At 46.3% G+C, this 71,870-nt stretch overlaps 3 protein-coding genes across 6 annotated transcripts; 1 reads left to right on the forward strand and 2 right to left on the reverse strand.

Annotated features, from left to right (window-relative positions):
- The first annotated feature begins 17,834 nt into the window (after positions 1-17,834).
- Positions 17,835-22,126, forward strand: LOC123087023 (CSC1-like protein RXW8). The gene is made up of 11 exons (XM_044508921.1): positions 17,835-18,062; positions 18,392-18,732; positions 18,851-18,997; positions 19,084-19,147; positions 19,255-19,464; positions 19,777-19,968; positions 20,117-20,415; positions 20,547-20,823; positions 20,955-21,230; positions 21,315-21,548; positions 21,662-22,126. Exons 2-11 carry the CDS (start codon positions 18,449-18,451, stop codon positions 21,914-21,916), a joined length of 2,238 nt encoding a protein of 745 aa, XP_044364856.1. The 5' UTR covers positions 17,835-18,062; positions 18,392-18,448; the 3' UTR covers positions 21,917-22,126.
- A 991-nt stretch (positions 22,127-23,117) lies between these two features.
- Positions 23,118-29,078, reverse strand: LOC123087024 (inositol-tetrakisphosphate 1-kinase 3). 4 transcript variants are annotated; one of them, XR_006441201.1, is made up of 11 exons: positions 28,719-29,078; positions 26,965-27,046; positions 26,777-26,809; positions 26,492-26,612; positions 25,888-25,980; positions 24,481-24,588; positions 24,217-24,393; positions 24,047-24,102; positions 23,882-23,966; positions 23,601-23,691; positions 23,118-23,518 (listed from the first exon to the last, which is right to left on the reverse strand). XR_006441201.1 is itself a non-coding variant. In XM_044508923.1 (10 exons), the coding sequence occupies exons 1-10, from the start codon at positions 28,904-28,906 to the stop codon at positions 23,409-23,411; spliced, it is 999 nt and encodes a 332-aa protein (XP_044364858.1). In that variant the 5' UTR covers positions 28,907-29,078; the 3' UTR covers positions 23,118-23,408. The 4 variants fall into 4 exon arrangements, 3 of the variants coding, with proteins under 3 accessions (XP_044364858.1, XP_044364857.1, XP_044364859.1); XM_044508923.1 differs by lacking the exon at positions 23,601-23,691 and having other exon boundaries at positions 24,481-24,534; XM_044508922.1 differs by lacking the exon at positions 23,601-23,691 and having other exon boundaries at positions 28,719-29,077.
- A 5,766-nt stretch (positions 29,079-34,844) lies between these two features.
- Positions 34,845-37,735, reverse strand: LOC100049035 (tubulin alpha-3 chain). Its single transcript, XM_044508925.1, has 4 exons — positions 37,450-37,735; positions 36,298-36,532; positions 35,827-36,197; positions 34,845-35,709 (listed from the first exon to the last, which is right to left on the reverse strand). The coding sequence occupies exons 1-4, from the start codon at positions 37,540-37,542 to the stop codon at positions 35,053-35,055; spliced, it is 1,356 nt and encodes a 451-aa protein (XP_044364860.1). The 5' UTR covers positions 37,543-37,735; the 3' UTR covers positions 34,845-35,052.
- Between the last annotated feature and the right edge of the window lie 34,135 nt (positions 37,736-71,870).

Genomic DNA, 71,870 nt, shown 5'->3' on the forward strand with positions numbered 1-71,870 from the left:
TTGACGAAACACCACAACAATTTATTTAGTTCGATCTCGTTTATGTACCCAACAATATTAAATGTTGTTAAACATGGCAAGAGGGTGAAGCAAAGTAAAACTACCTATCTAGTCAAGTTTAAATGAGGCCGAAAACAACGACCAACACTTCCGAAAAATCCTCATATGCATTTATTAGGTTTGGTACTGTTCTGCCCTAAACACAATTTTATAGTTGTTAAACATGCAAAGTGATGCCACCATGTTAAACTAGGCATTTTTCTACCCCATTTGCATATAAAGTTTATTAAATTTGGAGCTACGGTTATTTAGTTATGCAAATAAAGCATTTTAGCAAGTTATTTAAGCAAATTTAAACAAACAACATTTTAAACATTTTAAACATAAATGAAGGTGGCAAATTATTAATCTACACAAACTTCTAAGCAAGTTTCATATTTAAAGTTTTTACATATGATGCACCGTTTGTGAGTAATGAAATGCATGAAGTTTAGGGGCTGATCTGCAAAAGTGCAATGCCCTAGAAATTGATAAAATCGCAACTAAGGAAAAAAACCTAACGGGCTGAAACTAAGCAGAGGCCAAACAGGGAATAAAGAAAGAGAAAGAAAAGAAAAAAACACAGGAGGTGATGGGACTCACCATGGGCTTCGGCCCAGATCTGGAGAGGTAGCAGCAGGCCAGTGGGGCTGGATCTGGCGAAGGGAAGGCGCGGTCAACGCAGCGCTGCTGGAGCTGGGCTTCGCACGAGGCAGAGGAGGGGGTCAACACAGACGGACGAGGGGACTTGTCGTTGTTCGTCGTTGTTTCCATACGCAGAAGCAGAGGCCGGTGACGAGGACTTGCAGCGGCGTCTGGGCGGGTCTTGGTGCCCGGAGGAGGTCCGGCCGGTCTTGGAGGAGATCGAGGCGCGTACGGCAGCTCAAAGCAAAGGGCAACGATGGAGGAGGAGGTCGGGACGACACGGAAGGCACAGGCGCTCGCGACGACTGGGTCGAGCTGGAGGAGCTCGGGCCTCAGGTGCGGGAGCAGAGGGGACCGAGGCGCCATGGTAGGGGAACGGCAGCAGCGGCGGGGAAAAACTTGGCGGCATCCATGGCCGGCGGCGCGGTACGATTCTTGCAGAGACACGGTAGAGAGAGGGAGCACGCGGTGAGAGAGAGAGGAGAGAAGGACGAGGAAAGGAGAGGCAGGGGCGCAGGGAGCAGTTGGACCGGCGACTGGACTCCGGCGAGTCGCCCCTGGATCAGGACAAGGAGGTTGCGGCGCGGGACTGGTCCTGCGGGTGGTGCTCGCTAGCTGGTGGATCGAGGGGATCTGCAGGAGAGCACTGATTGGGGGGATTGGATGGATCAGATCTGGGGAAATCCTGAGAGAGTGGCGGCGGCGCTAGGTAGGATCCCTAGAAATTAGGGATTTGGTCACGGTTTTAGACTAGTATATATAGCAGGTAGGTTAGTCTAGGGGCTATTTCGTCCCTCCGATCGTAATCGGGCGGACGGAAAAAAATATGTTAGTAAGTCCAATTAACAAAACAGAGACGTTTTGTAGATGTTTGGGGTTGATCCGGATTCAACGGTGACGACTGTCTGGGTCGGGTCCGGGACAACTTTCGGACGCGCGCGAGGAGGGCCGCGGGCTGACGAGAGATGTTAGGTTGGGCCTGGCGGTAGGTAGTGGACTATGCAGAAGGCCTCAGGCTGAGAAAAGAGAAAAGAGAGAGACCCAGTGACTGTTTCCGGAGACCGAAAACGTCTGACGCGTGTCCGGCTATAATGCCGCTATAGTTTAACGGTTGGGCTATCAAACGAACTCCGAATGTGATGAAACTTGACAGGCGGTCTATCTACACTATAATAAGACCACCCGCCAACTTTCAACCCAATCCGAGAAAATTTTCCGGCCACTTATAAAATAATATTTCGAACGTGCCGCGGGCGCGTGCAAATGTGGTCGGGCTCAGAACGGACAACGGAAAGAACGAGGAGACCGGGACGGATGCAAGTTTTGAAAACGTGATGATGCAATGCACATGATGACATGACAAAATGCAACACGCAAGTGAATGACAAGACAACAACAGCGAATAACTGGAAGACACCTGGCGCATCGGTCTCGGGGCGTTACAACACTCCACCACTACGAGAGGATCTCGTCCCGAGATCTAGAATGGCACCAGAGGGAAAATGGAAGAGAAAAAAGAAGAGGTAAAACTAAGTTGCTTCTTTGACAAACGAGTGAAACCAAAGAACCTTGTGAGGTTGAACGAAAAGAAAGGAGGAATGCCACGAAGATGAAAAAAGTTGAAAACACTCCGTTGGAAAAGAGGAACAAGGAACATTACGGAAACCTTGAGATTGCAAAGCTAAGAATGACGAGCGCAAAGGAAAAGAAGGAACTGAAACCACTCTGGTTGAAATGAGATAAACAAAGATCAAAGAAGAATAATCTCGGGCAAAACTCCTGTTGAAAAGTGATATGATGCTTGATAAGATGAAAAGAACTTGAGCAGAGGGCACAACACTCCGGTTAAATGGATAAGCACGAAAAGAACATGATCTTCACAATACGATATGATGAGTGAAGAGAGCATCATCACAATGCCTCCGGAACAAAAGAATAGAAGTTGGATCGTTGGAAAGGAAAGAGTTGAGAAGAAAATGACATCTTCTACCACAATAGAATTTGAGAAGCATCCTTAGAAAGAAGTATGGAACAGAGTTGTTGGAAAATCAACAACGAAACAAAAAGCTGCTTGTGGGCTGATGAAAACATCTCAAAACTTAAGGTAAAATTCTGCCACTAACGAAAACCAGATTGGATTGATAAGAACAAGGAGACGAGAAACTTATTTCACCGGGAGGATAAATGAAGAACTTGGATCATTTATAAGCACCATAAATAGCAACAATCCTTAGGGAAGGCTTTAGGTGAAACATGACACAAGATAACTCCAACAAAGAGGTTGATGGATTTAAAATACCTCATTCTTAACAACATGTGAATCATGAAACATGAACTCAAATTATCAAGAATGACATAATACCACCTCTAATGATACGGAAGAAAGAATTGCACTCCGGATTGCAAGATGAAGAATTCTTGAGTTCCTCTGAAAAGAATCTCGATGAACACTTCAAAAAGGAATTAAATCCTTTATGAACCATCATGTAGAACCTTCATGAAGAACTCTGTTAAACAAAAGAATGATCAAACGGAAGGAAAGAGAAGTTGAAAAACACAAGGTGAAGCCTTGTGATGATTTAGAAGGAGCTTCGCGACGAGATAATGGGGAAAGCTTGGAACTCCGGAAAAGAAAGTTGAAACAAATGAAACCGAGAATGTGATATGATGAACCACTCCGGAAATCAGAAATTGAATTTACTCAACAAGAATAAGAATTACATTATGCTTATCCTTCACCAATTTAAATTGATGACAAGCAATGGATTTGGCATACTACTTATTCTCGTTGAAAATAATTACAGAGAGATATAGTGCAAACTTGAGAAGGTCTAGGACGAACCACCGGTAAGATTGGAACAATGAATGAATTGATAGGATCAACATGGAAGCGAATCTTGAGCAAACCACCGTAAGAATTGGAAATGAACGAAGTAAAGATAAAGGAACACCGGGAAGAATTAGAGAACGAAGATGCTTGCTAGGATTTAGATACATGAGATCGAAGAGATCATGAATTGATTAGAGGATATTTGATCGATGCACCGGTAAGATTTCGAGAATGAAAGCTGAAAGCTGAGAATGAATAAACCTGAATTGATGGACTCCGGATAATCAAACTAAGAAGACTCTTGAATTTCTCCAGATAGGTGAAAAGAATTCTCACAATCAAAACAATTATGAGAGGATGGCCTCGAACCAGAACCATGAATCTCTGAGAGAAGATATGGAGGAAAAACTCTTCTTCGGTCTTCAAATGTTGAGAATGATGACGAGAAACACCACCATGAATTATTTAGATACTCCGGGATGATGAATAGAAAGGTTGAGCCAACGGTGAAAAGAATTTGAAAGATCTTGGAGAAATACATATGACTGATGATGAATCATTCTTACGTCAAACTTTGAAAGATTTGAGAATAGCTTCGGTAAAATAAGAAGAGTTAGGTAAGATCCTGGGAAAAGACCTGTGGGTTAGGGCCCACTCAAAAGATACACCGTTGAACAATTTAAAAGAGAGATTGCACCGGTTGAATTAAATGGTTTGAATGAGATAACAACCTCGAAATAGGTTGAACTGATCTTGAATGACAAGACGAGCCTTCTGAGATATCTTCAGCACTCCGGAACAAATGAATAGCGAGAAATGAATGAATATGAGGTGCACCGGCAAGAGAAGGTATTTGAAACGAGGAAAAAGGATATGATCCACAAAGCTTGAATTGGATCCACCGAAGAAGAAAATGAGTGAGGAGTGACGAACTTGAAGCTTCGTTAGAATCTTCATGAGAATCACCGGATAAGAACATTGACGGAAAGGAATGAAGAGGCTTCACATGAATAAAATGGATACTTGATTAAGTAATCTGAGTCCTTGAAGAAATAAGGGTGGGAGGGTGGGTAAAACAAAGGCAACTTGGGGACAGATGAAGCGAACAACTTGGGGAAACCGAGAGGTGATCTTGCGGATGTTGAAATGATCGGATCCACTTGAAGAGAAACACGCCGGTTGAAAAGGATTGACATGACAATCTCGATTATCATGAAGTATTAGTATTCACATAGAAATATGAGGACACCACTTAGGCAAGGTATGGAATCAACATTTGACTTCGAAGCAACTCGAATACCACAACTGAAAACAAAAACAAAGGATTGGCTTGCAGAATAAGCCGGAACAAACATATGATAGAGATTTCGTCCGAAGTTTTCGTGGTGGGGCCTACACGGGCTCGATCGTACAGCACCATCATGTACAAGGCAGTGCACATGACATACGAAGCGTCCCCGAGTCAGCATAGCCAAGGACTCTTTAAGACACAACGAGACCACTGTAAAACCAACCGTGGATAGGCGGACCACTAGACGTCGAACCCCAATTTCATATCATACATCTGTCGGAAAGATATCCTAAGAGCTACTTGAATTCCCACTTATAAACTCCCGAAATTTTCCGGTTATGCAATCAGGTGTTGGGGATACAGGGGAAGCATAATATCTCACCCAAAACTAGCAAATCCTACATCCAGCTGTATCCATCCTTCAACACATAACCAAGAAACCTTCGGAAATCGTTTACCTCAACCTTCGAAAAGCGTCCATTATACGAGTTATGGCAATACTCCTGAACTCCCACCCCAGTACTGGGTGGCGTCGAGGTTATCTCACCAACAACTGCATAAAAGAGATTTTCGATGTCGGCGAACTCAGTATTCCAGAACTGCAATGATAAAATTATGACGACAACACCTCGGAGCTCAACTCCCCGGGACACTGCCACAACCCCTAAATGTCAGGAGGCACCAAGAACAATGTTCTCGTCACAAAACCATCGGAACGATTCCAAGATACCCGCGTGATCCTAAAAAAAATTCTTTAGTGAAATTTGAGATGAGAAGAGTCAAAACTCTATGTCAGGATGCCTCACCAGAGCGACGAAGGGACTGAGGAGTAAAATGAATCCCACTCTCTGATATATATAATCCTAAATGACTCAAAACATTTTTTCTAGACTCAACAATGCCAGCGATTCGATCAAGCAGAGGGCTCCTAAAGTCGGGGAAGGCTCTGATACCAACTTGTCACACCCTCGATGCGGCTATATCTCCCACGTGTCGAAGCACGACTTAGAGGCATAACCGCATTCAAAGCAATGTCGCAAGTGAGGTAATCTTCACACAACCCATGTAATACATAAGGGAAAAAGATACATAGTTGGCTTACAATAGCCACTTCACACAATACATGAATAAAGCATTACATCATCCAGATACAATCAAGGTCCGACTACGGAACCAAAATAAAAGAAGACTACCCCAAATGCTACACAGATCCCCGATCGACCCCAACTGGGCTCCACTACTGATCAACTAGAACAAAACAACGTAATGAACAAGATCTTCATCGAGCTCCTCCTTGAGCTTGGTTGCGTCACCTGCACGGTATCATCGGCACCTGCAAACTGGTTTTGGAAGTATCTGTGAGTCACGGGCACTCAGCAATCTCGCACCCTCGCGATCAAGACTATTTAAGCTTATAGGAAGGGTAAAAGGTATGCGGTGGAGCTGCAGCAAGCGACTAGCATATATGGTGGCTAACGTACGCAAATGAGAGCGAGAAGAGAAGACAAAAGCACGGTCAGACAACTATGATGAAGAAGTGATCCTAGAACAACCTACGTCAAGCATAACTCCAACAACGTGTTCACTTCTCGGACCCCGCTGAGAAGAGACCATCACGGTAACACACGCGGTAGATGTATTTTAATTAAGATGAACTTCAGGTTTTCTACAACCGGACATTAACAAATTCCCATCTGTCCATACCCGCGGGCACGGCTTTCGAAAGTTCAAATCCCTGCAGGGGTGTCCCAACTTAGCCCATCACAAGCTCTCACGGTCAACGAAGGATATTCCTTCTCCCAAGACAATCCGATCAGACTCGGCATCCCGGTTACAAGACATCCTCGACAATGGTAAAACAAGCCCAGCAAGACCGCCCGATGTGCCGACAAATCCCGATAGGAGCTGCACATATCTCGTTCTCAAGGCAACACCGGATGAACACTACATACAACTAAACCCAACCCTCAAGTTTCCCCGAGGTGGCGCTGCAAGTGGCTCTGTTTTGGACCAACACTCAGAGGAGCACTGGCCTGGGGGGGGGGTTAAAATAAAGATGACCCTCAGGAGCGCGACTCCCAAGGGAAAAGTAGGTGGTGGTGAGGCAAATGGTAAAACCAAGGTTGGGCCTTGCTGGAGGAGTTTTATTCAAAGCAAACTGTCAATGGGTTCCCATTATAACCCAACCGTGTAAGGAACGCAAAATCTGGGAACATAACACCGATTTGACGGAAACTAGAGCGGCAAGAGTGGAACAAAACACTAGGCATAAGGCCGAGCCTTCCACCCTTTACCAAGTATATAGATGCATTAATTAAATAAGAGATATTGTGATATCCCAACAAGTCCATGTTCCAACAAGGAACAAACTTCATCTTCACCTACAACTAACAATGCTATAAGAGGGGCTGAGCAAAGCGGTAACATAGCCAAACAACGGTTTGCTAGGACAAGGTGGGTTAGAGGCTTGGCTTAACAATATGGGAGGCATGATAAGCAAGTGGTAGGTATCGCAGCATAGGCATAGCAAAAGAGTGAGCAACTAGCAAGCAAAGATAGAAGTGATTTTGAGGGTATGGTCATCTTGCCTGAAATCCCGCAAGGAAGAAGAACGAGTCCATGAAGAAGACAAACAGACGTAGTCGAACGGATCCTCACAAACACGACGTTATCGGAACCAACCCGAAGAAGCAACACCGAAAGAAGCAAACAATCATGGTAAACAACCATCACATAATCATGGCATGATGCACAAATACGTATGATGCATGTCCGGTTTAAAGAAGCATGGCATGACAAAAGACACAAACAAAAACTACAAATTAAGTGGAGCTCAATATGCAACGAGTTTCATATTGACGAAACACCACAACAATTTATTTAGTTCGATCTCATTTATGTACCCAACAATATTAAATGTTGTTAAACATGGCAAGAGGGTGAAGCAAAGTAAAACTACCTATCTAGTCAAGTTTAAATGAGGCCGGAAACAACGACCAACACTTCTGGAAAATCCTCATATGCATTTATTAGGTTTGGTATTGTTCTGCCCTAAACACAATTTTATAGTTGTTAAACATGCAAAGTGATGCCACCATGTTAAACTAGGCATTTTTCTACCCCATTTGCATATAAAGTTTATTAAATTTGGAGCTACGGTTATTTAGTTATGGAAATAAAGCATTTTAGCAAGTTATTTAAGCAAATTTAAACAAACAACATTTTAAACATTTTAAACATAGATGAAAGTGGCAAATTATTAATCTACACAAACTTCTAAGCAAGTTTCATATTTGAAGTTTTTACATATGATGCACCGTTTGTGAGTAATGAAATGCATGAAGTTTAGGGGCTGGTCTGCAAAAGTGCAATGCCCTGGAAATTGATAAAATCGCAACTAAGGAAAAAAACCTGACGGGCTGAAACTAAGCAGAGGCCCAACAGGGAATAAAGAAAGAGAAAGAAAAGAAAAAAACACAGGAGGCGCAGGGCCTCACCATGGGCTTCGGCCCAGATCTGGAGAGGTAGCAGCAGGCCAGCAGGGCTGGATCTAGTTAAGGGAAGGCGCGGTCAACGCAGCGCTGCTGGAGCTAGGCTTCGCACGAGGCAAAGGAGGGGGTCAACGCAGACGGGCGAGGGGACTTGTCGCTGTTCGTCGTTGTTTCCATACGCAGAAGCAGAGGCCGGCGACGAGGACTTGCAGCGGCGTCTGGGCGGGTCTTGGTCCTCGGAGGAGGTCCGGCCGGTCTTGGAGGAGATCGAGGCGCGCACGGCAGCTCGAAGCAAAGGGCGACAGTGGAGGACGAGGTCGGGACGATGCGGAAGGCACAGGAGCTCGCGACGACTGGGTCGAGCTGGAGGAGCTCGGGCCTCAGGTGCGGGAGCAGAGGGGACCGAGGCGCCATGGCAGGGGAATGGCAGCAGCGGCGGGGAAAAACTTGGCGGCATCCATGGCCGGCGGCGCGGTACGATTCCTGCAGAGACACGGTAGAGAGAGGGAGCACGCGGTGAGAGAGAGAGGAGAGAAGGACGAGTAAAGGAGAGGCAGGGGCGCAGGGAGCTGCTAGACCGGCGACTGGACTTCGGCGAGTCGCCCCTGTATCGGGACGAGGAGGTTGCGGCACGGGACTGGTCCTGCTGGTGGTGCTCGCTGGCTGGTGGATCGAGGGGATCTGCAGGAGAGCACTGATTGGGGGGGGGATTGGATGGATCAGATCTGGGGAAATTCCGAGAGAGTGGCGGCCGCGCTAGGTAGGATCCCTAGAAATTAGGGATTTGGTCACGGTTTTAGACTAGGGGCTATCTCGTCCCTCCGATCATAATCGGGCGGACGGAAAAAATATGTTAGGAAGTCCAATTAACAAAACGAAGACGTGTTGTAGATGTTTGAGGTTGATTCGGATTCAACGGTGACGACTGTCTGGGTCGGGTCCGGGACAACTTTTGGACGCGCGCGAGGAGGGCCGCGGGCTGACGAGAGAGGTTAGGTTGGGTCTGGCGGTAGGTAGTGGACTGGGCAGAAGACCTCAGGCTGAGAAAAGAGAAAAGAGAGAGACCCAGCGACTGTTTCTGGAGACCGGAAACGCCCGACGCGTGTCCGGCTATAATGCCGCTATAGTTTAACGGTTGGGCTATCAAACAAACTCCGAATGCGATGAAATTTGACAGGCGGTCTATCTACACTATAATAAGACCACCCACCAACTTTCAACCCAATCCGAGAACATTTTCCGGCCACTTATAAAGTAATATTTCAGACGTGCCGCGGGCGCGTGCAAATGTGGTCGGGCTCAGAACGGACAACGGAAAGAACGAGGAGACCGGGACGGATGCAAGTTTTGAAAACGTGATGATGCAATGCACATGATGACATGACAAAATGCAACACACAAGTGAATGACAAGACAACAACGGCGAATAACAGGAAGACACCTGTCGCATCGGTCTCGGGGCGTTACAAATACCTAGTTCAATCTCATTATCGGCAAGTCTCTTTACTCGTTCCGTAATGCATCATCCCGCAACTAACTTATTAGTCACATTGCTTGCAAGGCTTATAGTGATGTGCATTACCGAAAGGGCCCAGAGATACCTCCCCGACAATCGGAGTGACAAATCCTAATCTCGATCTATGCCAACTCAACAAACACCATCGAAGACACTTGTAGAGCATCTTTATAATCACTCAATTACGTTGTGACGTTTGATAGCACACTAAGTGTTCCTCCAGTATTCGGGAGTTGCATAATCTCATAGTCATAGGAACATGTATAAGTTATGAAGAAAGCAATAGCAGTAAACTAAACCATCATAGTGCTAAGCTAACGGATAGGTCAAGTCAATCACATCATTCTCTAATGATGTGATCCCGTTTATCAAATAACAACTTTTGTCCATGGCTAGGAAACTTAACCATCTTCGATTAACGAGCTAGTCAAGTATAGGCATAGTAGTGACACTCTGTTTGTCTATGTATTCACACATGTACTAAGTTTCCGGTTAATACAATTCTAGCATGAATAATAAACATTTATCATGATATAAGGAAATACAAATAACAACTTTATTATTGCCTCTAGGGCATATTTCCTTCAGATCTATCCTTGGTGGATTTGCTCAGATCTGGTCGTAGTTCGTCTATGTTTGTGTTTCTTCAAGTTGGATTGTTCCGATCTATGCTACTCTTCATCGGCGGCGGTTGTTGTTCTGCTGCGCTGGTCCTACGGGGCCTTAGCACGACGACTTCCCGACTGTCTACTACAACAAGTTTTGCCCGGCTCCGACAAGGAAGGGGCGATGATGGCGGCGCGCCATTGGCTCGCTTCAGTGCTTGTAGTCGTCGCTAGGTGGTCTACGGACCTAGATGTAATTTTTATTATTTCTGGTGTTCATTGTATTGCCATGATTGAAGATGAATAGATTGGTAGTTTTCTCAAAAAAGAGTGTTTTGCAGGTTCACATCCTCTAACACGCACACTCTTTACGTGCGCAGGCCTCTTGCCCCGCTTGGCCCATGCTCCCTGCGAAACAATAGCAGGCTGACAGAGCAAGCGCATACCAACCCCTCTAAACTCTATGGGCAATATGGACCGTGCGTAAAAAGGCCATACATGAAGGTGATTTTCAGAGCCCCCATGCAACTCATGCTTTTATCAACAGATATATGGCGGAGTTAGAAATTATCAAGGAACAACAACCCTCACCGTAGACTAGGGGCGCAAATCAGCAACCGCCGAGCAGGAGTGTGCGGCCAAAAGCCCCGCCACTAGGATTTGCAAAGATCCATGTGGATGCAGGCACATCTAAAATATCACAAAAGAGGCTCCGCAGTAGCAGCCTATCGGGATGATCATGGCACATATCTTGGCAGTTCTTCCCTGGTCATCTCGGGAGTACATGAGGCATCTATCCTAGAGTCAATTGCCTGCACAGAAGCATATGCGCTGGCGGAAGACCTAGCTCTACAAAATATCATCATCGCTTCTAATGCAAAGCAAGTCGTAGATGACATCAACCGGAACGAAAGGGGCTTCTGTGACATCACCGAGGTTAGGGCCAGGGCTGTGAGTTTCAACAGTAAGATTGTTTTTGAAGGACGTCGTTCGAACAACGACGGTCATAGTCTAGCTAAATTTTCTCTGAATTTACCTCATGGACATCATGTGTAGCTTACTCAACCCCACGACCCTCGTTGTATCCCACAAACTGTGGTATTTGATGAATAAAATTATGGTCATCGCTCAAAAAAAAACTATGACCAAAATCCATCAATCCTAGCCCTAAACTGCGAGAGTCTAAACGAGACGCGAGGGGTACGTGGCCCGGCTCGATCTGTCCCTCCGCACTCGGCCCCCCGTGCCTGTCCGCCTGTCTAGCACTGCGCACTAGTGCAGGTGGTCACTGGTCAGGTCACCTTGGTCGACACTAGTAAGCATGTACGTGCAACGTACGCCTCGACTAATACTATTCGTTTCAAGATTGGTCATAATGAGAATACTTCTTTGAACAATCTGTTTCCAGATTGAAGCCTGAAAGAAACAAAAATAAACCAGATAATTTAATAATATGTTTCCACCTAACCAATTTGAATCATCTCTTTTCTGGAGAAAACAATCTAAATAATCTTTTGTATGGCATGAGCCAAATTTAGACAACATACTTGCTAACATCCCATTTATTTACGAATAAACGAAAGGACATAGCAGTTAATAACCAGTCAATGTGGAGTGCCTATAATATTAGTCTCATGCATTGCGGCTTGCATTGACATGGGCACGGCAAGGACGTCCACACAAGAGATAGCGGCGCCAAGAAGAGCCATCTGTGAAGCTACTCTTCTACTGGAAATCCCACACACTACTCTAAATCTGTGGCATGTGAGCATGATCACCTTCGGTTACAGTGGATACATGATCTGATTGGAACAAAAACTCTCAAGAGCAACCAACATTTAGATGAAGTTCCAAGATAAAGACAAAAAAATTGTAGACCATTCCTCGAAATAGGCTTTGACCCCACTACATTAATATAGTAACCACCCGATACAAGAATGAGTTCCACGCTGGGGCAAACAACACAATCACGCCCAAAAAGGAAAAATAAGAGAAAAACAAGAGAAATAATGCGAGCATCGCCGGATCAACGAAAGCTGCAGTATCTCGCTACCGTTGCGCCCATTCCATCCCTGTAAGACAAATGACAGCCGCCCCCCTCAGAAGCAATTCGTTGAACATTTGCGGGGCATCGAACAGACTAACCCGAACACTTTCAGATCGACGAGGGTGGAACGGAGCCCAAGAACAGGGTGACAATGCCTTTCACACTATCCATGCCCGTCAATTTTTCCAATAGATGGTAGATAATTATGCAAATAAATCAAGATGCAAAACATTGAAATTACGGTAAATAATTGCCTTCCTAAATGAGTATATGACATGAATGGATTGGCAAGTAGACAGAAGACTGACGATAAGGTGTCAAAATACTGGTTGACATTCTTCTTTCTGCGAGCACATTTGCACCAAGCTATTTAAGTTTCTATTTTTGCTTCTGTTAACAACAGTTCATCTACAGAGCTAAGTAAATATTGAGATGAGAAAGATGTTATTTGACAGGACAACAACATACTAAGAAAACAATCATAATCATGCATCAACCTAAGACGCTGGTAGTATTATCGATTTCAAGTTGCAAATTGTACATGTGCCACATGATGTTTTTTAAGGTGCGAACTCCCTGCACTTTGGCAAACTAAATAACACACTGACCCATGATGCTGGTCGAGCCAATTTGGGCAACAGTATCACCTAGTTGAACAAACAGTGACTCTCATGGCATGATATGACATAAACATTACACATGTAAGAGAGCTAGCTTAACAAAACAAAGCCAATTATTTGTCTCTCGTATTCTTCAAGCTAGTCTCACACCTTTTCAGACAATATAGTATGTAACAAACCATGTTGAATTTAAATACAAGTTTGGGACTGGGTCATCATATAAACCATTAGCATAGTACATATATTTCTTCGAAGACAAGATAAAATGATTAACTACTTGGCTACTCTGTCGTGCCCACTTCATAATAAAAAAATAACACCAATAAACTATTTAACTTATGAGAGAAAACAAACAACACATGAAGACAAAAAATGTGTAGCGGATGAGAAAGTCTCCTAAAAATCACAATACGCTTTCAGTTTTTCTGCTCCCTAATGTTATCTTCTTTTCTAAGACGAGCTACAAAATCTGTAGGGATACCGAGTAGCTTCTCCTCTTGTTTCTCTTATGGACTCTCCTACTGCAGAGCAATGCAGGACGCGAACTGATTGGTCATGGCTGAATTGCAGTGGAGAGGGTGCCGAAGGTTATGTGGGAGTCTATTTCTCAAGTCCTATGGGAGAGAGTTTTATAGAAAATACAACAATAAGATTGAACACCCTGGCAGGAAGCACTCAAGGTCACAAAAATTTCTTGCCGTTCTTTCCACTTTTGGTGGCTTCGAAAAGCATAATATGACCATGACTACAAGATCTTTTGGTAGGAAAATGGAGTAGTAATGAACCACACAGAGATATTAAGGAAAGGAACTATGCTAGATGATGATGTACCTAAGAAGACAACATTGCACTGCAATATCTAAATGTTTGGTTGAAATTCAGATACTTGTTTCCTGAATCTACCTCGCCGACTAAATGAACCTGCATTCTGTAACCTTAAAAGAATTTAGAGCAAAGCACAACCACTAATTTAACAGTTGCCCAACAATAATGAGGGGATAACCGAAATAGAGAATTGGGGATCAACCTAACTGGGAGAAGGTAACAAAAGGGATAGGTGGAAGTAGTGGAGACGGTGCTTGTCAATGTTCGATGCATATAATAGAACAAGGTAGAACAACATCTGAATCATGAACGTAATACAAAATTTATGTTTAATAAGGATATGTGCAACTCCTCAATAGTCGGTTAATCATTAAGATAAAAGCGGAATGAACCACATGTACCAGCAAAAAAGGCTTTCATATCAGCATCTTTGCAAAAAACACAACCTAATACTCCATGTATAAGTAATAAAACAATTATCATGCAAAAAGCTAAACAAACCCAACTATGGCGATGGGCGGATGAGGGGTTCCTGATGACACAGGACATCGCCGGTACAGGAACTGAAGGCAGTGCCCGTCAAAACAACATCTGACACTGTCCAAAGCCACCACCAGTTGTACTCCTCCCTGATTCCACCACCACCAAGCTCCTCCCTGATTTTGGTAATGGAACCATGTATGTAAAGGGACAAAATAATTAAAAAAAGACAAACTCGATAATTCAAGGCTAATAAGGGATAGTTTGAAGTCAATAGTTTGTACTTAATTTATAATACCTTCTAAACTACATTAATCTGAATCGAAGCATTAGCCTTTGTTTTGGTATACCACTTCGTGACATCTTTCTTGGACCAGGACCATTTCCAACCAATCAAAACAAAAAAAGACCAGAAACGGATATGTACAATTTTATGAATAAAATGGATAATGATCTGTGTTGCCTTACCAGGTTTGAATTTCATCTCTCACTATCTCAGTACTTCTTCATTCATCTCCATTCTCCAGGGATGACTCATGCATCTTCAATCCTAATACACATACATTTAGGGCCATCAAATCCAAGAAATTACAGAACTAAGAGATGAGCTATTGCAGAAACTAACCAGGCATGTTAGTCATTGCAACAGACTGTGCATCCACTGTGAAGCATGTCAAGGAAATATACAAAGGACCATCTAAAGTCATCAACAGGGAGATCAATTTGAAGTGTGCAGGTTTTGCATCGGTGCAAATTACTCATGAGAATCGAATTCTGGATGTTGAAGCACATATGTTAGCTAGAGCTACTACTACTTTAGTTTTTGGACGACCGGTTTGTCTGTCAGTTAGACCAGATTTTATTGTGATTCCATCGAACATTTTGACTGAATAAAGTGCTTCAGCCCTTAAAAAAAACCTGTCCCTTTAGTCACTGGAAACAGTCTCCTAGAATTCCATGAAGAAATGGACAGAATCAGGAAGAGGCTTTGAGAGATGAGGAGGGGCCGTTATTGCTATTCCTTAAGAAATTGAGAGGCTCATGCAGTTTGTAGTGAATCTTCTACTGGATCTGGTATGGATGAACATTGTGCTTAATTGATGAATATAGATGAAGAGAAAAGAGAGAACAAGATGGCTCACATAGATGGCGTCGGCAGCAGCCAGCAACCCCAGGGAGTAAGGCGTCTGCGCTGGCAGTCCCGGCCGTCGTCGGGGGTGTGCGGGGTCCTGCCGAGCAGAATATCGGCGGGCGGGCGGCCGGCGCAACCCCTGGTCGGCAGGGCTCAGTGGTGGCGGCTTCCTCCGACGGCTACGGCCGCGGCTTCGTCCGACGGCTACGGCCGTCGCAACCCCAGGTAGGCAAGCGCGGGGGCGTGCGGCTTCCGCCGGCTTCGGTGGACTAACCTTATAGGCAGCCGGCGTTGAAGTGGAGGATCGAAGAGTGTCGGCGGAGGCCGAGTTGAGCGTCGGCGGCGGGTGATTGGAGCGACGGCGGCGTGGAGGATCGGAGCGGCGGCAGAGTGGGGGATCGGGGCAGCGACAGAGGAGTAGAGGATTTGAAGTGGAGGTCGTGCGGCGAGCGATTAGAGAAACGTGGAGGAAGAGAGGGCGATTGGAACGACGCACAAGAGAGGAGCGGGCGAAGGTCATGCTGCGCGATGTGCGGGGCAGTTTTTTTTTTTTTTTGACGAAGGGCGGGCAGGATTAGTGGTCAATGGATTGTGGCTTGTTAGCGTTAAACATAGAGGGATTATGGACCATTAGATTGCATGATTAGACGGCTAAGATTGTTTGGATCTGCACATCTCTTTCTTTTATAGTGGTAGTAGATAGATAGTAGATAGTAGATAGATAGATGCATCGGCACCCCACCAGAGACCAACTTCCTCAGCGACATGGTAACACGTACGGCTGTCTTATGCATCACGCGCGGTACTAGCCTTCCATCCACAGGCAAGTCCAGTCCAGTCCTGTGACGCGTTAACTGTAAGTGGCGATTGATTCCAACCAAGGCATGGCCCGGTTGACTTGGGCGCGCGTCAGCCCTCTTGGCTTCACGTCCGTGGCCTTCACGCACCGCCCTGTGCCTGTCGGAGGCCTTTTGAATAACATATAGTAGTATTTACTATCTCCGTCCCAAATTTAAAATTATAATTTGGGACAGAGGAAGTATCCTACTTATCACTGTTGTACGAATACTTCGTTCCCAACACACCGCAACTCCTTTTGCGGAATCAACACAGCGCAAAATTTATTTTATTTCAGATTTTATGTTGGCATGGTGTAAACGTAGGGATTCCGTACAAGTTTTGCGTGACGGAGACGTGGCGGAACATAAATACGTTTTCGGCGGAATACGTGGAGGCGTGTCTCCGATTCGGCCTGCGTACGTTTTTGTGCGAGCATTCTTAAATCGGAGTGTATTGGACACATCGACGTATTTGTGATTTTAGTACAGTGCACATTGACGTATCTGGTGTGGTCAAAGTTTTGCTCTTCCTTGGTTCTCAAAAAAAAAAAGTTTTGCTCTTCCATGGGAATGCGATGGACGGGATAAGATGGACGAACCCAACACACGGTACCGCGTCAATGGATTATCCTGGCTTAGATCGCTCGTGCTGACACGCAGATACGTGAGAGTGACCGTGGAAAATATACTCTATGCCAGCACGGCGGCCGAAAGGGAATATATATGGTAGGATTCTTTTCTCTTTTGCGAATGAAAATGGACATAAAAAGAAAAGGAAGGATTCGAGATAAAGATAAGAAGAAATTATCCCGCAAAAAAAAAGATGAGAAGAACTTGAACTGAGCCCCGGTCAACTCCCAAGCCGCCCTGGAACCGGACGAGACTTGCCTGCTCCCCTGGCGTGTGCCCATCCGTGCTTTCGCGTATGTGGCTTAATTTGATTGGACAAAATAAGGCTCGACCCCACCCTCTTAAAATCAGGGGGAGAAGATGATTAGATTAGACAGAAAAGAGAAAAAAAGACAACCGTAGGATGAAGTGGGAGCACGGATGGGAGCATGAGGAGGAAGCTGGCAAGCCGGATCACCCGAAACTAGAGAGCAGATGTTTTAAAACATGTTTTTCACCCTAAAAAATGTGTTTTTCTTGTCTGTAGTCCAGACTTTTTGAACTCCTCTTGCTTTTGAGCAAAGCACACCTTTTTTTCAGACAAGAGCAAAGCACACCTGTGGACCTTTTTTTGGAGTCAAGCACAGACGATTTTCGGCCCAAGGTAGAAGATGGGCCGGCCCATTAAAATGTGTCTCTGCTGGATCAGACGTGACGGGCCATCGCGGGCCGGCAGGGGAGCCTGCGGTGCGCTATGCGTTATTAGGACGCGAAGAAACCACCATCCCCTCAAAAAAAACTAAAACGACGCCAAGAAACAAACCAAAGACGCCACGCGGCTGCATGCAGCACGACGCGACGCGAACGACGCAGCGCCCCCCACCACAACCGCGAGCGCACGGTTGCCTCCGCCCCGCCCTCCCCTCGCCGACAACCCCGCCAACCACCTCCCGCGCGCTGCCGTCGCCAAGGGGCACCGGCCGGCCGGCGACCCACCGCCGTCGCCGCCTCCTCCTCCGCGCGATCGCTGACGACACCAAGGTGCGCTGCTGGATCCGGCAGAGGCCGGTTGCATGTGACGCGCGATCGATCCGTAAGTCTCCCTCGCGCGTGTCATCTCAATTTCCTCCTCGCTCCGGCCGGCCACCGTCGCCGTGCGCCGTGCTCGCTTGGCTCCGGGCCTCTTGATTAGACGCCGTATCTCTTTGCATTGCATGCAGTTTGGGGAATTATTTATTGCAGTGTGTCATTTCGCATCTCAAAAGATCACATTTGGTACTGATTGATCGCAGATCAAAATGCAATCCGCCAAGTACAGCAGAATTCTTAAGATGCATGCTGTCGATTAATTCATCGAACGTGCAGAATTGATTGATCATCCGGCGGACTGAATCTAAATGAAATGTTTGCGTGCGTGCGCAGTTCTTTCATGGGTAGATGGTCAGGAGATCCAAGAGCACAAGGTAGAGGAGGCAGGGGATGGAATTTTCCGCCCTTCTGACTTCGGCGGGCATAAACATCGCCTTGTGCATTCTCTATCTGTCCCTCTACTCCATCCTCCGCAAGCAGCCGCACAACTTCCGCGTCTACTTCGGCCGGCGGCTCGCCGAGGAGAAGTTCCGGCAGCAGGTGGACTACTTCTCCTTCGAGAGGCTCCTCCCCACCGCCGGCTGGCTCGTCAAGGCGTACTGGTGCACCGAGGACGAGATCCGACGCGTCGCCGGCCTCGACTCCGTCGTCTTCCTACGCCTCTTCATCTTCAGGTCAAATTCCATCTCCCTCTGATTAATTTATGAACCACCATTGTTTGCTTGTTTCTCTGTTTGTTTTACTTACAATTACATGCTGCCTGCTTGCTTTGCTTGTTGCGGACTGATGCAGCATACGCATCTTCTCCATAACTACCCTTATCTGTGTCTTTGGAGTGCTCCCTGTGAATTACAATGGCCAAGAAATGGCCCACACGCGGGTCCCAGCGGAGTCGCTCAACGTATTCACCATTGCAAATCTCAAGGAAGGATCAAGCAAGTAAGCTGCATCTCTATTTGTATATCTCGTTTAATTACTGAATTCAAATAATCTGACTGACACGCGGCCTTTGTTTTTTTGTACAGGCTTTGGGTGCATTGTACTGCTTTATATGTTATAACAATCTCAGCCTGTATTCTTCTTTTCCAAGTAAGACCTGTCCATAATGCTGTTCATGTTTGTTACCAAAAGATTCTTACCCAAAAAAGTTCAGAGCAACCATATGCTGTAGCTGATTATACATCTTCATGTTGCAGGAGTACAGGTATATCTCAAGAAAGAGATTAGCACACATCACTGGATCAACGCCCAATCCGGGTCATTTTGCTGTGCTTGTTCGCTCGATTCCAAAGTCACACAACGAGCTTCTTGATGACACCATCAGGAATTTCTTTCTTAACTATCATGGATCTAGTTACCTGTCACATCAGATGATCTATCGAAAAGGGAAGTTGCAGAATTTTGTGGTAAGAATTCTGCTTTTCAAATATGATTAGTTGGAACTCAAATTATTTACCTATTCTCTATGAAATTTATTCTTGTGAAACTAGTCTACGGTTTTGATGTTCTCTACATTTCAAAATGATCGAATTTCTATGATGCATGTTCGCACTTCTGAGTTAGTTCGATTCAATTTCGCTGCACTGGTAAAATGTGTATGCACTACTTTTACACTTGCCGTTCAAATTCAGCTTGACACAGAAGAGGCCCTATATATACATATATGGATATCTTGTACTGACTACTTAAGATCATTTCCTCAAACTCTGTTTTTGCAGGATAGTGCCGAGAGGGCTTACAGGAAATTTGTAAGAGTAAAACTTTCGGCATTTGACCAGAACATGCGGTCTAGCTTGAACAGATGTGGTCTCTGCGGAGTACAAGCTTCCTCGTTTGAGCTTTACCGCAACAAGTTCGTCGAGGCCAAGAAGTCAGACCTCACTGATCCAGAAGTAGTCGAGGCTCAAAAGGTCATCGTTATCACTTGATCTAGTTAAAACTACTATTACTGCATGTTTAAAGTTTTGACCAGCACATTGCATGATCTCATTCTTTTTTGTCTGAACGATTTCTATGCATCCTCTCCTCATAAATAAATCTAGTCCTGCTGCCCAACAGGACTGCCCAGGTGCTATAGTGTTCTTCAAGACTCGCTACGCGGCAATTGTGGCCTCCCAAGTTCTTCAGTCTTCGAACCCTATGCTATGGGTGACAAATCTGGCGCCGGAGCCGCGCGACGTCTACTGGTCGAACCTCTGGATACCCTACAGGCAGATCTGGCTCCGGAAAATCGCGACGCTCGCGGCTAGTGTCTTCTTCATGTTTGTCTTCATCGTACCCGTCGCGTTTGTTCAAAGCATGATGCAGCTGGAACAGCTCAAGCAAATGTTCCCAAACCTGAGAGGCGCACTCAAGACGTAAGTAGTAGAATCTTAATCAATAATCATAGAGATTTCACTTTGTTAACAGGTTTGCATGCAGCTGACGACTGAGCTTGTCGCATCATGCATGCCCTGAGCCTGAAAGAAAGAATCCCTTGTTGGTGCAGGTCATTCTGCGTGAGAGTCGTAACGGGGTACCTCCCCAGCGTGGTCCTGCTGCTGTCCCTGTACACCGTTCCTCCCCTGATGATGCGCTTCTCGGCGATCGAGGGGTCGATTTCTCGCAGCGGCAGGAAGACGAGCGCGTGCACCAAGATTCTCATCTTCAACATCTGGAATGTCTTCTTTGTGAACGTGCTATCAGGGTCCGTGCTCAACCAGCTGAATGTGCTCACTAGACCCAAGGACATGCCGTCTATGCTAGCCGAGCTCGTGCCAAAGCAGGTAGGTTGGTTTCTAGGTTCTAGCCTTAGTTCAAAACTGCGACACTTATTTTGGATCGGAGGGAGTTCTAAGGATTAACTAACTGATGATGGGTTTGTTAATTGTGTGCTTTGTTTGGATGGGCATGGCAGGCAACGTTCTTCATGACCTACGTCCTCACATCAGGCTGGTTCAGTCTATGCTCGGAGATACTGCAGGTGTACAACCTGGTGTACAATTTCTTCAGGAAATTCATATGTTGCTACCAGGACGAGCCAGAATACGTCTACTCTTTCCCCTACCACACCGAAGTCCCCAAGGTCCTCATGTTCAACGTGCTCGGCTTCACGTTCTCGATCATGGCGCCTCTCATACTGCCCTTCTTGCTCGTCTACTTTTGCCTCGGCTACTTGGTGTACCGCAACCAGGTATATGCACATGTGTTAATAACTTGATCATCCATCCATGAAAGGAACGGACAATTTTCTTCTGAAATGCATGCATGCTTGCAGATTCTGAACGTGTACTACCCCAAGTACGAGATGGGAGGGAAGCTGTGGCCGATCATGCACAACACCATGGTGTTCTCCCTGGTGCTCACGCAGATCATCGCGCTGGGCGTGTTCACCATCAAGAAGGCGCCGATCTCCACGGGGTTCACCATCCTGCTCCTCATCGGCACCATCCTCTTCAACGAGTATTGCAGGCAGCGCTTCTCCCGCATCTTCAACTCCTTCTCCGCCCAGGTCTCATCATCATACACACATACACACATACATTCATCCATAGCACTTCATTTCCTCTTTGAAAACGAAATGCAAAACTGTAAATGTTGGGCGTGTGTGGTGTCCGCATGCAGGACTTCATCGAGCTGGACAGAGAAGACGAGCAGTCCGGGAGGATGCGGGAGATCCACGAGCACCTGCTGGACGCCTACTGCCAGTCGCCCCCGGGCAGCGCCGACGAGATCCCGATGGAGATGATCATGGAGGACCCGGCTCAGGAGGCGTCCAACTCGAGCCAGGAGCTCTGCGACACGGTGCAGGAGGTGGCCGGCTCCATCATCCAGGAGCACATCGAGGAGCGGCACGGGAGCTCCAGCGGACGCCGCTGATGTGCTGCGTTTTGGCTCTCTTTTATTTGTGCCTTGGCTAGCTACCGGCCGATCTGTGGCTTACGTACGGTCGATGAATCTCGACCTAATTATACGTGTATGTAGGGTGGGTTAGCCCAAGTAGACGACCACGATGATGATTAAGATGGAGCTAACTAACTGGCTTGTTGGATCCTATGTATGTTGTAGGTACAGGTTTGTTTCGGTTTCCGAGGGTGTCAACTGTGCAGATTAATTAGGAACTAATGGCTTACGATTTCACCTTCTTACGATTTCACCTGACACATTTGTAACGAGCTCGTCGATTAAGTATTTCCACTTCCAGTAATCGCAAATATAGGGATGAAACCACTTCAAGTAATCACAAATATACGGATGAAACCTGTGCGGATTTGGATACGGTTTTGTCGGATTCGGACATGAGTAACAGCCTCAAGTCAGAACCACATATTGCACATGCATACACGGCGAACATATTATTAATAAAAAACTGCAGCACAACTTAACCGATGTGCTCAATTACATCTTACAAGACAACCATTATGTACAGAATACAACCGGTGTATAAGTTAACATATTTAAACTGAAACTATACACAAGATGAGCAAGTAGTAATACTTATGCACATTCAACACACAAAAACAGTGGAACATAGGAAGCAAAAATCCGCAACAAAACACTAACAAGCATGTGCTATCTCTCATGTGATACAAGTTAATAGTTAAAATTTTACAGGTAAATTCGATAGTCGTATCTAAAAAAATGGATAATCCGGCTAGAAAAATCAGATTATATCATCATATGTTAATAATACTATAGCATATACCATATCTTAGCAACCGGTCTAAGTTTCGGACGGAGTGTATTTAGATGTCCAAATCTCTTGCACAACATATGCTGTTAGATTCGGAAATGATTTCAGGCAGAAATTAACCATTCACCAAGTACTCACGGCGGGTGCAAGTGGCATCCCGCCAAGTAATACTCACGGTCACGGCTACCACATGGACATGCTCAAGAGATCAGCTAGCTAAATTCGTTAGTCTACACACAATCTGAAACCTTAACACCTTAATCACCACAGAAGCTTCACACGTACCTTAACATTGTGCCACCACAGAAGCTTCAGACATAGGCAGTCAAGGCGGTCGCGATAAGTCTAGGAACGAGTAGCATGCCGTTCTTTCTCACACAAACGGTAGAAGCAAAGCAACCCGGCCGTGTTGCAGGTCTGCGTTTTAATAATTACTAGGCCGAACAAGATTATTCGAGAACATGAAGAGAACACAGTTGTGCCAAAATGCGGATTAATAATTACAGTTCAACACAGTCCTCGCTGCCTTATCATCGCAACTACTGATGCCCAACTCTACCACAGATGAGATCTGATGATCCCTCTCCTCCTGATATGCACATTCATTTGTACACACAGCGAATGCGAAGAGACAACATACTGGCAAAGGTCAGAGGGAAGTTGGTCGGTCTCGACTCTTCAGCCCTCGCCCGAGGTATAGCCCGGTCGTCGCTTGTACTCCTTCTGCTGGTCTAGGCTCAGCAGGAAGTCGGTGAAAACATGCTCGTATCCAGGCATCTTACCATACCCTGCAACCAAAAAAGATTCGTCTGAGGAATTTCTAATACTTGTAAAAATGCCATAATGGTCCTATCCTCATTTTGCACCTACTAGCCAGATTGCGTTGACACAATGAGTTAGCTGACAGCCTGACATGGGAGGTCAACATCTCACTTCGCAGTGTATCCAAGACCGGTCATTTCTTGAGAATGCAACAATAAGGAACCATGTGACTTTTGGCTGCCCAAAGTGATAATCCAGAATCTTCTCCAAGAAGTAATAATGTTTATTTATTTTAACAAATCCATGTGCTATTCGAAACTCATAAGCAGAAGACAGCTCAACTAATATCAGATAAATTAGACACTCTTGAAACAAGTTTGATCACATACCAGGAAAATAGTTCATGTCTATAACATAAAACCGATCCCTTGTCCCATGCTCTCTGATCATATCTATGTTGAATAGCCTAAGACCCTGTCAATCAGGCATACAGGTGATATTAATCATATGGCATCAAATGAAGCAGAACTAACAAGTGCAAGAATCTCTGGTACCAGTCGGCGGCGCAGCTCTCTTGCCAATATCTCAAGCAGTGGCCTTGGAGGAAGTTCTGATGCAATATGTAAAAACATCAGTTGACAAATGTACTTTCTGAAATCAATGTAGAACGGCAACATGCCAACAATTACTGTAAGACAAGAGAACCCAAGCCATGGAAGTTTACCAGCAACATGCGGGTCAAGATCTGCATCCTCCGCAGTGGCTGCAGCACAAGAGACCCTCGGAAACCGGAACACTCCGGCGTTATTTGACAGATCACCCTCATCCACGTTAGGCAGTGAGAACCTACGCACTACCCTAATTGCATCCCCAACAATGTAGACCTTAAATAAGACGCCGCCTATAAATGAGAGAAACAAAACAAAAGGTTAATACAGAACTGGAAAAATGTTCGTAGGAACGACCAGATAAAATTCAAGTACAATACCATGGTTAACAAATTCCTGAAGAACCAACGGAGGCTCAAGCTTCGTCAAGGAAGCTGCGTCATAAGCAAGAGACAACTCATGAGACTTCGCCACCAGAGGCTTCGCCACTGCACACAGTATAAGTGGTTAACAGGCCATATTGGAAAGACAAATTGCCAGGAGATTTAAAACAGACCCCAGTAATGCCAATAATTAAATACTCCAGTCAGGTAAACATTAACTCAGCTTAAATTTATGTTAAACTTCATTTCAAACAACAATGTCAAACACTCAGCGTTACTTGGAGTAATTGCATTCTGGAGCAGGCATTGAGTAACTAATTTCGAGTTGTGCCATCTAAACAAGGTATATAACACCAGTGAACTTGCTCTAGTTATGTGCTTTGAACCAGGTACAGTCCAGGTTAAGAGAAAAACTAGTCAGTGGCGCAAGCAGTCAGGTGACACGTGGAGTTGACATGCAGGAGGAGGTCCATGTCAAGCATTCTCAGGATAAACAGCCTATGCAATCAGACCCTAGAAAGGGTCAAACTGCTGCTCCTTCTGTCCAGGCCGCACAGTGGAGCCTAGAGATGTAAAGAGCTCTCACTCAATCATCGATGGGTCCAAAGGAAGGGCCCCGGAGGAAAGCTATGGCTCGAGGAGTGCCCTCATAAGCTTCTGCATATGTGCCAGTTTCTGTGGGTTCTCTTTTTTTGTTCTTTTTGTGGATTTGGGTGTGCTTGTAGGTTTGTGGATTTGGGTGTGCTTGTAGGGGTGGTATCAAAATTAAAGAAGGCCCACTTATGTTATGTGCATGATGTGAACATAAAGGGTGAACTCACGACTACTGACATAACATCTGGCGAGAAATGCAATTTTACTCTTCTGACTGAAAGATGCATTTGCTTATATCTCATCCAGAACACGGAATGCTGATTCCGGCTCAAAAAAAAGAACAGGGAGCACTCCAATCGATTTACAGAAAATCCTAGATACACCTTAGAATGATCGAGCCATACAAAAAGCATAGCAATGTCTAATGTTAATAGACCTTCATTTTTATTTTGTCTATTATTAGGTTACACGGAGAAGACCTAATCCAGTTAGTTCACCATGGATTGGATTTGTACCCTTCAAGCTATCTGTAACCTACTACCTATCCATCAAATGTACAGGCTACAGAAGTAAATACTACAACTAACATGACAATCATATGAACCGATCAACCAGGCAAGAAATGGAGGAAAGATGCTGGAAAATGAACACTTGCTCTAGCACGTACAAAATTTTCACAGAAGTCAAGAGGACAAAGCACGTCCATTCACCTGTGAGAGATGGCAATGGTGACCTGAATTTTGTTTCTATAGTACAGAGCGCCTTATGGTAGCTGAAAAGAGAAAGACTGCCCTTATAAGGCAGACTTACCTAATGGAAGCGATAGCCCAGCCCTCATAACCGCAGCTGGTATTGACAATGGGTCTGTGTTAACAAATAGCTGCTTCGGAACACCAACTTTACCTGCAAAAATCAACTGCACATGGTGATCAAATCAGCCTTTGAGAAGGTTCCAAGAACCAACCCATTATATCAAAGCTACTGACAGTGGAGGGAATTTTCGATGAAAGCAGATAAAAGTTTACTGCCAATTTAAGTGTGCCAATTTAAGTGTGTAAAGATAAAAGATAAACAATCAAAAAGGATCACAAGCTTCAACAGTCATTGGTAAAGGGGTCAGCGTCACAAAAAATATGATAGTTCAGGTGACAAGAGAATAAAGGGTTCACGTCAGCCAAATGTACAGTACAGTGGAACACATTGCCTAATACTGCATTTAATAGCATATCATATACGCTTAACATACCCATATCATTACTTGAACTAGTATTTGCAACATGTTAATACGAGATTAATCCAAATATAATGAACTTAATTTGTTCAACCAGAAAAGGCAAGTGAATTTCTGTATAATCATAGTAAGGATGATGGGTTACTTCCAAACATAAATTAGAAGAAAATTCATAAAAAATACCATGACAATCCGCAAGGTCCAGTTTAGAAACTTCTTGAAGCATAGATTGGCGGTTCAGCAAATGTTCTATGGCACCTGGTGGGTCAAGAACAGTAACTTCTGGGTGTGTCTCTCTATATTCCTATCAAAATGATGCAAAACCATCAGCGGAAGTTTAAAATGATAAAAGGACAGAATGTGCATATAATATTTAAATAACCATATTGAAAATGTCTTACAAAGATATTGAACATGTCTCGCAAAGAGAAGTTCAACAGTGGTTTTAACATATTGTATGCTACTGACCTCCAACCGTCGTTGCCACTCCTTTCCAGTCAACTGTAGAAAATACAATTTTATCATTTTGTCGTCAATGAATAAGAAAATGCTTTTCGCAAAAAAAAAAAAGAAATCTCAGAGAACAATACTAAAAGTATAACATTCCCTTGACATAAAATACATGGGTAGGAGCTAAATATACTCCGTATAGCTACCTTATGCAGAATAACATCAAAAGGGCCTTGATCTGACAGTGGAAGCTTTTGATCAATTGCAACAAATTGAATGCCTTTCTTCCTGCATTAATTTTGCAAGGATGAGAAACAAATAATCTGGAAAATCTAACAAATAAGTAAGTCTGCAGCACCAGTTGCTCAACGGAAGCAATTGGCGGCTAGCCAACACTTCAACATATTAATCCAAGTTATAAAATTACAACTTAAAAGCATTAAACCTAAAGTAATGCAAATATTTAAAGTCTCCAACCTCTTGTATGTTAATAAGTACCCAGACAACATAAATGAGCAGTAAATTGTCTTGAAATGAATGTTTACAGGTTATATTTTATTGAATATTATATAAGATAGATGAACCTGGTTTAATGATAATTATATTAGAATGAATTTTTAGTCCACACTGAGCATTAGTGATGTGCTGATTTGCATGATAGAAAGGTAATGCACATGTTAAATCATGTGGATCCTTTAACTATTGTCAGAATCTTATCATGCTGGACCTATACTATTTTCATATTCGGCAATCCACATCCTGCTCTGGTCCTAGTGATGTGAGGATGGCACAAGCTGACAAGTAAAAAAACTGAGCATGTAACTGCAATTTGCAAATTGATGACATATTCTAGATCTCTGGTGTATTTAAGCCAACTTGGAACCCTGCAGTTGCTTACCATACACACTTGGTCACACCAGTCAATAACTCGAACATTTTGTAATAAGGTTAGACACAATTACTCGAATAATGTCAAAACAGTGCATTTCAGTGGCAGCTTCCTGTATTAGTTCAGGGATCTACTTAATTTACAGTTTAGTGAATAAATTAAGAAAGGGTCACTACTGGAAGCGAATATAATATCACCATAAGACCGGGAGTGCATCGATGTCACTATCCTATCCCAAAGAAAACAGCATCAATACAAAGACGTGCTTGAATAGACTAATTTCAGTCAGTGCGCACAATGATTCCACAAAAATGAGACTCCGATTCATTGATTGAATAAATGGGTGTTTTAAAATTATCTGAAATTGCTGGTAACTACTGAAACAGGTGTCAAGAAAGCCTCCATAATGCACAATAAACCAAAAATAAAAGCCTATAAAGCATACCGTGCAAGGTAAACAAAGCAGATGATACTCTAATGGATATCACGATCGGGAGTATCAATCAAGAAACCCTTTTCACCACCTTTTGGACTATAACTTGACAAAAACGTTTTCCCTCTTTTAATCCTATTTGAAGCTAAAGCATTCCCCTCCCTTTTGTGCTCAACAGCTTTGTAATCTCTTTAACTCAGACTAACAATTAGTGGGTGGGACAACAATAAGCACTAGCCATTTCCGTCCCTAAGCAGAGCAAAGAAGGGGGACCGTGTGCCCGGAATCTTCTCCAGTCAAGAACAGAGGTCAATGAACGAGGTGTTAATTAACGCAATAACATTAAGAAACGATATATGTATCATTCAGTAAGTTCTCCTCTTGGTTACGGAGTGACCAGAAGGATCATGAATTTCCGCTGTATATCTTCCAAATTGTGCAGAACCTGGACAGGATAATTTTTCCTGTTCCGTCCAACTCACAAGGACAAACAACAGGGGCCGTCTGACCAAGCGCTTTTCCCATGCTAATCATCTCAAAAAAACAATCGGCGCATTTCCAAACAAATCATCTCTCCGCACCTAGATGGACTCGAAACAAACGCGACCGGACGAATCTACAGGCGACGTCGTCGGTACCTGGCGAGCCCCCGGAGCTTGGGCTGGAGGAAGCTCTTGGCCTTCTTGGACGTGAGCGCGTACCCGACCACCAGCTCCCTGGCGCGCGCGGGCGCCGTCGCCGGCATCACCTGCTCCTCCGCCGCTACCGCCGCGGACTCCTCCGGCTCCGCGCCCCCTTCCGTCCCCACGCACCCGCCCGACACCATCGCCCCCGCGCCGGCGCTGAACCAATTGGCCGGCGGGATCGGAATGCGGCGAGCGCACTCGGGAACAAGCGGAGCGGAGGCGGAGACAGGTGTATGTGTGTGCGTGCGCGTGAGGGCGCCGTGTGGAGAGAGAGAGAGGGAGAGGGGAGGAGGAAGAGAGAGAGAGGTGGGGATGGGGGGCGTGTGCGTATTTGTAGGTGGAGGACGGGAGCAACTTCGCCTTTGGGACATGGAAACAAAGTGTCGCCGGATTACCGTTTTGCCCCTGGCTTTTTTCTGCTTATTTTCTTGGTGTTTCCATGTGGATATTTTTCTCAACTTTGTTTTGGTTAAATATTTTCTCAGTTTCTTTGTGCTTAAGGTTTCTCTTTGCTTAGCTAGCCAACAGACATACTCCCTTTGTTTTTTTTACTCCGCGTATTAGGTTTGGTCAAAGTCAAGCTGAAAAAGTTTATAGACAAAAATATTAACATATACAATAATAAATCAGTACCAATAGATTTATTACTGAATGTACTTCCACTTCATATAGATTTGTTATGGTAAATATTTATATTCTTTTCTATAAACTTGGTCAAGTTTTAATAAATTTGACTTCAGCCAACTCTAATATGCGGAGTAAATAAAAACGGAGGAAGTACAAGGGAAACGCCTTAACTTTTATTTTATTTTTTGCGGGTTCGAAACGAAATGTGTGGATAAAGCAGTGAAATAAAACCTCCAGATTGCGTGTATCTAAGCATCCCTCGAGTGACTATGGCTCACGCATCCTGTCGGCACGTAATATAACTAGTAATGTGCACGTGCAACGCGCGTCCAATTTTATAGCATGTCGAGGGGCTTTACATAGTCGCCATCCACTGTGACGACTCTCTCCATTCGTTGCACCAATGTTGTCTAATGTTTGTCCATTCTGGAATACCTACCGCGGCATCCTCATTTCTCCACTCAAAGAATGTGGTGCACCCTTCGGTCTCACTCCCCAGTGCAGCAAGGTCCTGGCTCACGACATATGGGTAGTCAAGGCGATGTTGCTTCGTAACTACTCTGATCTCACCTTGCATGCATCACTGCTTGGATGGCTTGACCGCATACTCTTGCTGGATCTTGGGAGTTTGGTGAGGCATACTGTCCATAATTATATACTCCCTCCGTTCCTAAATATTTGTCTTTCTAGACATTTCAAATGACTACTACATACGGATGTATGTAGACATATTTTAGAGTGTAGATTCACTCATTTTGCTCCGTATGTAGTCACTTGTTGAAATGCCTAGAAAGACAAGTATTTAGGAACAGAGGGAGTACATCGGTGTGGGAAGACTCTTCCACCCGCCCTTCTTCTTCAAAATATTGGTTGTGGCTTGGTACGATTGAGGGGATATAAAGCATTAGAGCATGCCATTACGAAGAATATTTATGTAATTAATGTCATTTTGCAAGATTAATTAGAATTAATGCAATTAATGATGTTTCTGAGAGCAATTGCAATTAATGTTATTTTTAGTTTTATTGGAATAGCATGAGACGTTGGACATAGGTGATTGGATGGTTGAGATCATTTGGATTCACCAAACTCGTGATATTATAAATAGTAGTCAAGTAGACAATATATATATTTGCATTTACATTACAACTTTGCTGTGTGAATATAAGTGTCACGATCACCTTTCTATAGTGAAGGTGGCTAGTCGAAGATGGAAATTCATGGAAAAAACAACCATCGGTTGGATGGTTTAGGAGAGTGGTTATATCTATAGGATTCCATGGATTAAAACAACTTTTTGTGCCTCATTAAAGTTAATATTTTTTTTCAATGTGGGGTGATGTTTCCAGCAATAGCAAAGCATTTATATTGACTTCGTCGATCTTGATCTCCACGACTCTAGTCATCGGCACTCAACGTGTCAATGTTTTTATGTGTCGTGCTCGGGTTTCTAGCGGAACTTCTCCCAAACGAAGCACGACGCTGAATTACCTAGTGTTATGCATAGAAGGAACTAAACATATTTTTTGCAGGAAAAAAATTGAACAAATTGAAATTGAGTTGTGCGACCGGCACAAGCTATGATTTAGTCCAGTTATTCAGTATGACACCATAAATCAAGATGGAACATATTAAATATGTAACACCGTATTTGGATTTAGCCATTTGTAATCATATAAGCCTTTGTTTTCTTTTTTAGAAAATAATGACATGATTTTGAGCCTTTTGTCAAGTTGAATTATGTTGTCCACAAAACTAGAGCGGATTATTGGAACCTAGGCATGTACGATCCCATATATGAAATTTCGGCCATAAATACATTATTTATGTTTCAAAAAATACGAAAAAAACACCATGTATATAAAGAATGGATGCATGATTAGAACCTAGTCATGTATGCATTGTACCTAGATTTGTAGTAAAACATGTCCCAAAAGAAGCACGATGTTGAATTACCTAGTGGTATGCCCAAAAGAAACTAAATATTTTTTCTAGGAAAAACTAGAAAAATGATTTGTGTGATGGCACAAACAATCATTTACTCCAATTATTGGTATGACAGCATAACTCGAATTTTTTTCTTTTGATGGGACATACTCAGTGGCGGAGCTACATTGGGGCCAACCCGTGCTTTGGCCCGTCCATCTCAGGCAGAACACTGCCCAGCTAGCCTGCTAACTGACTTGCCCATCTCTTTTCTATGCTTTTCTCTTTACAATGGCCCACCCAACTAATCTAATGAAGCTCCGCCACTGGACATACTATTAGACTTGTAGCATTGTGTTTGGTTTTAGCTATTTGTAATCTTATGTGCTTTTGTTTTCCTTTTTAGAAAATAATCATATGAAACTGCCTTTCGTCCGTTTGAATTATGGTGCCCACCGAACTAGAGCGGATTTGTAGAATCTAGGCATGTATGATCTCTGCAGGAAATTTCACTAAAAACACATTATTTAAGTCTTAAAAGTAAAAAACCATGTATGTGGATAATGGACACAAGTATGTACATATAAACTCCGAAACTGTTTTTTTTGCGGGGATAAACTTTGAAACTTAAAGCATGATCATTTGCGTCGTATGCAAAATTCCCAAAATGGTCAAGAAACAGTGCGAGTTACTGCCAAAACATCCAACTTGTGATTTTTGCACAGCCATGTTTAAGTTTCATAAGTTTCACTACGAAGGCGTCTGTAGCGACTGCATTAATCTCAAGATGATGTGACGGCTCAGTCTCTCGTAGATGCTCATAAGGGTAGGGTATGTGTGCGTGCGTTAGTTAATAGGGGCGAGTGTATGTGCGTATGTATGGCACTGTGTTTAAAAAAAAGTGTAAACGCACATACTCGGGTCTATTCTCTACATGCCCATTTTCGTTTAAAAAGATAAACTTAAATAATTTGTTTTGGGGCCGAATTTCCGTCTCCGTGGCTTCTGATCGGCAGGGTTCAGAACATCCCCTCTCTCGGGGTCCAGCTTGTCCGGAAGAGGTTCAACGAGGAAGCTGCCGCTGCCACGGGGTGGGTATCCTAGAAGCAATCGCCAGCGCTTCTTCTGATCTTCTCTCGTGATTTCGTGGACGTCTCCTCCCCGAGTTCATGCAAATCCGTCGCCATGGGAGTTTTTCGAATAAAGTCGCCATGGGGGTTCATGCAAATCCGTCCACACCCATCTCTCCACACGAGGAGCACCACGCTAGCTAATCCATATCCGTCGGCTAATGAGAGATTGAGAGTTGACCAGAGCTGCAACCTGCAATATCCCTGCAGCTGCAATTCCTCCCAAGTGGCTCGTCCACTCCCGTCTCACATCTCGTGCTAATCCCTACCGCCTCCAGCTGCTTCGGGTTGTCTCTGACGCGCATGTGACGTGGGTGCCAAGCATCATGCATGGCATGGCTTGAAACGGAAGTGCTCCGGAGCTTCAGGGTTTAGCAACATACCACCATCCAGATAAGAAAAACCTACTCCCTCCGTTCTGAATTACTTGTCTTTGATTTGTCTAGATACGGATGTATCTAGACTCATTTTAGTGCTAGATACCTTTGTATCTAGACAAATCTAAGACAAGTAATTTGGAACGGAGGGAGTAGCTGGTAAGATGAGGGCGAGCTGTTCACCAGGAGATATCGATCATAGGATTTTAAATGATTAGATTCCCACATCCTTCTCCCGAGCATCTGGTGGTAAAGAAGAAGGGTCTGCTGCAGAGACGTGAAGGTGACTGCACAAAATGACAGGGATTTTTAAGTTCACGTGGACCTGCTGGATGTTATCGCAAGTTATCTCAAAGAATGAGACGGCAGAAGACGTAGAGCAGCACCATGTGTTTCACACAATAAGATCTTCAGACGTAGAGAAATTATGGGCCCACAACACACCGCCATCAAGATCTTCAGATGCGATTCGCATGAAGAATGATGAGGCAAACCGGCCGTCCGGACTTCAAGAACGGAAAACCATCCAGAAAATAAAGGAGGAATTCAGAGTGGAAAGGGGAGTGTCTGACACTGTAAACCTGTCATTTCCCTGTTCTTTTACTGAACGCGAGGAGGTTTAGTTCTATACTGCCGCCTTATATTCAAAAAAATGGCCTGTGCGGTTGTGAGTTTCTTTTCGCCTGAGTAGCTAGTTCGTGTTATGTTTGTATTGGTTTCGGCCCGGTTTTCCGTTAATTAACTGGGCAATTCTCTTCTTCTTAATTCATCGATGAGGCAAAACTTTTGCCTCCGTTTCGAAAAAAAAATGGCCGCAGGGTTCGGCGGTAGGTAAACCTGTGAGATTTAGCAAAAGGTGGAACTGCTGCACCAACTCACGATGTTTATCAGATGGCAACATCGCATTGCCATCGTACCCCTGGGAGCAGGGAGGGGGGCTGGGCTGTGGACCGGGAGAAGAGCAGCGAGTGGCACAACAAATATCTCGGCGCACAGGGAGATTTGACCTCGCCACGCCCACAGGATGCCTATCTCCATCCCGTTCATCTTTTTCTGAGGTGGGCAATCATCAACAAGAAGCATGCATATCCACTCTCTCAAAGTTAGGTCACATTCTTGTGGACGGATAGGAAGGGGATCAATCAGGAGCATGAGAACTGAGGCAAAACAAACCTGTTTCTTGCTTAAACTATGCCGATTAAACTCACTGATTAGTGACTACTAAAGAACTATACTCTAGCCTCTAAGGCTAAGCCATAGCTGGGACAAACCGTGGGAATACAATACTAGCCTGGGTGGAGCTCTCATAGAAACACTAATGTGCTGCGGCACACTGATCGCTGATGCGCCGTATGTGAACCTTCACAAGAGGCTGCCTGCAGGGATATTGGTCCATGGCCGAAAGTATTGATCGGCAAGTTTGCTGGTGCTCACGATTCCGCAAGCACGCGACGTGATGGAAGAATAGGGCATCGCGGCATCTTTGATATTTCTCTGAACTGTCGGGGTCTCGAGAAATGCACGGACGTGAAAGAAGAGTGGTAGAAATGCTTTATGGGAGGTCAGTCTCAGTACTTGACAACAACTAAGCAACCAGGAAAAACGGCACATGTTTCAGGCCCGCATAGTACAAGCGCAAGAGAGAAAGCAATAGGTCAAGGGTATATCACCATACAACCGACAGCGAAAGCTACAGGCACTAGACGTATAGGCTTGGAGATGGGACGATGACTGTTTTGGTGGTGCCAATCAGAGGTTCTACGCAAACTTTTGTTGGAGACTTAGTTCAGACCAGATGCAGGGACTACAGACGGCTATGCAGTTCAGCTCACTTGTTACAGGCGTAGGACTTGACTGGGAAGGAAGCTACAGCAGATATCAGGGAGGCACGACACAAGACGAAGAAACAATATAAACGAGGGATTATCCAGGCGACAACACCAACCAAATCACACGAAGAAACAATGCAGATACTGAAACAGGGAAATGGTGATGGACAGCAGCAGAGGCTATGGGTGTAGGCAAACGAGATAACATGCATATTGACCAAGGTGCGAAGCAGGTTCAAACATACCACAGGTTCATACAACACAACAGGTTGTAAACCAAACACCACACAGCAAACATTCAAACAGGCAGACAACAGATAAAGCCGCTTGGGCAGATCACAGGATAGTAGTAGACGAAGGCACGCTTGACGTACATCAGGTCGCAAACTCATCTGCTCTAGTACTCATCACCCTCATCACCGTCCTCGCCCTCGTCGAACTCAGCGCCAACTTCTTCATAGTCCTTCTCCAGGGCAGCAAGATCCTCACGGGCCTCAGAGAACTCACCCTCCTCCATGCCCTCACCCACGTACCAGTGGACGAAGGCACGCTTAGCGTACATCAGGTCGAACTTGTGGTCGATGCGGGAGAAGACCTCGACAACGCTGGTGGAGTTGGAGATCATGCACACGGCCCTCTGGACCTTGGCGAGGTCGCCGCCTGGGACGACGCTGGGTGGCTGGTAGTTGATACCACACTTGAAACCAGTGGGGCACCAGTCCACAAACTGGATGGTGCGCTTCGTCTTGATGGTGGCCACAGCAGCGTTGACATCCTTGGGCACAACATCACCACGGTACATGAGGCAGCAGGCCATGTACTTGCCATGGCGGGGGTCACACTTGGCCATCATGGAGGAAGGCTCGAAGGCGCTGTTGGTGATCTCAGCGACAGAGAGCTGCTCATGGTAAGCCTTCTCAGCTGAGATCACTGGGGCGTAGGAGGAAAGCATGAAGTGGATCCTCGGGTAGGGCACCAGGTTGGTCTGAAACTCATTCACATCAACATTCAGAGCACCATCAAACCTCAGGGAAGCAGTCAGGGATGAGATGACCTGCAGATTGGTTGTTCCACAATGCATTAGATCCCAATATAACATGACTAGACAGTGCAACATATATCATACATCAAACAGAAAACAAACATGTACTAAGCAGAAACAGGGCTATACCTGAGAAACGAGCCTATTGAGGTTGGTGTATGTTGGGCGCTCAATGTCAAGGGAGCGGCGGCAGATGTCATAGATGGCCTCATTGTCAAGGAGGACAGCCACATCAGTGTGCTCAAGGAGAGAGTGGGTGGACAGGACACTGTTGTATGGCTCAACAACAGAGGTGGAGACCTGAGGGGATGGGTACACTGTGAACCCAAGCTTGGACTTCTTTCCATAGTCAACAGAGAGACGCTCAAGGAGAAGAGAACCAAGGCCAGAGCCAGTTCCACCTCCAACAGCGTTGAAGACAAGGAACCCCTGGAGACCAGTGCAGTTGTCTGCAAGCTTCCTGATACGGTCAAGGCATAGGTCAACAATCTCCTTGCCAACTGCACAAATGGCACCAAAAGTTAGCCAGATGATCAGCAACAGTGATAATTGGTATCATTACACACAGAGTGCACTACACAAGACAAGCACGGCACTTACTGGTGTAGTGACCACGGGCAAAGTTGTTGGCTGCATCCTCCTTGCCACTGATAAGCTGCTCAGGGTGGAAGAGCTGGCGGTAAGTGCCAGTCCTCACCTCATCAATCACAGTGGGCTCAAGATCAACAAAGACCGCGCGGGGGACATGCTTCCCAGCACCAGTCTCACTGAAGAAGGTGTTGAAAGCATCATCACCTCCCCCAACGGTCTTGTCACCGGGCATCTGTCCATCAGGCTGCACAAGGGGGATTAAACAGTGTTAAATGTGCGAAGCTAAATATACTGAATTTTGTAGCAACAGAACAGGAAAACATTCACAAAACAGTTTGAATTACAGATGAATTCATAGCAACAGAACAAGAAAACATTCACAAAACAGTTTGCATTACAGATCAATTCATAGCAACATAAGTATTGTAACTAATTAGAGGTGCATTTCCATATGAGCAGGCAATGTACATACCAGAAACACCAGCGAGGATATAACACGATATGCATGAACAGATATCACCGTATCTAGCAGATTTCGAACAGATCTAAATGGTACAAGACAGGACATTTCAAACAAACGAGTGTGTGCCAATCGGTGATGCTTGCAACATAATAATAATGGATCTACGTCATGGGAGCGTCGAATGTAACAAGTAACAGATCAAACAGGTCATGTCCCTCTACAATATCTACATTCTTATCTATCAATTTCAGAACAATGAGTTCAATTTAGAGGACACTGATCAGATCTACCACATGAACAAACAACACAACCCGAAGCAGGTGAAAATTGCATACAGAATTGCAACCGCTCTGTGATCAAGTGAACTGCAGCACTATACAAGTAAATCTACACCTTAAAATTCAAATTCGAACCATCTGGGATCCAGTGAACTGCAGCGCTATACAAGCAAATCTACACCTAAAATTCAAATTCGAACCGTCTGCGAAGCAACCGAGACCAACAGAAGCAACCTCATGCACCCTACATTCCGTCAGATCTAGAATTCCCCTTCCAGCAAACGCAGATCAGACCAGCCGCAGTCAGATCCACGCCCAAATCCGACCGAGCACGCCCAGCAACCACCAGAACCCCCGGATCTAGCGCGGATCTAACGCGAAGCATGGCAGAACAAGCTGGGGAAGCGAGCGAATCGGTACCTGAATGCCATGCTCGAGGCAGTAGAGCTCCCAGCACGCGTTCCCGACCTGGATACCGGCCTGGCCGATGTGGATCGAGATGCACTCCCTCATGGCGGCGGGTCGGAGCGGCGGAAGCCGGCGCTACGCTGCGCTGGTGGAGAGATCGGGGGAGGAGGGGAGGACGGAGGCCAAAGCTCGGAAGCGCGAGAGAGAGGCGAGTACGAAGACGCCGGTCTCTGCGATGCTCTGCTTAGGGTTTCCGCTGCCCACACTCGGCTCGTTTTATAGCGCCGCACAGGCTGGACTGGATGGAGTGCGGGCGAAGGGATGGGATGGGCGTTTTTGCATCCGCGCCCTCCCGAATTACTCGGTGCCGGCCAACGGTCGGGTGGTTGGGTTGGGTCAGCCTGTCATGTACCGTTCCGGGAATATGTGGAATCTGAGGGGGCTTGGTGGAATTGTTTGCGCCGAGAGCACGCTTTTTGTTAGCACTTGGGCAGAGAGATTACCCGCCTGCTGCGCTCCTGACGTGTGGGTCCAGGGTTTGTTGCTGGGCGTGTGCGCGCTCGTGGGTGCGATCGGGCTGGGTTGATGTAGTAAGAGATTGGCATTTTTCAAAATATGAAAACAGTCGGTTGGTAGCGGGGGCGCCTCGTCCAGTCATCCTCGTTGGTGAGACTGAGACACCACCGGCGCTGTTCCCCACGACGGGATGTCTCGCCTGCGCCGTGGGCCGTGGCGTTCGGTGGGGAGATGAGCCGTCCGGTGCGCGGGGGGTGGTTGGATGGACGGTTCCATTCCACCGTTCGCGCCGTCGTGGGGAGTCGGGCAGGTTCGAGTAGTTTCGATTTTTGAAATTGGGGAGCGGGAGAACCAACGGCGAGCGCTGCGTGGATCTTCTGCGGAGCCTCTTCGGCCCCTGTGGCACCGCCGTGAATGGCCGTGGTGGACAAGTACTCTCTCCGTCCCATAATATAAAAACGTTTTTTAAACTAGTCTAATGTCAAAAACGTTCTTATATTATGAGATAGAGGATGTATATGTTTTCTCTCGAATACGCATGAGTGTGCGTATTATTTATTTATTTATTTTGCAGGAAAGAGGATTTCATTCATCAAGTAATATGGTTATACTCAGCGGCGATGATGCTCGTGATCTCGTTGGGAGGGTTACGCAGCCAAACAGCAGTCCGCTGTTGAATACGTCCCAAGTGTGCATATTATTATATATTAAAGGAAGAGGATGGAGACAAGAATCCTTCCACATTGACGATTACACTGTTACAGTGTTACATGTGGACCAACTCCGCCGGCACAGCCGGAAACTACTCTAGCCTAAGGCCAACTCCGGCGTGCGACTTCATCCTGTCGGGGTGTGTTCGTTTGGAGTAAAACGAACATATCAAACGGTCCAGTGCGCGACCCCATCCTCAAAAAACGTCTGTTTTTGTCCGCTTCGCTCCATCCTGGGAGTAAAGTTGGGCTGGCTTTGGGTCTGAAACGGATACGAGCGGATACTCTCTGCGTCATCCTCGTCCGCGGTGTGTTCTTTTGCATGTGACCCTGGCCCGTCTGTCATTGACCCACACACCCACCCACCCCTCTCTCTCTCTCTTCTCCTTTTATCTTCCTGGCCCACCACGCACACACACCACCATGAGGCTAAACAGTCGCGGGCCCCGAGGAGCACGCTGTGCTCCAGCCGGCCGGCCTCGCCTGGCCGTCAGAGGCCCCGCCGCCATGGCCTTCCGCAGCAGCTCGCCGCCGCCATGGCCGCGCGCGCTCGCGTGGGGTGCGCGGACAGCGGCGAGCGCCCAGGCGGCGGCGAGCGCGCGCGTCGGCAGGAGGCGTGCGGGGACGAACACGCGGACGCAGCCGGAGCGCATCGGCGGGCTGCTGCAGACGAGCGTGAGTGGCGGCGGCGAGCTGCTGCGGAAGGGGCAACAGGGCGCGGGTGCGGCGCGGCGGCGAGCTGCTGCGGTCGGGGCAGCAGGGCGGCTCGCAGGGGCGGAGCGCGCGCGGAGCATGGTGCGGCTGGCGGCGCGCGGTGCATGGCGGGCGGGTGGCTTGGCGCGGCTAGCTACGCAGGCTGGCGCGCGGGCGGACGCGCGGCTGGCTAGCTAGCTAGCTTGTGCGGGCGCGCGGGCTGCTTCTGCTAGCTAGCTAGCTTAGCTAGCACGGCGGCAGGCTAGCTAAGCTAGCTAGCTAGCACGCAGGCGAGCGAGGCGAGCGGGCGGGACGGCGTGCAGGCGCGGGCGAGCTCGACTGTGGCGACTGCACCGGCGAGGCGAGAGCGCGAGCTCGTGGGCAGGCGATGCGCACGCATGGGCGCGCGGTCGAGGCGGACATTTTGGGGTCGGTCGGCGCGTTGGGCGCCTTCAACTTCACCTGAACATGCATGTCCGTTTTCGTCCCCATTGCCACCCCAAACAAACGAAATCCGGACAAAACGGACGTCCGTTTGGGGTCATAAGGTGGAGTTGGCCTAACTTCTTCCCTCAGCCCACCTCACTAGCCCTCCGAGGAGAGGCTCTACATTCCCTTTTAATATGCCAGCTGCTTCCATGCGCGTCCCTTAGTGTCAATTTTGTTCGCAAGTGCCCCGATGAGAGAGGGGCGCCATCAAAGACAATCGCGTTTCGGTGCTTCCATATCTCTCACAACATGAGTAGTAGGATTGCACGCGTGTCCTTCGCCGCTTGGCCATGAGTAGCTATGACGGCACACCAGTCCCGCAGCCTCAAGTCATGGCTCGACGTCCACTGTGGCCTATCAAGCACTCTGCATATGACAGACCATACTCCCTTCGTTCGGAATTACTTGTCACAAAAATGAATGTATCTAGACATATTTTAATTCTAGATACATTCATTTTCGAGACAAGTAATTCCGAACGGATGAAGTACTTCTCTTACGGAGACGCGACCCAGTAGAAGATGATCCATGGTCTTCTCGTGCTGATCACAGAAGGGGCATGCGTCGTGGTGATCTAATCCGCGCCTAGCAAGTATGTCCGAGGTCCAACACTTATTATGCATCGCAAGCCAAAGAAAGAACCTACAACGTAGTGGGGCCTTGGATTTTCATGTAAATTCAGTTGTCGGTTCCACCTCCGGTCCTATGAATTTGGCCTCGTATGTTGATTTCATGGAGTAGTCCCCGTTGGCCTCCCAGTTCCACGTGATGTGATCCGTCTCCTCCGGCACCAGTATCGTTCTGGTCACCTGGTCCCAAAGGAGCACGTACTCATTTAGCTGTTGGGCGGTAAGGTCGGGTCCAATGTGCAATGCCCATTCTCCCGTTGAAACCGCCTGGTATACCATCCGAGATGTCCGCACGCGAGGTGCAACAATGGCGTATATGGACGGGGCCACATCTCGGACCGTAAATCCTGCAAGCCATCGGTCTTCCCAAAAGCAGGTGTTCATGCCATTGCCAAGCATTGTTTTTTGCCGCAGCCCTGAAGAGCTGCCTTGATTCCGCTGGGACCTCAATTTGGAATTCAGCCCATGGTCGAGATTGATCTGTACGTTGGAGCCATAGCCAACGGGCTTGAATGGCGACATTCAGCCACCGGAGCTTGGGAAGACCCAGGCCTCCTGCCCACTTGGGCATGCACACGGCCTCCCAGGCCACTCTGCATTGTCCACCGTTTGCGCTGTCACGTGCACACCACAGAAAGCTGTTGGGGAACGCAGTATTTCAAAAAAATTACCTACGATCACACAAGATCTATCTAGGGTATGCATAGCAACGAGCGGGAAGAGTGTGTCCACGTACCCTCGTAGACCGAAAGCGGAAGCGTTTAATAACGTAGTTGATGTAGTCGAACGTCTTCGCGATCCAACTGATCCAAGCACCGAACGTACGACACCTCCGTGTCCAGCACACGTTCAGCTCGTTGACGTCCCTCCTGCTCTTGATCTAGTTGAGGACGAGGGAGAGTTCCGTCAGCACGACGGCGTGGCGACGGTGATGATAAAGTTACCGGTGCAGGGCTTCGCCTAAGCACTACGACGATATGACCGAGGTGTGTAACTGTGAAGGGGGGCACCGCACACGGCTAAGAGAAGACTTGGTGTGCCTTTGGGGTGCCCCCTCCCATGTATATAAAGGGGGGAAGGAGAGAAGGTCGGCCCAAGGGGGGCGCGCCAAGGGGGGAGTCCTACTTGGACTTCCGGTCCAAGTAGGATCCGGCCCCCTCCTTTCCTTTCTGGAGAAGGGTGGAAGGGGAAAGAGGTGGAGGAGAAGAAGGAAAGGGGGGACGCCCCCCCCCCCCCAACCTGAAAGCACAAGTGCTCCCTGTGTGGTTTTGGTAATTAATGTCAACATATCTCTTGTTGGACTAATGTTTTCATCTAGTATATTTCAAACAAGTTCAACAGATGGAGTGGCGTGGACAAGAGGATATGGAACCCTTTAAAGATGCTAAGGACAAAGGATTGGCTCAAGCTCAAAAGCTCAAGACTCTACATTTTACCTTTTAGTGATCCAAGATCACATTGAGCCCATAGGAAAAGCCAATACTATTGAAAGGGGATGAGGTGTTGCTTAATGGCTTGCTTACTCAAAATGCTTAGTTATATGCTCCAAAACCCTCAACCACTTTCTCATATCCACATGTGTCCCAAACCAAAACTCAAACTCGGTCCCACCGAAATTTTCTATCCGACGCCATCGAGTTCTCTTGACATAGCCACTTCCACAAACCCTAATCGATTCAGTCTCACTGATGGGATCTCGGTCTCACCGAGATGGGCTTACAAACTCTCTGTTACCTATTGCAATAATTTCGGTCCCACCGAGATATGCAATCGGTCCCACCGAGTTTGCTTGACCAACTCTCTGTTTTTCTTATTACCAAAATTGGCCTCACCGAGTTTGTGTAATTGGTCAAACTGAGATGAGGTTTTACCCTAACCCTAGCACATCGGTCCCACCGAGTTGATCATATCGGTCCCACCAAAATGTCTAACGATCACATTATGAACTAAATCGGTCCGGCTGAGTTTTCTGATTCGGTCCCACCGAGTTTGGTGATTTGTGTGTAACGGTTAGATTACTCTTCATTCGTGAGGAGAGCCATCAGAACATGCCTACACTTCTAGTATACATTTTCTGATAGAGAACCACCTACTCATGTGTTGAGGTCAAGATAATCCACTCCAACCATATAAACCTTGATCTCTAGCCTTCTCCAACTTGCTTTCCACTCAAATCATCTTTCCACCAAATCCAAATCTGTGAGAGAGAGTTGAGTGTTGGGGAGACTATCATTTGAAGCACAAGAGCAAGGAATTCATCATCAACACACCGTTTATTACCTTTTGGAGAGTGGTGTCTCCTAGATTGGTTAGGTGTCTGTAGGATCGAAAGTATGTCTGGAGGGGGGTGATTAGACTACATGACCAAATAAAAATCTAGCCTTTTCCCAATTTGAAGTCTTAGCGGATTTTAGCAACTTAGCACAATTCAAGTAATCAACCTACACATGCAATTCTAAGAATATAGCAGCGGAATGTAAAACAATTGCATATGAAGGTAAATGAAGGAGTTTGGAGGGAGCAAACGCAATGTAGACATGGAGATTTTTGGCGTGGTTCTGATAGGTGGTTCTATCGTACATCCACATTGATGGAGACTTCAACCCACGAAGGGTAACGGTTGCGTGAGTCCACGGAGGGCTCCACCCACGAAGGGTCCATGAAGAAGCAACCTTGTCTATCCCACCATGGCCATCGCCCACGAAGGACTTGCCTCACTAGGGGAGATCTTCACGAAGTAGGAGATCTCCTTGCTCGTACAAACTCCTTGGTTCAACTCCACAATCTTGACGGAGGCTCCCAAGTGACACCTAACCAATCTAGGAGACACCACTCTCCAAAAGGTAATAGATGGTGTGTTGATGATGAACTCCTTGCTCTTGAGCTTCAAATGATAGTCTCCCCAACACTCAACTCTCTCTCTCTCATAGGATTAGATTTGGTAGAAAGATGATTTGAGTGGAAAGCAACTTGGGGAAGGCTAGAGATCAAGATTTATGTGGTTGGAATGGAATATCTTGACCTCAACACAAGTGTAGGTGGTTCTCTCTCAGAAAATGTATGTTGGAAGTGTAGGCATGTTCTGATGGCTCTCTTCACGAATGAAGAGTGGGTTGAGGGGTATATATAGCCTCCACACAAAATCTAACCGTTACACACAAATCACCAAACTCGGTGGGACCGAATTATAAAACTTGGTCAGACCAATTTAGTTCAAAATGTAAACGTTAGGATTTTCGGTGGGACCGACATGTCAACTCAGTGGGACCGATTCCATTAGGGTTAGGGCATAACGTAATCTCGGTGAGACCGATTACACAAACTCGGTGGGACCGATTTTGGTAATAGACAAACAAAGAGTTGGTCAGGCAAACTCGGTAGGACCGATTCGCTCATCTCGGTTAGACCAAAACATTACGAAGGGGAAGCAGAGAGTTTGCATTGCAATCTCGATGGGACCGATCGCTCATCTCGGTTGGACCAAAACATTACGAAGGGAAACAAAGAGGTTGCAATCCCATCTCGGTGAGACCGAGATCCCTATCGGTGAGACCGAAGTGACTAGGGTTTGTGGCAGTGGCTATGTCAAGTGAACTCGGTGGCGCCGGATAGAAGATTTCGATGGGGCCGAGTTTGACTTTTGGTTTGGGACATATGTGGATATGAGAAAGTAGTTGAGGGTTTCTAGAGCATATCACTAAGCATTTTGAGCAAGTAACTCATTAAGAAATACCTCACCCCCTTTTAATAGTATTGGCTTTTCCTATGGACTCAATGTGATCTTGGATCACTAAAAGTAAAATGTAGAGTCTTGTGCTTTGAGCTTGAGCCAATCTTTTGTCCTTAGCATTTTGAGGGGTCCACTTTCTAATCCATGCCATGCCAATCAGTGAGCTTTCCTAAAATATTTATCTTAAAATAGCAATAGCTCAATGAGCTATATGTTGTTAGGAATTACCAAAATCATCCAGGGATAGTTGCACTTTAAATCTCTCCCTTTTTGGTAGTTGATGACAACATATAGATCAAAGCTTCGACAAATGATCATAAGATTGAAAAACATCATCGCTTTGAGAAATATGTGATAAGCAAGAGCTCCCCCTAAATTTGTGCATTATTTAAGATTTTCTTTTGAATGCAAATGCATAATCGATTAGGATCATGGGTTACTCTTCCATGTCACATACATCTTGGTGGAGCGCTCAGAATGATAGAAATTAAAAGCACGCACTCATCACCAAGCAAGTGAATGGTCATATATAAGATATAAAAGATAGTATCATCCAAACAAGCATTAAGGTAGCAAATGATCAACCACATGATCAAATAGGTATCTCACAAGGACATAAAGTATCTCACACAATAAAAAGTTCAACCAAAAGCAAAGAAGCAAAACACTCTCTCGAAGCCTATGATCTATACATATTTTGCCCCCTTTGGCAACAAGTTACCAAAAAGTTTGAAAATGCATAGTGCTATGCGTCTCTCAGGCTTGGTCTTCAGGAGGTGGTGTAGAGAGAACTCCAAGGATGAAGGCATCTGTCGATGTAGTTGGAGCTGGTGGAGTGGGTGCTGGAGGTGGCACTGGAGCTGTAGCTGCTGGTGCTGACAATGTAGCTCTAGCATTTGAAACTGGCACTGCGGCGGACCTCGGACCTCGTGGCACACGCTGAAAAGCATCTGTAGTTGCATCCCCTCTCCTCTCTTCTACTTCCTCCTGAAGCTCCTCAACTGCAGTCTGTATCTCAGTTACCTTGAGGTCAAGATCATATAATTTTGTCTCAACAATCCTCTCCAGGCTCTCCTAATTCTGAGTCAGGGTGCCCAAGCCCTTCTCAATCCTTAGTGTAGCTTGAATCAGATAGCCTAATTGATCTTGCTTGCTCTTCAGGAAAACTTGAGATGCCTCTTCAACACTTGGCATCTTGGCAGCTTTCTCAGCCTTAGCTTTGGCTCTCTTCTCTTGTACTTGAGCTGATGATGGTCCCTCCTCATTCATCACTACCGTGTTGTCTTCAAATTCAGGATATAAGGGTAGATGCTCCTTGTCCAGAAAATAAGTTCCTATGCCCATCTTGGAGTTGATGAGCTCCTGAATATGTGGAGCATACCCACAACTTCTCTTTTGATCAGCAGTAGTCCTCTTGATTGTCTCCACAATCAGACTCATTACCTTGAACTTCTGAGGGACATCAAAGATTTGCAGCATGTTGATGGAGTGTCCTTTGATCATCTTGTGATCTCCTGACTTGGGTAGCAATGTGTACCTTAAGATCCAGTTGATGGTAGGCAGACCAGACAACAGGAAATGTACAAATCCAAGCTTGTGAGTCTCCAAAGCTTTATCTGGGATCTCTTTGTACATGTCTGCCATGGAGTTGTGGTCTTTCTTCTTCTTGGCATACACATCCAAGTCATCCTCATGTTCCTCTGGGGCATTGATTAGCTTTGCCCATTCTTCAACAGTGGACTGGTACCTTGTACCCTCAGACATTCATACTATCCTTCCATCTGGATAGAAGTGGGCAGTGGAGTAAAACTGCATGATCAGCTCATCATTCCATTTGGTGAGCTTCTGTCCAACAAATTCATCTACTCCACATGCCTTGAAGCTGTCATATACTCCTGAGAAGTGATCTTCATTCTCCTGGATGTTGGAAATATGCCCTAGAGGCAATAATAAAAGCATTATTATTATATTTCCTTGTTCATGATAATTATCTTTATTCATGCTATAATTGTGTTATCCGGAAATCGTAATACATGTGTGAATAATAGACACCAACATGTCCCTAGTAAGCCTCTAGTTGACTAGCTCGTTGATCAACAGATAGTCATGGTTTCCTGACTATGGACATTGGATGTCATTGATAACGAGATCACATCATTAGGAGAATGATGTGATGGACAAGACCCAATCCTAAACATAGCACAAATTCGCATAGTTCGTTTGCTAGAGTTTTCCAATGTCAAGTATCTTTTCCTTAGACCATGAGATCGTGTAACTCCCAGATACCGTAGGAGTGCTTTGGGTGTACCAAACGTCACAACGTAACTGGGTGACTATAAAGGTATACTACGGGTATCTCCAAAAGTGTCTGTTGGGTTGACACGGATCAAGACTGGGATTTGTCACTCCGTATGACGGAGAGGTATCACTGGGCCCACTCGGTAATGCATCATCATAATGAGCTCAAAGTGACCAAGTGTCTGGTCACGGGATCATGCATTACGGTACGAGTAAAGTGACTTGCCGGTAACGAGATTGAACGAGGTATTGGGATACCGACGATCGAATCTCGGGCAAGTAACATACCGATTGACAAAGGGAATTGTATACAGGGTTGCTTGAATCCTCGACATCGTGGTTCATCCGATGAGATCATCAAGGAGCATGTGGGAGCCAACATGGGTATCCAGATCCCGTTGTTGGTTATTGACCGGAGAGTCGTCTCGGTCATGTCTACATGTCTCCCGAACCCGTAGGGTCTACACACTTAAGGTTCGGTGACGCTAGGGTTGTAGGGATATGTATATGCAGTAACCAGAATGTTGTTCGGAGTCCCAGATGAGATCTCGGACGTCACGAGGAGTTCCGGAATGGTCCGGAGGTAAAGAATTATATATAGGAAGTTCTATTTCGGGCATCGGGACAAGTTTCGGGGTCACCGGTATTGTACCGGGACCACCGGAAGGGTCCCGGGGGTCCACCGGGTGGGGCCACCTATCCCGGAGGGCCCCATGGGCTGAAGTGGGAAGGGATCCAGCCCAAAGTGGGCTGGGGCGCCACTTCCCCCTAGGGACCATGCGCCTAGGGTGGGGGAAAACCCTAAAGGAAGAGTCCTAGGAGGGGAAGGCACCTCCTAGGTGCCTTGGGGAGGAGGGATTCCTCCCCTTGGCCGCACCCCCTAGGAGATTAGATCTCCTAGGGCCGGCGCCCCCCCCCCTTGGCCCTCCTATATATAGTGGGGAGATGGAGGACTTCTTACCTTGATCTTTGGTGCCTCCCTCTTCCTCTCCAACACCTCCTCCTCCTCCATAGTGCTTGGCGAAGCCCTGCCGGAGTACTGCAGCTCCATCACCACCACGCCGTCGTGCTGCTGCTGGAGCCATCTCCCTCAACTCTCCTTCCCCCTTGTTGGATCAAGAAGAAGGAGACGTTACGCTGACCGTACGTGTGTTGAACGCGGAGGTGCCGTCCGTTCGGCGCTAGGATCTCCGGTGATTTGGATCACGTCGTGTACGCCTACCTCATCCCCGTTCTTTGAACGCTTCCGCTCGTGATCTACAAAGGTATGTAGATGCATCCGATCACTCGTTGCTAGATGAACTCCTAGATGGATCTTGGTGAAACCGTAGGAAAAATTTTGTTTTCTGCAACGTTCCCCAACAGTGGCATCATGAGCTAGGTCTATGCGTAGTTCTCTTGCACGAGTAGAACACAATTTGTTGTGGGCGTTGATGTTGTCAACTTTCTTGCCGCTACTATTCTTATCTTGCTTCAACGGTATTGTGGGATGAAGCGGCCCGGACCAACCTTACACGTACGCTTACGTGAGACCGGTTCCACCGACTAACATGCACAAGTTGCATAAGGTGGCTGGCGGGTGTCTGTCTCTCCCACTTTAGTTGGAGCAGATTCGATGAAAAGGGTCCTTATGAAGGGTAAATAGAAGTTGACAAATCACGTTGTGGCTTTCACGTAGGTAAGAAAACGTTCTTGCTAGAACCCTGTTTCAGCCACGTAAAACTTGCAAACAATAATTAGAGGACGTCTAACTTGTTTTTGCAGCAAGTGCTTTGTGATATGATATGGCCAAAGTTGTGATGAATGATGAATGATCTATATGTGATGTATGAGATTGATCATGTTCTTGTAATAGGAATCACGACTTGCATGTCGATGAGTATGACAACCCGCAGGAGCCATAGGAGTTGTCTTTATTTTTTGTATGACCTGCGTGTCATTGAGAAACGCCATGTAAATTACTTTACTTTATTGCTAAACGGGTTAGCCATAGTAGTAGAAGTAATAGTTGGCGAGCAACTTCATGGAGACACGATGATGGAGATCATGATGATGGAGATCATGGTGTCATGCTGGTGACAAGATGATCATGGAGCTCCAAGATGGAGATCAAAGGAGCTATGTGATATTGGCCATATCATGTCACTATTATTATTTGATTGCATGTGATGTTTATCATGTTTTTCATCTTGTTTGCTTAGAACGACGGTAGTAAATAAGATGATCCCTCATAATAATTTCAAGAAAGTGTTCCCCCTAATTGTGCACCGTTGCGACAGTTTGTTGTTTCGAAGCACCACGTGATGATCGGGTGTGATAGATTCTAACATTCACATACAACGGGTGTAAGACAGATTTACACATGCAAACACTTAGGTTGACTTGACGAGCCTAGCATGTACAGACATGGCCTCGGAACACATAAGACCGAAAGGTCGAGCATGAGTCGTATAGAAGATACGATCAACATGAAGATGTTCACCGATGTTGACTAGTCCGTCTCACGTGATGATCGGACATGGCCTAGTTAACTCGGATCATGTTATACTTAGATGACTAGAGGGATGTCTATCTAAGTGGGAGTTCATTGAATAATTTGATTAGATGAACTTAATTATCATGAACTTAGTCTAAAATCTTTACAATATGTCTTGTAGATCAAAATGGCCAATGTAGTCCTCAACTTCAACGCGTTCCTAGAGAAAACCAAGCTGAAACATGATGGCAGCAACTACACGGACTGGGTCCGGAACCTGAGGATCATCCTCATAGCTGCCAAGAAAGATTATGTCCTACAAGCACCGCTAGGTGACGCACCTGTTCTCCCTGCAGAACAAGACGTTATGAACGCTTGGCAGGCACGTACCGATGACTACTCCCTCGTTCAGTGCGGCATGCTTTACAGCTTAGAGCCGGGACTCCAAAAGCGTTTTGAGAGACACGGAGCATATGAGATGTTCGAAGAGCTGAAAATGGTTTTCCAAGCTCATGCCTGGGTCGAGAGATATCAAGTCTCCGACAAGTTCTTCAGCTGTAAGATGGAGGAAAACAGTTCTGTCAGTGAGCACATACTCACTATGTCTGGGTTGCATAACCGCTTGACTCAGCTGGGAGTTAATCTCCCGGATGACGCGGTCATTGACAGAATCCTTCAGTCGCTTCCACCGAGCTACAAGAGCTTTGTGATGAACTTCAATATGTAGGGGATGGAAAAGACCATTCCTGAAGTATTTGCAATGCTGAAATCAGCAGAGGTAGAAGTCAAAAAGGAACATCAAGTGTTGATGGTGAATAAAACCACTAAGTTCAAGAAGGGCAAGGGTAAGAAAGCCTTCAAGAAGGACGGCGAGGGAGTTGCCGCACCCGGCAAGCAAGCTGCTGGGAAGAAGCCAAAGAATGGACCCAAGCCCGAGAATGAGTACTTTTATTGCAAGGAAAGTGGTCACTAGAAGCGGAACTGCCCCAAATACTTAGCGGACAAGAAGGCCGGCAAAATGAAAGGTATATGTGATATACATGTAATTGATGTGTACCTTACCAGTACTCGTAGTAGCTCTTGGGTATTTGATACCGGTGCAGTTGCTCACATTTGTAACTCAAAGCAGGAGCTGCGGAATAAGCGGAGACTGGCGAAGGACGAGGTGACGATGCGCGTCGGGAATGGTTCCAAGGTCGATGTGATCGCCGTCGGCACGCTGCCTCTTCATTTACCTACGGGATTAGTTTTGAACCTCAATAATTGTTATTTAGTGCCAAGTTTGAGCATGAACATTGTATCAGAATCTCGTTTAATTCGAGATGGCTACTCATTTAAATCCGAGAATAATGGTTGTTCTATTTATATGAGAGATATGTTTTATGGTCATGCTCCGATGGTGAATGGTTTATTCTTAATGAATCTCGAGCGTAATGCTACACATTTTCTTAGTGTGAATACCAAAAGATGTAAGATTGATAATGATGGTCCCACATACTTGTGGCACTGCCGCCTTGGTCACATAGGTGTCAAACGCATGAAGAAGCTCCATGCTGATGGACTTTTAGAGTCTCTTGATTACGAATCATTTGGCACGTGTGAACCATGCCTCATGGGTAAAATGACCAAGACTCCGTTCCCAGGAACAATGGAGCGAGCAACCAACTTATTGGAAATCATACATACTGATGTGTGCGGTCCAATGAGTGTTGAGGCTCGCGGTGGCTATCGTTATGTTCTCACCCTCACTGATGACTTGAGTAGATATGGGTATGTCTACTTAATGAAACACAAGTCTGAGACCTTTGAAAAGTTCAAGGAATTTCAGAGTGAGGTTGAGAATCAACGTGACAGAAAAATCAAGTTCCTACGATCAGATTGTGGAGGAGAATACTTGAGTCACGAGTTTGGCACACACTTAAGAAAATGTGGAATAGTTTCACAGCTCACGCCGCCTGGAACACCTCAGCGTAATGGTGTGTCCGAACATCGTAATCGCACTCTATTAGATATGGTGCGATCTATGATGTCTCTTGCCGATTTACCGCTATCTTTTTGGGGCTATGCTTTAGAGACTGCCGCATTCACTTTAAATAGGGCTCCGTCGAAATCCGTTGAGACGACACCGTTTGAATTATGGTTTGGGAAGAAACTTAAGCTGTCGTTTCTAAAAGTTTGGGGGTGCAATGCTTATGTCAAGAAACTTCAACCTGAAAAGCTCGAACCCAAATCGGAAAAATGTGCCTTCATAGGATACCCTAAAGAAACTATTGGGTATACCTTCTACCTCAGATCCGAAGGCAAGATCTTTGTTGCCAAGAATGGATCCTTTCTGGAGAAAGAGTTTCTCTCGAAAGAAGTAAGTGGGAGGAAAGTAGAACTTGATGAAGTATTACCTCTTGAACCGGAAAATGGCACAACTCAATAAAATGTTCCTGAGGTGCCTGCACCGACTAGAGAGGAAGTTAATGATGATGATCAAGATACTTCTGATCAAGCTCCTACTGAAATTCGAAGGTCCACAAGGACACGTTCCTCACTAGAGTGGTACGGAAACCCTGTCTTGGAAATCATGTTGTTAGACAACGGTGAACCTTCGAACTATGAAGAAGCGATGGCGGGCCCGGATTCCGACAAATGGCTAGAAGCCATGAAATCCGAGATAGGATCCATGTATGAAAACGAAGTATGGACTTTGACTGACTTGCCCGTTGAGCGGCGAGCCATAGAAAATAAATGGATCTTTAAGAAGAAGACAGACGCGGATGGTAATGTGACCATCTATAAAGCTCGGCTTGTCGCTAAGGGTTATCGACAAGTTCAAGGGGTTGACTACGATGAGACTTTCTCACCGGTAGCGAAGCTGAAGTCCGTCCGAATCATGTTAGCGATTGCCGCATTCTATGATTATGAAATATGGCAAATGGACGTCAAAACGGCATTCCTTAATGGTTTCCTTAAGGAAGAATTGTATATGATGCAGCCGGAAGGTTTTGTCGATCCTAAGTATGCTGACAAGGTGTGCAAGCTCCAACGCTCGATTTATGGGCTGGTGCAAGCATCTCGGAGTTGGAACATTCGCTTTGATGAGATGATCAAAGCGTTTGGGTTTATGCAGACCTATGGAGAAGCCTGCGTTTACAAGAAAGTGAGTGGGAGCTCTGTAGCATTTCTCATATTATATGTAGATGACATACTTTTGATGGGAAATGATATAGAACTCTTGGACAGCATTAAGGCCTACTTGAATAAGAGTTTTTCAATGAAGGACCTTGGAGAAGCTGCTTATATATTAGGCATCAAGATCTATAGAGATAGATCAAGACGCCTCATAGGTCTTTCACAAAGCACATACCTTGATAAGATATTGAAGAAGTTCAATATGGATCAGTCTAAGAAGGTGTTCTTGCCTGTGTTGCAAGGTGTGAAATTGAGCTCAGCTCAATGTCTGACCACGACAGAAGATATAGAAGAGGTGAGTGTCATCCCCTATGCCTCTGCCATAGGTTCTATTATGTATGCCATGCTGTGTACCAGACCTGATGTAAACCTTGCCGTAAGTTTGGTAGGAAGGTACCAAAGTAATCCCGGCAAGGAACACTAGACAGCGGTCAAGAATATCCTGAAGTACCTGAAAAGGACTAAGGAAAAGTTTCTCGTTTATGGAGGTGACGAAGAGCTCGTCGTAAAGGATTACGTCGACGCTAGCTTCGACACAGATCTGGATGACTCTAAGTCACAAACCGGATACATGTATATTTTGAATGGTGGGGCAGTAAGCTGGTGCAGTTGCAAGCAGAGCGTCGTGGCGGGATCTACATGTGAAGCGGAGTACATGGCAGCCTCGAAGGCAGCACATGAAGCAATTTGGGTGAAGGAGTTCATCACCGACCTAGGAGTTATACCCAATGCGTCGGGGCCAATCAAGCTCTTCTGTGACAACACTGGAGCTATTGCACTTGGCAAGGAGCCCAGGTTTCACAAGAAGACAAGGCACATCAAGCGTCGCTTCAACTCCATTCGAGAAAATGTTCAAGACGGAGACATAGATATTTGTAAAGTACATACGGACCTGAATGTAGCAGATCCATTGACTAAACCTCTCCCTAGAGCAAAACATGATCAACACCAGAATTCCATGGGTGTTCGATTCATCACAATGTAACTAGATTATTGACTCTAGTGCAAGTGGGAGACTGTTGGAAATATGCCCTAGAGGCAATAATAAAAGCATTATTATTATATTTCCTTGTTCATGATAATTGTCTTTATTCATGCTATAATTGTGTTATCCGGAAATCGTAATACATGTGTGAATAATAGACACCAACATGTCCCTAGTAAGCCTCTAGTTGACTAGCTCGTTGATCAACAGATAGTCATGGTTTCCTGACTATGGACATTGGATGTCATTGATAACGAGATCACATCATTAGGAGAATGATGTGATGGACAAGACCCAATCCTAAACATAGCACAATATCGTATAGTTCGTTTGCTAGAGTTTTCCAATGTCAAGTATCTTTTCCTTAGACCATGAGATCGTGTAACTCCCGGATACCGTAGGAGTGCTTTGGGTGTACCAAACGTCACAACGTAACTGGGTGACTATAAAGGTATACTACAGGTATCTCCGAAAGTGTCTGTTGGGTTGACACGGATCAAGACTGGGATTTGTCACTCCGTATGACGAAGAGGTATCACTGGGCCCACTCGGTAATGCATCATCATAATGAGCTCAAAGTGACCAAGTGTCTGGTCACGGGATCATGCATTACGGTACGAGTAAAGTGACTTGCCGGTAACGAGATTGAACGAGGTATTGGGATACCGACGATCGAATCTCGGGCAAGTAACATACCGATTGACAAAGGGATTGTATACAGGGTTGCTTGAATCCTCGACATCGTGGTTCATCCGATGAGATCATCGAGGAGCATGTGGTATCCAACATGGGTATCCAGATCCCGCTGTTGGTTATTGACCGGAGAGTCGTCTCGGTCATGTCTACATGTCTCCCGAACCCGTAGGGTCTACACACTTAAGGTTCGGTGATGCTAGGGTTGTAGGGATATGTATATGCAGTAACCCGAATGTTGTTCGGAGTCCCGGATGAGATCCCGGACGTCACGAGGAGTTCCGGAATGGTCCGGAGGTAAAGAATTATATATAGGAAGTGCTACTTCGGGCATCGGGACAAGTTTCGGGGTCACCGGTATTGTATCGGGACCACCGGAAGGGTCTCGGGGGTCCACCGGGTGGGGCCACCAATCCCGGAGGGCCCCATGGGCTGAAGTGGGAAGGGATTCAGCTCAAAGTGGGCTGGGGCGCCACTTCCCCCTAGGGCCCATGCACCTAGGGTGGGGGAAAACCCTAAAGAAAGAGTCCTAGGAGGGGAAGGCACCTCCTAGGTGCCTTGGGGAGGAGGGATTCCTCCCCTTGACCGCACCCCCCTAGGAGATTAGATCTCCTAGGGCCGGCGCCCCCCCTTGGCCCTCCTATATATAGTAGGGAGATGGAGGACTTCTTACCTTGATCTTTGGTGCCTCCCTCTTCCTCTCCAACACCTCCTCCTCCTCCATAGTGCTTGGCGAAGCCCTGCCGGAGTACTGCAGCTCCATCACCACCACACCGTCGTGCTGCTGCTGGAGCCATCTCCCTCAACCTCTCCTTCCCCCTTGCTGGATCAAGAAGAAGGAGACGTTACGCTGACCGTACGTGTGTTGAACGCGGAGGTGCCGTCCGTTCGGCGCTAGGATCTCCGGTGATTTGGATCACGTCGTGTACGACTACCTCATCCCCGTTCTTTGAACGCTTCCGCTCGCGATCTACAAAGGTATGTAGATGCATCCGATCACTCGTTGCTAGATGAACTCATAGATGGATCTTGGTGAAACCGTAGGAAAAATTTTGTTTTCTGCAACGTTCCCCAACACTGGATGTATTCCCAATCAACCCATCTCATGTCACAAACAATGGGCTTCTTGTCGAGCAAAATTGTCTCATAAAAGTCTTGTTGTTCCTTAGTGTGAAACATGTAATCAACTGGAGTCCTCCTCCTAACAGCATAGGGATCAGACTCTCTCCACAATCTTAGTCCTACATCTTTCCTGATGTGCATGTCCTCAGCGACTGGATGAGCATCATTGTGGTCAGGAATTTTGGGCTTCAACTTCCTCAAAACAAGTGAATCATCCTCCTCTTCTTCAACTTGAGACATTGGGGCCTTGTTCTTTTCTTTAGCAAGTATACTTATTGTGTTTCTCTTGGGTGCAGAAGGCTTCTGAGTAGCAGCCTTGGGAGCAGATTTGGGCTTTGATGGAGTAGCCCCTGATTTGATAGCATCTCCCATGAGCTTCTGAGACTTGGGAGCTGGAGTAGCATCCTCTTCCCTCTTCATCTTCTTCTGGATCTCTCATAATGGAGGATCTACCAAGCACTCTGGCAGTGGTCTTCTTGACCCTTTCCTTCCTCTTCTTTCCTTCTCCAACAGCCTCTCCAGTTGGCTTGGAGGTTACAGCAGTTGAGGCTCTAACCTTCTTTAAGGTTGGCACCCTCTTGGCAGGGGCCTTCTTGTGCAAGCCAGGCTTAGTTGTAGCAGCCGACCCATATTCCTTTTTCAGCACCTTCTTCTTAGAGCCGACTTCCTCCTCAACAGCCACATAGTCCTCATCTTCAGAATCTAAGGTTTTCTTCTTCCTTGACATGGTTGTTGGAAATATGCCCTAGAGGCAATAATAAATTGGTTATTATTATATTTCCTTGTTCATGATAATCGTTTATTATCCATGCTAGAATTGTATTGATAGGAAACTCAGATACATGTGTGGATACATAGACAACAACATGTCCCTAGTAAGCCTCTAGTTGACTAGCTCATTGATCAATAGATGGTTATGGTTTCCTGACCATGGACATTGGATGTCGTTGATAACGGGATCACATCATTAGGAGAATGATGTGATGGACAAGACCCAATCCTAAGCCTAGCACAAAGATCATGTAGTTCGTATGCTAAAGCTTTTCTAATGTCAAGTGTCATTTCCTTAGACCATGAGATTGTGCAACTCCCGGATACCGTAGGAGTGCTTTGGGTGTGCCAAACGTCACAACGTAACTGGGTGGCTATAAAGGTACACTACAGGTATCTCCGAAAGTGTCTGTTGGGTTGGCACGAATTGAGACTAGGATTTGTCACTTCGTGTGAACAGAGAGGTATCTCTGGGCCCACTCGGTAGGACATCATCATAATGTGCACAATGTGATCAAGGAGTTGATCATGGGATGATGTGTTACGGAACAAGTAAAGAGACTTGCCGGTAACGAGATTGAACAAGGTATCGGGATACCGACGATCGAATCTCGGGCAAGTATCGTACCGATAGACAAAGGGAATTGTATACAGGATTGATTAAGTCCTTGACATCGTGGTTCATCCGATGAGATCATCGTGGAGCATGTGGGAGCCAACATGGGTATCCAGATCCCACTGTTGGTTATTGACCGGAGAGGTGTCTCGGTCATGTCTGCATGTTTCCCGAACCCGTAGGGTCTACACACTTAAGGTTCGATGACGCTAGGGTTATAGGGAATAGATATACGTGGTTACAGAATGTTGTTCGGAGTCCCGGATGAGATCCTGGACGTCACGAGGAGTTCCGGAATGGTCCGGAGGTAAAGATTTATATATGGGAAGTCCTGTTTTGGTCGCCGGAAAAGTTTCGGGGTTTATCGGTAACGTACCGGGACCACCGGGAGGGTCCCGGGGGTCCACCAAGTGGGGCCACAAGCCCCGGAGGGCTGCATGGGCCAAGTGTGGGAGGGTACCAGCCCCAGGTGGGCTGGTGCGCCCCCCCACAAGGGCCCAAGGTGCCTAAGGGGAGGAGGGGGCAAACCCTAAGGGCAGATGGGCCTTAGGGCCCATGCCTGGTGCGCCTCCCTCTCCCCCTCCACCTGGCCGCCACCCAGATGGGATCTGGGGCTGCCTCCACCCCTAGGGAGGGAACCCTAGGTGGGGGCGCAGCCCCTCCCCTCCCCCTATATATACTTGAGGTTTGGGCTGCCCAAGACACACGAGTTCCTCTCCTTCTTGGCGCAGCCCTACCCCTCTCCCTCCTCGTCTCTTGCGGTGCTTGGCGAAGCCCTGCTGGGGTACCACGCTCCTCCACCACCACCACGCCATTGTGCTACTGCTGGATGGAGTCTTCCTCAACCTCTCCCTCTCTCCTTGCTGGATCAAGGCATGGGAGACGTCACCGGGTTGTACGTGTGTTGAACGCGGAGGTGCCGTCCGTTCGGCACTAGGATCTCCGGTGATTTGGATCACGACGAGTACGACTCCTTCAACCCCGTTCTCTTGAACGCTTCCGCTTAGCGATCTACAAGGGTATGTAGATGCACTCTCCTTCCCCTCGTTGCTGGTTTCTCCATAGATAGATCTTGGTGACACATAGGAATTTTTTTGAATTTCTGCTACGTTCCCCAACAGTGGCATCATGAGCTAGGTCTATGCGTAGTTACTATGCACGAGTAGAACACAAAGTAGTTGTGGGCATCGATATTGTCAATTATCTTGCCGTTACTAGTCTTATCTTGATTCGGTGGCATCGTGGGATGAAGCGGCCCGGACCAACCTTACACGTACACTTACGTGAGACCGGTTCCACCGACTGACATGCACTAGTTGCATAAGGTGGCTGGCGGGTGTCTGTCTCTCCCACTTTAGTCGGATCGGATTCGATGAACAGGGTCCTTATGAAGGGTAAATAGAAATTGGCAATTCACGTTGTGGTTTTGGCGTAGGTAAGAAACGTTCTTGCTAGAAACCCATAGCAGCCACGTAAAACATGCTAACAACAATTAGAGGATGTCTAACTTGTTTTTGCAGGGTATGCTATGTGATGTGATATGGCCAAAGGATGTGATGAATGATATATGTGATGTATGAGATGATCATGTTCTTGTAATAGGAATCACGACTTGCATGTCGACGAGTATGAAAACCGGCAGGAGCCATAGGAGTTGTCTTAATTTATTTATGACCTGCGTGTCAACATAAACGTCATGTAATTACTTTACTTTATTGCTAACCGTTAGCTGTAGTAGTAGAAGTAATAGTTGGTGAGACAACTTCATGAAGACACGATGATGGAGATCATGATGATGGAGATCTTGGTGTCATGCCGGTGACGATGATGATCATGGAGCCCCGAAGATGGAGATCAAAAGGAGCAATATGATATTGGCCATATCATGTCACTATTTGATTGCATGTGATGTTTATCATGTTTATACATCTTATTTGCTTAGAACGACGGTAGTAAATAAGATGACCCCTCATTAAAATTTCAAGAAAGTGTTCCCCCTAACTGTGCACCGTTGCGAAAGTTCGTCGTTTCGAAGCACCACATGATGATCGGGTGTGATAGATTCTTACGTTCGAATACAACGGGTGTTGACGAGCCTAGCATGTACAGACATGGCCTCGGAACACATGCAAAACACTTAGGTTGACTTGACGAGCCTAGCATGTACAGACATGGCCTCGGAACACAAGAGACCGAAAGGTCGAGCATGAGTCGTATGGTAGATACGATCAACATGAAGATGTTCACCGATGTTGACTAGTCCGTCTCACGTGATGATCGGACACGGCCTAGTTGACTCGGATCATGTAATCACTTAGATGACTAGAGGGATGTCTATCTGAGTGGGAGTTCATAAGATGAACTTAATTATCCTGAACATAGTCAAAAGGTCTTCGCAAATTATGTCGTAGCTCGCGCTTCAGTTCTACTGTTTAGATATGTTCCTAGAGAAAATTTAGTTGAAAGTTGATAGTAGCAATTATGCGGACTAGGTCCGTAAACTGAGGATTGTCCTCATTGCTTCATAGAAGGCTTATGTCCTTAATGCACCGCTCAGTGTGCTGAACCTCGAACGTCGTCTGTGGATGTTGCGAACATCTGACATACACATTTTGATAACTACGTGATAGTTCAGTTAAACGGTTTAGAGTTGAGGCACCGAAGACGTTTTGAAACGTCGCGAAACATATGAGATGTTTCGAGGGCTGAAATTGGGATTTCAGGCTCGTGCCCACGTCAAGAGGTATAAGACCTCCGACGATTTTCTTAGCCCGCAAACTAAGGGAGAAAAGCTCAATTGTTGAGCTTGTGCTCAGATTGTCTGAGTACAACAATCATTTGAATCGAGTGGGAGTTGATCTTCCAGATGAGATAGTGATATTTCTCCGAAGTCATTACCACCAAGCTGCTAGAGCTTCGTGATGAACTATAATATATCAGGGACATATATGATGATCCTTGAGATATTCGCGATGTTTGACACCACAAAAGTAGAAATCAAGAAGGAGCATCAATTGTTGATGGTTGGTGAAACCACTAGTTTCAAGAAGGGCAAGGGCAAGAAGGGATACTTCATGAAACGGCAAATCAGCTGCTGCTCTAGTGAAGAAACCCAAGGTTGAACCCAAACCCAAGACTAAGTGCTTCTGTAATAAGGGGAACAGCCACTGGAGCAGAATTACCCTAGATACTTGGTAGATGAGAAGGCTGGCAAGGTCGATAGAAGTATATTGGATATACATTGTGTACTTTACTAGTACTCCTAGTAGCACCATGGTATTAGATACCGGTTCGGTTGCTAAGTGTTAGTAAACTCGAAATAAAAGGTTGCGGAGTAAACGGAGACTAGCTAAAGGTGAGCTGGCGATATGTGTTGGAAGTTTTTCCAAGCTTGATGTGATCAAGCATCGCACGCTCCCTCTACCATGGAGATTGGTGTTTGCGTTGAGCATAGACATGATTGGATTATGTCTATCGCAATACGGTTATTCATTTAAGGAGAATAATGGTTACTCTGTTTATTTGAATAATACCTTCAATGGTCTTGCACCTAAAATGAATGGTTTATTGAATCTCGATCGTAGTGATACACATGTTCATGCCAAAAGATATAAGATAGTAATGATAGTACCACCTACTTATGGCACTGCCACGTAAGTCATATCGGTATAAAACGCATGAAGAAGCTCCATCTTGATGGATCTTTGGGCTCACTCGTTTTTGAAAAGTTTGAGACATGCGAACCATGTCTATTGATGTATATGCATGAAGAAACTCCATGCAAATGGACCGTTTGGACTCACTTGATTTTGAATCACTTGAGACATGCAAATCATACCACATGGGCAAGATGACTGAAAGCCTCGTTTTCAGTAAAATGGAACTAGAAAGCAACTTGTTGGAAGTAATACATTTTGATGTGTGCAGTCCAATGAGTGCTGAGGCGTGTAGTGGATATCGTTATGTTCTTACTTCACAGATGATTTGAGTAGATGTTGAGTATATTTACTTGATGAATCACGAGTCTGAATTATTGAAAGGTTCAAGTAATTTCAGGGTGAAGTTGAAAGATCGTCGTGACAAGAGGATAAAAGATCTATGATATGATCATAGAGATGAATATCTGAATTACGAGTTTGGCACAGAATTAAGACATTGTGGAAATTGTTTCACAACTAATACAGCCTGGAACACCATAGTGTGATGGTGTGTCCGAACATCATAACTGCACCCTATTGGATATGATGCATACCATGATGTCTCTTATCGAATTACCACGATAGTTTATGGGTTAGGCATTAGAGACAACCACATTCACTTTAAATAGGGCACCACGTAATTCCGATGAGATGACACCGTATGAACTATGGTTTAGAGAAACCTAAGCTGTCATTTCTTAAAAGTTTGGGGCTGCGACGCTTATGTGAAAAAGTTTCAGGCTGATAAGCTCGAACCCAAAGCGGATAAATGCATCTTCATAGGACACCCAAAACAGTTGGGTATACCTCCTGTCTCAGATCCGAAAGCAATAAGGGATTGTTTCTAGAATCGGGTCCTTTCTCGAGGAAAAGTTTCTCTCGAAAGAATTGAGTGGGAGGATGGTGGAGACTTGATGAGGTTATTGAACCGTCTCTTCAACTAGTGTGTGGCAGGGCACAGGGAGTTGTTCCTGTGGCACCTACACCAATTGAAGTGGAAGCTTATGATAGTGATCATGAAACTTCAGATCAAGTCACTACCAAACCTCGTGGGATGACAAGGATGCGTACTACTTCAGAGTGGTACGTAATCCTGTCTTGGAAGTCATGTTGCTAGACAACAATGAACCTACGAGCTATGGAGAAGCGATGGTGGGCCTGGATTCCGATAAATGGCTCGAGGCCATAAAATCCGAGAGAGGATCCATGTATGAAAACAAAGTGTAGACTTTGGCAGAACTACTCGATGGTCGTAAGGCTGTTGAGTACAGATGGATTTTAAAAGGAAGACGGACAATGATGGTAAGTATCACCATTAAGAAAGCTCGACTTGTCGTTAAGATGTTTTCCGACAAGTTCAAGGAGTTGACTACGATGAGACTTTCTCACTCGTAGCGATGCTAAGAGTCTGTTGGAATTATATTAGCGATTACTGCATTATTTATGAAATCTTGCAGATAGGATGTCAAAACATTGTTTCCTCGACGATTTTCTTGAGGAAAGGTTGTATGTGATACAACCGGAAGGTTTTGTCAATCCTGAAAGATGCTAATAAGTATGCAAAGCTCCAGCAATCCTTCTAAGGACTGGAGTAAGCATCTCGGAGTTGGAATGTATGCTTTGATGAGATGATCAAAGATTTTGGGTGTATACAAAGTTTATGAGAAACTTGTATTTCCAAAGAAGTGAGTGGGAGCACTATAGAATTTCTGATGAGTATATGTTGTTGACATATTGTTGATCAGAAATGACGTAGAATTTCTGGAAAGCATATAGGGTTATTTGGAAAGTGTTTTTCAATGGAAAGCCTGGATTAAGCTACTTGAACATTGAGCATCAAGATCTATAAGGATAGATCAAAACGCTTAATGGTACTTTCAAATGAGCACATACCTTGACATGATCTTGAAGGTGTTCAAGATGGATCAGTCAAAGAAGGAGTTCTTGCCTGAGTTGTAAGGTATGAAGTTAAGACTTAAAGCTCGACCACGGCAGAAGAAAGAGAAGGACGAAGGTCGTCCCCTATGCTTTTGTCATAGGCTCTCTACAGTATGCTATGCTGTGTACCGCACCTGAAGTGTGCCTTGCCATGAGTCAGTCAAGGGGTACAAGAGTGATCCAAGAATGGATCACAGGACAGCGGTCAAAGTTATCCTTAGTAACTAGTGGACTAAGGAATTTCTCGATTATGGAGGTGGTAAAAGAGTTCGTCGTAAAGGTTACGCCGATGCAAACTTTGACACTAATCCAGATTATTCTGAGTAGTAAACTGGATTCGTATAGTAGAACAGTTATTTGGAATAGCTCCAAATAGAACGTGGTAGCTGCATCTAGGAGATGACATAGAGATTTGTAAAGCACATACGGATCTGAAAGATTCAGACCCGTTGACTATAACATCTCTCACAAGCATAACATGATCAAACCCAGAACTCTTTGGGTGTTAGTCACATGGGGATGTGACCTTGAGTGTTAATCACATATCGATGTGAACTGGATTATTGACTCTAGTGCAAGTGGGAGACTGTTGGAAATATGCCCTAGAGGCAATAATAAATTGGTTATTATTATATTTCCTTGTTCATGATAATCGTTTATTATCCATGCTAGAATTGTATTGATAGGAAACTCAGATACATGTGTGGATACATAGACAACACCATGTCCCTAGTAAGCCTCTAGTTGACTAGCTCGTTGATCAATAGATGGTTACGGTTTCCTGACCATGGACATTGGATGTCGTTGATAACGGGATCACATCATTAGGAGAATGATGTGATGGACAAGACCCAATCCTAAGCCTAGCACAAGATCATGTAGTTCGTATGCTAAAGCTTTTCTAATGTCAAGTATCATTTCCTTAGACCATGAGATTGTGCAACTCCCGGATACCGTAGGAGTGCTTTGGGTGTGCCAAACGTCACAACGTAACTGGGTGGCTATAAAGGTACACTACAGGTATCTCCGAAAGTGTCTGTTGGGTTGGCACGAATCGAGACTGGGATTTGTCACTCCGTGTAAACGGAGAGGTATCTCTGGGCCCACTCGGTAGGACATCATCATAATGTGCACAATGTGATCAAGGAGTTGATCACGGGATGATGTGTTACGGAACGAGTAAAGAGACTTGCCGGTAACGAGATTGAACAAGGTATCGGGATACCGACGATCGAATCTCGGGCAAGTATCGTACCGATAGACAAAGGGAATTGTATACGGGATTGATTAAGTCCTTGACATCGTGGTTCATCCGATGAGATCATCGTGGAACATGTGGGAGCCAACATGGGTATCCAGATCCCGCTGTTGGTTATTGACCGGAGAGTCGTCTCGGTCATGTCTGCATGTTCCCGAACCCGTAGGGTCTACACACTTAAGGTTCGATGACGCTAGGGTTATAGGGAATAGATATACGTGGTTACAGAATGTTGTTCGGAGTCCCGGATGAGATCCTGGACGTCACGAGGAGTTCCGGAATGGTCCGGAGGTAAAGATTTATATATGGGAAGTCCTGTTTTGGTCGCCGGAAAAGTTTCGGGGTTTATCGGTAACGTACCGGGACCACCGGGAGGGTCCCGGGGGTCCACCAAGTGGGGCCACAAGCCCCGGAGGGCTGCATGGGCCAAGTGTGGGAGGGGACCAGCCCCAGGTGGGCTGGTGCGCCCCCCCACAAGGGCCCAAGGCACCTAAGGGGAGGAGGGGGGCAAACCCTAAGGGCAGATGGGCCTTAGGGCCCATGCCTGGTGCGCCTCCCTCTCCCCCTCCACCTGGCCGCCACCCAGATGGGATCTGGGGGCTGCTGCCACCCCTAGGGAGGGAACCCTAGGTGGGGGCGCAGCCCCTCCCCTCCCCCTATATATACTTGAGGTTTGGGCTGCCCAAGACACACGAGTTCCTCTCCTTCTTGGCGCAGCCCTACCCCTCTCCCTCCTCGTCTCTTGCGGTGCTTGGCGAAGCCCTGCTGGGGTACCACGCTCCTCCACCACCACCACGCCGTTGTGCTGCTGCTGGATGGAGTCTTCCTCAACCTCTCCCTCTCTCCTTGCTGGATCAAGGCATGGGAGACGTCACCGGGCTGTACGTGTGTTGAACGCGGAGGTGCTGTCCGTTCGACACTAGGATCTCCGATGATTTGGATCACGACGAGTACGACTCCTTCAACCCCGTTCTCTTGAACGCTTCCGCTTAGCGATCTACAAGGGTATGTAGATGCACTCTCCTTCCCCTCGTTGCTGGTTTCTCCATAGATAGATCTTGCTAACACGTAGGAATTTTTTTGAATTTCTACTACGTTCCCCAACAATGGTGGCTGCTTTGGGAAAGTTACTTGGAGTGCTCCTGCTGCCATCATCAGAACTGCTTGAGGGACTAGTGCCCTCACTCAATTGCACTTGTTCTTCAGACCTGTTCTGACTGTCACTTTGATCAGACATCTTTGTAAACTTACTGACAGCAGACCCTGTGAATAGATATAGATGAGGTAGAGTGGATGAGCATCACAAAGTGCAGAGTTTTTGCAAAACAGATGACTTAAAAACTTAGTTTTAGTTCTCCACAAAAAGCATTTCGGAGCTACCGATTTGTAAAGTCGGTGATACCGAAGTAGCTTTTGGAACCTAAACTAGTGAACTCGGTCAAACCAAGTCACAGTTCGGTGGCACCGAGACTGCTAGGGTTTCATAAAGAATTGAACTCGGTCACATCAATTTGCAGTTTTCGGTCAGACCGAAAGTGCATGTGCTATGGCCTAAGCCAAATCGGTGAGACCGATTTCTACAATTCGGTCGGTCCGAGATGAGTCCGGCGGAGACGTAACCCTAAATTTTCAAATCCAATCTAATCTAAAGGAAGTTTTCAGTGGATGGATTGTTTGCATACGTGGTCATGATCATGGCAAAGTAATGTGCTACGAATCGGAGTTAAAAGAATAGCACAAAGGATCGAACTCGTACCCTAGTTCGGCGGAGTTCGCTACGGCGGGAATGGAGGGGCAGAATTCCGTTGACGGCGATGGAAACTAGTGGCGGGAGGTCGCTGGCGGCGAGAAGACAATCCGAAGACCCGAGGCGGCAGAGCAGGCACTACAAAAAAAAGACACATCCGTGACATTTTGGGCCGAACGAATTTTTTTCTGTCATACATATGACACTTCTATGACGATAATTGTGACAAAACCCGGTATCATCATAGATGTGGTGGGCTCCTACTTCTATGGCAAAACATAATGACAGAAAATGGGTTTTTCGTCCTAGGCGGGCCGGAGACGCAACTGCATGACATTCTTTGGGCCATCCATGACGGAAAAAACCGTGGTAGAAGCGAGGGGGAGGAAAATTTCGGGGAGTTCCCGGTTACGGTGGGAGGTCGGGGGCCAAGCGATGCGTGTTTCTCTCGTACACGTACGTGCGTGTGTGCGAGTCGTTGGCTCTAACTGAACCCGAGCGATTGCACTGCAGGCTACGCGTTACTGAACCCGAGAGATCGATCGATGGATGTTAACTGAACCCGATCGAGCGATTCCTTCACTACTGCTGCTAACTGAAGCCGATCGATGCTGCCTCTGGGATGAACAGTGAGTGTTGCAGGGTTTTTTGGATGAACAATGAGCGGTGGCGTTGCCTCTGGATGAACAGGACCCCGTGGTGTGGTGGAGGGCTGGATGAACAGTAGACGGTGGAGGGGTGCCCGTGGAGGGGTGGTTGAACAGGACCCCGTGGTGTGGAGGGCTGGATGAACAGTAGACGGTCGAGGGGTGCCCGTGGAGGGGTGGTTGAAAAGTAGTCGATGGAGTAGCGCGCGGTGGAGGTTGGATGACAGGAGCCCGTGGAGGCTGGAGGAGGTCGATGGTGGAGATGAACAGTATCCCGTGGAGTCCCGTTTTGCGGTACGCCACACCCCTCCCGATGAACAGGACCCCTGTTTCGACCGTAGCGCTCCAACACAAGTCCGTTTCGTCCGTTTTGCGGTATGCCACACCCCTCCCGATCAACAGGACCCCCGTTTCGACCGTAGGAGGTCCATTTCCTCCGTTTTGCGGTACGCCAGACCCCCCCGATCAACAGGACCCTGTTCCAAACATAGGAGGTCTGTTTCCTCCGTTGTGCGGTACGCGAGGCCTCGTTTCCATCGCCTATTCCGTCCAAGCTCTCCTGATGAACACGACCATGCATTCCGTTCCGACCCAGCCGGTTGGCTCCAACGCGTTCCGTCGCCTCCCGATGAATACGACGCATTCCATTGCATCCACATGAACACGACGCATTCCGTTGCCTCCCAATGAACACGACGACGACGCTGTTTCTCCGTTCCGACCCAGCCATGTACACGAGCCCTGGTCGTACGTATGCGCGAGTAGGCATTCGAGACCCTGCCCGTATGTACGTATGTGGTCGTATTCTCTTTCTTCCACCCTGTCCGCTATATGTACATGTACATGCTACGTGCGCGCCTCTACTACGACACGTACGCGCCTCTACTACGACACGTGCGCGCCTCTACATCGACTAGTATATATGTATGTACATGTTCGCGACCAGAATGACAACGCTACGTACGCTTCGACCAGGTGGGTCCCGACTATCAGGCACTTCCTTGCATGCGAAGATGTAGCTGGTGGGTCCCAGCAATCAGGGGGCGAATCATTTTTTTTGCCCGGACGCACTTCCTTGCGTGCGAAGATGTAGCTGCTGGGTCCCAGCAAACAGGGGGGGAATCGTTTTGTTTTTTTTTTGCCCGGACGCACTTCCTTGCGTGCGAAGATGTACCTGGTGGGTCCCAGCAGTCAGGGGGGCGAATCGCTTTTTTGGACGCACTTCCTTGCGTGCGAAGATGTAGCTGGTGGGTCCCAGCAGTCAGGGGGGCGAATCTTTTTTTTCGGACGCACTTCCTTGCGTGCGAAGATGTAGCTGGTGGGTCCCAGCAGTCAGGGGAAACGTTTTTTTCGCAAAATACGGTGGCCCGTCCGGTGGGTCCCCGTTGTCAGGTGGAGGAATAATTATTTTGCACGTAATAAGGAGGCACTTCCTTGCTACGGCTGTGGACCCAGCTGTCAGCCTCTCCACGTACAGTCCACGTCCGATGGAAGCCATTCCTTGACCATGTTGACCACGCCGTGCCGAGAGCACCAGGGCGGTGGATGACGGTGAGGCCTAGGAAGGGGACGACGCAGAGCCGGGGAAGACACGGCAGTGGATGCCCGTGCGTAGAGGAGTATGAGGGTTCACTCGTTCGGCTGCAGTGTGAGGCTGCCGTCGCTGCAGAATAACAGGGGGTGTGGGTGCATAGAGGGATGGCCTGACAAGCGGTGGGAGTAGTAGGGGCGGTGAGGCCTCCGCGGCATCACAGCCGGCCACGGGCGGCAGGAGTAGGCGGCACGACCGGCGCTGCTTTGGGCGGCTAGAGCAAGAAGACCAGAGGTTGAAGAAGCACTACGGCCGTTGGATGGATATCGTACAGTCACTGGAGCTAGAATTGTTCATATATTGACTAAAGTTGACAAAGGCCTCCGTCCCAGTCAACTTAGTAGGCCCACAAGTCAGCCTCCCACCAAGGTGGGTCCCAGGTAGCAGGGGGTATTCAATTTTTTGTGTGTAATAAGGAGGCACTTCCGGTGGGTCCGAGCTGACAGCGGGGGGAACATTTTTTTCGCGAAATATGATGGCCCGTCCTGTGGGTCCCAGCAGTCAGGGGGAAATGCTTTTTTTTCACGAAATACTGGTGGCCTGTCTGGTGGGTCCCTGCTGTTAGGTGGAGGAATAATTATTTTCCGCGTAATAAGGAGGCACTTCCTTGCGGCTGTCGTGGACCCAGTTGCCAGCATCTCCACGTACAGTACTCTTCCGATGGAAGTCGGTTGTTGACCACATTGACCGCGCTGCACCGAGAGCACCACGGCGGTGGACGACGGCGAGGCCTAGGAAGGGGACGACACGGAGCCGGGGAAGACGCGGCAGTGGAAGCCCGCGCGGAGAGGAGTACGAGGGTTCACCGGTTCGGCTGCGGTGTGAGGCTGCCATCGCCGCAGAATAACAGGGGGTGCGGGTGAGTACATGGATGCCCTAGCCAGCGGTGGGAGTAGTAGGGGGCGTTGAGGCTTGCGCGGCAGCACAGCCGGCCACGGGAGGCGGGAGTAGGCGGTCCCGCCGGCGCCGCTTTGGCGGCTGGAGCAAGAAGATCAGAGATTGAAGAAACACGACGGCCGTTGGATTGACATCCAACGGTTACGTCTGCTAGAATCGTTTGTTGACGTATATAATAACTAATTTTTTTTTGCATACGCGTCAACTAAGCAGGCCCACAAGTCAGACCTCTCCCTCTTTTTTTAATAATTTATATATAGCTCATGGCAACTTCTTATGCAATTTATTGCAGTCCTTTTTTTGGTTGGCCAGGGCCAATTTCGCATATTTCTGTGGGTTCCAAACTATTTTTAATACCAAAATGTAGAGCCAGATTTAAAGTACTTTGAAGATATATTTAAATTAGGTTAATGCCCAGTGAAATAGGAATCTGAAAATGTGAAAAAATTCATAAATTATAAAGTAATTGCCAATTTGTCATCTGTTTTTATATTTACAACCCATTTCATATTACTTGCAAGATTTGCAGGCGTCTTGAAAGAGTTGCAGCCCATCAGGGCATAGAAAAATAAGTAGGCCTGGATTGGGTATTCTTCAGAAAAAATAAACTAGGCTCATTTTCACAAAGAAAAAATAGTTGGGCTGGTCAGATGGTGAACATAAAATATAAGCCTGGGCTAGACGGGCCACAACCCAGTTCAAACCCTACTCCATTTCAACAATACCAAACAAAAAAAAAATTGCTCGAGTAGCTACGTCCCAGGTGTCAGCCGATATTGTGCTTTTCTCTTGTCTATTGACTATATACGCTCACAATGTCGTGGGTCCCAGATGTCAGGAAAACACTAGGAGGAAGCATTTTTTTCCATACGCTGACGTGGTGGGCCCCTATGTCATCCTCTCCACTTACTTCTGCCGATTCCTATTGTTTGTTGACCATGTTGACAACGCGAGAGGGCGGCGTCGCGGCGAGCGCACCAAAGCGCGCAGAGGACGTCGGTGTTAATGATTTTGGAGACGGTGGGGCGGCGATGCGTGCGCTGAGGCGCAGCCAGCCATGGGAGGCGGAAGCAGGCGGCCCCGCCGGTGCTGGTTTGGTTTTGGCGGTTGGAGGAAGACAGGACTGAAGAAACACAACATACTATAAAAGCAGCAGGAGTACTTAACAACCTTAACTGAAACCAACAGGGGCACTTAACAACCAAAGCTGAAAGCAGTATGAGTACTTATACAGGTTCAACTGTACAAAGCACGCCTCGAATAGTGCTACTTTGCCTACAGTTAACCAAGGGTGAGGCCGCCAAGCCCCAGGACAAGGCCCAGGCGCCACCCCGCGCATCCACAACCTTCTGAAAGCGGCTTCATCTCGCAACGTGGTCAATAAACAGGATATTCGCTTTAGAGCCATGGAAAAGCATGAACATAATCTTCTGTCCTATTCTCTAAGATGGACGGGCCTTCATTATTTGAGACCACCCATGAATAAGTATCTTTTCACCTCCAAGGGGAATTGAGTAGGTCGACATAAACATCATGTTGTGACCAAGCGCAAGTCTGACCCGACCATGGTCAGGCATCTGTATAGGAACAATAGAACTCGGCAGTTCCTGTTTCAAGAAGATCACAGCTGTAAAACTGTGTATAAGCAATAGTTTATGAAGAACATATATAACAGAAAATAGCTCGTACCATAAGTTTCTCGACACAGTTGGACCTGTTCAACGAGTGCAGCAGTGGCACACATATCCCACGTGGCCTTCCACCATTGAAACGCCCCACAAGGACCTCAAGACGATCAATAAAGTGTAGGAACTTGTGGATGTCGATCCAGTCAACTTCAGTGCCATTAGTAACAGCCGAGTTATTACAGAGTAACAAACGAGCAGACTGCTTAACTCTGAAAAAACCTACACGTGCCACCAATTATAAGAAAATATTAGTTAGAAGTAGCATCTTCGTGAGAGATTCGTTGCTACTTCTAAAGTTAAATTGTGATTAGTTAGACAGAATAGGTGGATTAAGAAGTAATCGAGGCAACAAGCAAGAACCAGATACAAAACTAACATGGATGAACAATTGGAACGACGTCGGGGTGGAAGATCGCAGTGAAGATGAGACTAGGTTCTGCTATTTCCATCAACATTCATGCGCCAACTTTCAGTCCGTAACACTTGAGAAAGTTTATCCAAGTTCGGCCATAAAAAAGCAGCGATCTTCTTGGTTCATGAACCCAACTCGGAACTTATATCCATGGCTTGTCTTCACTATGACCATTAAACTAGTGTATTCAGTTATGGCAAGGCCGAGCATCTTGAGTACATGTGTTCTGGCAGAGCAAATAATACACTGCAGGAAAAATAATATGAGAACACAACATGTTCAAAAAAACCCCACCCTCCCGAATAGAAAAGAGGATTCTAGGAACATACTGTGTGCGTTTTAAAATGCTGTGTTAGGATGAGAAGGAACAAGTGTGGCATCTCGCCGAGGGCGCAGAAACCTATAGGGTACTCGCACTTTGGGCACTGCAAATGAAACACACTAGATTCAGTAGGAAGAAAAATGCATCAACGGCGGAGGCTGCCATCCTAGGATTACCTGCGACCAAGGGACTTGGATTTATCAGGGATGGATGAAGAATTCGTACATGGTTCTCCATGAGAAAACCCTATGCAATCGTCGAGAGGGGGTTTTCTCTGAACAAGCAGACGAGGGAGAAGGGGATTCAAGCCCAGTGAAATATTGTCGCTTTGTCCGTCCAGCTTACTGCTAAAGCTAGAAAGGGGGTGGGGGTTGTGATTTGATGGCTCATTAGGCATTACTGCGGCGCTACGACCGGGGTGTGTCTACCGTGAAGTTGTGCACTCTAATTTGTGCATATGGCATGTGGACCCCGTTGCCGGTTGCCCCACATATCAGCGAAAGGAAGTAGAAAGATAGGAGTAACTAGTTACACATAAATATATATTTTGACAGAGAGATACTCCCTCTGTAAAGAAATATACAAATCTTTTATATCACAGGCTCACCTTGCCGAGAAATATACTCCCTCTGCAATGCACGAGCATTATGGGGGTTCAGCTTTTTTATGGGGTTCAGCTGAGAATATAATACTCAGATAGGCTCACGGTTCTGGACTTTGGGCCGCAGGCCGACCCTGCATGTTTGGGGGCCCATGTGTTCTACCTCAACGCTTTTCATATTGCAAGCGATTGGTACGGTGCTGGTTTTAGATGCTGTCGCAAGGCGAATACACGAAATTGAATAAAGCACAACAGTTGTTGGAATGAAATCGAACGACAGTTCCTAACCAGCAATCAGAGTTGCAATTCTATCAACGATATACCATGTGATAAATAATACTATTGTACTACTTATACACACATGACACTTGTTTCACCATGCCAGATTATTACATCAAAATCTCTCGGAGGATAGATCAGTTCGGCAGTTGCGTGCTGCTACTGAAGAATTTCAAAGTTGATTTGGACCAGCTCTCCTTGCCGAGAAAGTTTGATTTTGACATCATCCCCTACCGCAAGATATGATTTAGATTTGAACCTTGACCATCCTTTAGCATCAATCATCATGCGACCATCCTTTGTACTTACAGTATATTGAGCAGGTTCATTCACACCAAGGCTGCGCATGGTAAGAGAAACTTGGTCGCGGTCGCCCGGACTGTTGAACGACTCCCTCGTTGCTCTAGGAATTCTCTGTTTGCAAACAAGAAGACATACCCAAACAGT

This window comes from Triticum aestivum, chromosome 4A (genome assembly GCF_018294505.1).
Source record: "Triticum aestivum cultivar Chinese Spring chromosome 4A, IWGSC CS RefSeq v2.1, whole genome shotgun sequence".
NCBI lineage: Eukaryota > Viridiplantae > Streptophyta > Magnoliopsida > Poales > Poaceae > Triticum > Triticum aestivum.

Coding starts and splice junctions, on each gene's coding strand:
- LOC123087023 (XM_044508921.1), top strand. CDS start 18,449: ATGGAATTTTCCGCCCTTCTGACTTCGGCGGGCATAAACATCGCCTTG. Junction 20,416..20,546: donor CTGAGAGGCGCACTCAAGAC/GTAAGTAGTAGA, acceptor TTGTTGGTGCAG/GTCATTCTGCGTGAGAGTCG. Junction 21,549..21,661: donor TCAACTCCTTCTCCGCCCAG/GTCTCATCATCA, acceptor GTCCGCATGCAG/GACTTCATCGAGCTGGACAG.
- LOC123087024 (XM_044508922.1), bottom strand. CDS start 28,906: ATGGTGTCGGGCGGGTGCGTGGGGACGGAAGGGGGCGCGGAGCCGGAG. Junction 24,394..24,480: donor TCAGGAATTTGTTAACCATG/GTATTGTACTTG, acceptor TCTCATTTATAG/GCGGCGTCTTATTTAAGGTC. Junction 23,519..23,881: donor AGACATGAACTATTTTCCTG/GTATGTGATCAA, acceptor TTTTGGTTGCAG/GGTATGGTAAGATGCCTGGA.
- LOC100049035 (XM_044508925.1), bottom strand. CDS start 37,542: ATGAGGGAGTGCATCTCGATCCACATCGGCCAGGCCGGTATCCAGGTC. Junction 36,533..37,449: donor GCCTCGAGCATGGCATTCAG/GTACCGATTCGC, acceptor CCCCTTGTGCAG/CCTGATGGACAGATGCCCGG. Junction 35,710..35,826: donor TCAATAGGCTCGTTTCTCAG/GTATAGCCCTGT, acceptor ACCAATCTGCAG/GTCATCTCATCCCTGACTGC.